Raw genomic sequence first — 72089 nt, 5'->3', positions numbered from 1 at the left:
GGTGAGGTTGTGGAAGAGCATGTGATACCAACAATAATGCTTGTGCCATTATTGGACAACATCATCTACCATTGTGATTCCCTAGGAGAAAGGAAAACTAATGCCTGTGTTCATTTTTCTATGAGGAACAAAGAAACACTGACATACTTTCATCCTATTTCACAGACAATGTGGCTGGCATACACACACATAATTTCAAATTACAGCTGCCACGTTTTTATATTCTTGGTTCTCCTATTATCCAGGTGGTGGTCAAACTCAAGGCCTGAATAAGAACAAAGCGCTTATGTATTTTAGTCTTGAAAGAATCAGGCCAGTATACACAGAATGAGTCCTTCCCATTCTAACTAATGCTAATATTTTATGAAATAACATTTCATGGAATAATGATTTATGTAATAATTATTAACTCCTTAAGAAAAAAGTGATTCTTCTTTGGATTATGGAAAGGTATCCTTCCGCAGCACTCAAAAAAAGATGTTTTTTTATGTTATTTTATTTTTTATCATAATTTATGCCCTCTTCCACCTCTACCCTCCCCCACTCCCCCGCCATCACCCCACTGTTGTCCATGTCCATGAGTTCTCTCTCTGTCTCTCTCTTTTTTTTACTTTTTTGCTCAATCCCTCCACCACCCTCAGCATTCACCTCACACCAGAGCTGCCTATCTGCTCTCTACCTATGAGTCTGTATAGTCCAGTCAGAGAAAGACAAATACCATATTATTTTACTCATAAGTGGAATTTAATGAACAAACTGAACTATCAAAAGACACAAGACATCAAACTAAACTGATCCTGTCAATATCTGACTCACCGATTCCAACTTTTTCCATAGTTAGGTGTGCCAGGAGCAGCAGCTTCCAGAGCCACAGCTTGCCTAAATAGTAGCTTATTGAACTGATAACACATATTTTTTCCCTGAAGATAATTTTTAAACTGTTTTAATAACAGACCCTGGCATCAGATCAAGGATTCGCTGCTGTCAATAAAATGTAAAATCATCTCATATGGTTTCTCAAGTTTTTCTTCATAAGCCAGGCATCCCTTTGATGAATTTTAAGACTTTTATGAGTTTTATTAAAACTCAGTAATCAAAGATTGTACCAATATGAGGTGGCTTACAGACTTGGATAGCTGTAAATCTCTCTGGTCAAACAGTGGTTTTTCTTTTTCTTTGCCAGTTATATGAGAAACACAAACCAGAATGTCAAAAATATTAAAGTTTTCAACTTTTTCTAATTGTCCTTCAATTCACTATGATAAACTGTGGGATGTGGAAGGAAGGTAGAAACATTAGAAGAAAGGAACATAGAAAGAAGGAAACATATTAGGAAAAAAATAGTTTTTGAGGGTAATTTACTCCACTGTGATATTTTTTAAATAAAAACTCACATTAGAAGCAATTTAGAGTAAATGATCATAATTTTCAAACAACAAGGATTTTGCATGTTTGCAAGGTTATCCATGAGTTACTCTACTTCAAAGGTGAAGTGGAACAATATAGCTTTTTTTAAACAGATTATTTCATAATTTTTTAAAAATAAAAGTTTAGCATAGATATAAAGAAATTCCCTATACATTTACCAGTAAAATGTTCCCATCACTTAGCGCCCATAAGCATAACTCACTGTCATTTGTGGTAGGGTCACTATGGTGGAAAGTGAATGGAGTTTCATGCCAGAGGGCTTGCCTTGCTACTCAGTTTTGAAAATCCATGTGACTCCCCTAAACCACAATACCTTCAATATGAAGTAGACATAATAAAATAAATCACACTTTTATTTTGAAAATTAAACAAAAATATGGAGATGAATTTATTTAATAAGCATTTAGAAAGTACTAAATTATATCATAATTATTCTTTTATCAGTTTAAATATCACATTACAAAAAATGACCAAATAAGAAATTGTTCTCTTTTTTTCAGAATTATTAAACACTAGTGGCCCGGTGCACAAAATTCGTGTGGGGGGGAGGGAAGGGGTGTCCCTCAGCCCAGCCTGCACCCTCTCTAACCTGGGACTCTTTCAGGGATGTCCGACTGCTGGTTTAGGCCCGATCCCCTAAACCGGCAGTCGGACATCCCTCTTGCAATCCGGGACTGCTGGCTCCTAACAGCTCACCTGCCTGCCTGTCTGATCACCCCTAACCACTCTGCCTGCCAGCCTGCTCACCCCCAACTGCCCCCCCCCGCCAGCCTGCTCCCTCGCAACTGCCCCCCCTGCCAGCCTGCTCGCTCCTAACTGTCCCCCCCACCAGCTTGATCACCCCCAACTGCCCTCCCCTCCTGGCCTGATTACCCCTAAAAGCCTCTGCCTTGGCCCCGCCACCATGGCTTTGTCTGGAAGGACGTCCTGAAGGTCTCCCAGAAGGTCTCCCAGTCTAATTCGCATATTACCCTTTTATTAGTATAGATTCTTTTATGAAATTAGGTTTGAAATTATAGACCAGGAGATGGGAGAAAACTTCGTTAAAATGCTAACCAAAATTGAGTTTTGAAGTATTTTGTGAATTAACCTTAAAATTTAGTAAAATTAGTCTTCTGCTTCCATTCCAAAACAATATTATTCAGAAACTCAGGTATTTCACATTTCAAGATATATTTTACAGAGGTGAAATAATGAGGCAGCAGTGTGTGAATATAATGTAGATTTTTAAAATATATTTATATGCTAACTAATATTTTACAAGGAGAGGAACCTGATGATCTTTCTCCTAATCCAAAAAAAAAAAAAAAAAAAGAATGAGTTGGGGAAACTTAGCTACAATCAGAGCTTTTCAGGACTGTTTTTGAAGTGGCATCAGCACAGAAAGCAAACCGTGATTGATTTTTCCAAATACTAAACGTATGTCGTGAATTAAGTCAGCTCATTTTAACTACTCTGCACTGTGTGTCCTATTGTCCAGTTTGAGTTCACATTTTCAGTAGAGAGCCATATGTGCCCCTTGTACTCTACTGTCACTGCAATGAGAAAACTGCGGACGTGATCATAAATAACACAGCCAGTGTGGTGGGCATCTCACTAGAGAACCGCATCCCAGTCTGTGTCTCCAGGACCATAACTTTGATTCCTTGAACTTGACAGGGGTCAAAGCTATATTAAGTTTCACATTCCCTGTCTGTCCACTGAAGGGCAAAAAATAATCTTGCCCTTTTAAGCCAGTTACTCCTAGAATCCAGACCGCATTCACCATCACAAAGTTGTGTGGTGAGAGCCTGGGTCGGTTCCCTGGCCCCCAGTTCTCATAGCTTGAGTCACTTTGACAAGCAGGGATGACAAGCACGGGGTGGAAAGAATAGTAAGACTTGAAGCAAAAAGATGATTAACGTCCAAATTCTGTCACTTAGATTTGAGTAAATTTGAACACATCTGTCAATTTACCTAAGCCTTAGATTCCTCTGAAAAACAAAATCAGTGTCCTGCTACCCAATACCAAAATGAAAACTCAAAGTCAGTGGCTGTCAAACCCTAGTATGCATCAGTATCACCTTGAGGGCTTGTTGAAGCACAGATGGCTGGGCCCCACTCCCGGAATATCTGACTCAGCAGGTCTTGGGTGGGGCCTGGGAGTTTGCATTTCTAACAAGGTCCCAGGTGATGCTGCTGCCAGGGGTCACACTTTGAGGACAACTCCTCCAAAATCCTATACAAATATACGTGAAAAACATCACTTCAGTAGTAGATGCAAGGTAGCTATTAAACCGTTTATTGGAGAAACAAGACTTCTGAGATAAAATAGAACCCATTGCATAAGGCTGTGTCAGGGCTGAACACAGCATGCCACACAGTAAGCAGAAACTTTTCAAATCTCTGTAGATATTACCACACGAAGCATGTGTTTGTCATGGTGAGATTTTTTTCAGCAAACTGGAAAACAGAAAGGCCTCGGCCACCCAATTCTCTTTAAAACCCCCAAAGTCTGCCTTGCTAGTAGAGACCAATTCCTCTGTGTTCAGACTTGTTCAAACTTCAATGAAGGTTTGACCAATAACAATGTGGACTCAGTATTTAATAGCAATATTTGGTAAATGGTGTTATCACTTTACACAAAACAAATTGAGGGACATCGAGCTTTAGTAGTGGTGACAAATGGTAATTCCATTCCCTAGCCTCTGGTTCACTAATATTCAATACAAATAGTCTCCAAGCTGCTCTTGGGACAAAATTCAAAAATTTAATTTAAGTCTTTTGCAGAAAGCTTCTATTGGGGAACCAGAAAGCTTTCTTGTGCCACAATGCCAGGCCCTCCCTCCAAAAGGGCAGGCGCTCCTTTGTTCAGGCCCTCACCCTACAAATCTCTCCATCTGCCTGTTGATTTGTACCCTTATATATCTTTACTAGAGGCCCGGTGCACGAAATTCGTGCACGGGGAGGGTGGTGGTGTCCCTCAGCCCAGCCTGCACCCTCTCCAATCTGGGATCCTTCGAGGGATGTCCAACTGCCCGTTTAGGCCCAATCCTACCACTAGCTTCCAACTGCTCACCTGCCTGCCTTCCTGATTGCCCCTAACCGCTTCTGCCTGCCCGCCTGATCACCCCCTAACCACTCCCCTGCCAGCCTGATTGATGCCTAACTGCTCCCCTGCCAGCCTGTTTGCCCCTAACTGCCCTCCCCTGCAGGTCTGGGTCCCCCCCAACTGCCCTTCCCTGGGTCTCCCCCAACTGCCCTCCTCTGCCAGCCTGGTTACCCCTAACTGCCCTCCCCTGCAGGCTTGATCACCCCCAACTGCTCTCCCCTGCAGGCCTGGGTCCCCCACAACTGCCCTTCCCTGCAGGCCTCGTCGCCCCCAACTTCCCTCCTCTGCCTGCCTGGTCACCCCTAACTGTCCTTCCCTGCAGGCTTGATCACCCCAAACTGCCCTCCCTTGCAGGCCTGGTTCCTCCTAACTGCCCTCCCCTGCTGGCCTGATCGCCCACAACTGCCCTCCCTTGCAGACCTGGTCCCTCCTAACTGCCCTCCCCTGCTGGCCATCTTGTGGAGGCCATCTTGTGTCCACATGGGGGCAGCCATCTTGTGTGTTGGAGTGATGGTCAATTTGCATATTACTCTTTTATTAGATAGGATAACAAATTGGGAATATTGTGAGTAAAGAAATAATATTTCATTTAAAACTTTCAGGAATTCTGTGAAAATGTATTTCTGTAAAATAAACATATTTACTAAAAGCCAGAAAATAGGGTGCTTTTAAAAACAGAATTATTATTTGCAGTATTTACACAAAGTCTTTCATGGTTATGTTGAAGTTACCATTTCTTCAAGTGCCTGTCAAAATAACATATTTTGCCTCCTAATTGGATCCTGGACAAAGAAGTTCTGTGAAAGCGATCTACTCATAGCTGTGTCCCATGTCTCTACAAAGAAGCCCGGGGGCTTCTTTAAATCAGGAAGAATTGTTCTACTTTGCTCAGTTTTACCTTGAAATTATTACCTCGCAAAATAAATATGATAAAGCATTTTGATAGCAGTTATTTTTTCTACATTAAGACTCTACTGCATCAATATATTTCTAATGCATATCTTACTTGTAAAAGCCAAGTGGTTAGGACAGGCTCTCGCCCAGAACCTGCTATTAGCTCCTGAGTCAGCTTTTTTTTATTAATCTTCTGACTTATTAGAAAAATGCTATTGGAGATTTGTGCATAGTAAAATATAAGTCAGATAGTTTTTAGAACTATACAGCACTCTTTTTGACATCACCAGCTAACATAATGGAAAATGAAAGTGATGCTATATCTCACCATACTAACAATATCGATGCATATACATTTGCTAGAATAAATATCTTAAATTACAGGCTAAATTCATTAAGGCCTTTCCCAACAAACTCTTCAATAGCTCCCTCAAAAGTTTTCTAATAAACAGACATAGAGATGAATTCTCATTTACCTGTGTTTGATGTTTTACTGGAAAATTGGTATTGACCATTGACCATGGTCAATAGACTTCAGAACTAGTTTTTCCATGTGGAGGGGGATGGGGAAGCTGTAAATATCTGTGAACAAAGAGAATTTTTAAATTCTCATTTCCAAAATCCACACAGGACTCCCTTCTATGCAGTATGATTATAGCTAGTGCTATATGTAGTCCGTAATAACAATTAAGACTGTAAATTACTGGTAGCTACATACTGTTTTCTGGAACTTAACATGCACTCATGCTTATTATAAAATATTTATCTTTTATTGCTCAAATATAGAAATTATTTAAAATGCCAGCAAAAAGTGTATGTTGTGATTCCAATTGTATACATTATGAGCATTCCATTCAACCTATCTCTAACATGGGCCAAACAGGCAACTTGTAACTCTGATGAAGGCTCAAATAAATGATTTGATAATTTTAAATGACCTAATGTGATGTGACAAGTAAAATCCATCTTAGGGAATGTGTAAAAAGTTTTCTCAGGACGAAGTGATAAAGTATTGAGGCTGATGAATAATAGACTCAGTGCAATAAAGAACAGGGAGCTCTATGTCCTTCAAGTCCCTTATGGGTGAGAAAAGACAAGTTCACTACACTTCTTCCATCCTATTGTCTCAGGTTCTGAAAGAAAGATGCTCAAACAAGATTAACGCTTTACTTAAGAACAGGCAGCCTGGTAAGGACAGATGTTTCCTAGTTATCCTCTACACTCTCTTACTATGTCCTAAATTTTGAGTTCTTTTGCATGTATGTTGGGGGGTTGAGGGTGGGGGCTGACAGTGATGTCATGTCATGCTAACATCCATGAAAAAACAAAATGTAAGATGGTTTGAGCTTTCTTCTCACATTAAGGTTATAAATGGCTTTAAATCCCATTCTCCCTTCATTAATAGTGAAGTCATTCTCAATGAAAAATGTTTCCATTTTTTATTCTTTTCTAAAAATATGGGAGCAACTATAAGTCCATAGAGAACATTCCAAAAACCACTAAAAACAGTAGGATACAGACCTTTATAGCACATTATTGTATATCAGTCTTACAAACCAAACCCCTCAAAGCTCTTGGACAGTTAACCTTGAATTTATCTGAATTTAATTTTTCAACCAACACATCCCACTGAACATTATTCTATTATGCACTAAAGGCAAAATAACCCACAAATATCACATATGTGTATTATATAAAATATATATTTATATACAATTATATTTAATCTACAAATAAAGCCACACACACACACAGTTTTCCAATGCACAATAAGAGGAGGTTCTGTCTGCACTCATTGTTTTATTGGCTTAACTAATAATTATTAAAGATCTGGTTATGTCAGGCACTAAATACTAGATAAAGATAAATTAGAACACATTACCAGACTTAGTAAACCTCACCCATTAATAAAAGAGACAAACATAAAAATGTATATAGAACATAAAATTTACTTTACATTTGTTTTTAAAAAGAGACAGACTTATAACAGATAATTACAATACAGTGTGAAAAGGGCTAAGTTAGTATGCTTTGGTTTTGGTTTGGTTTGGGTTGCATTTTGCTAAGACATTAAACAAGAAGTAGGTCAATTGAATTCCCCTAAAAGCTCTGTGTCTGGGTCTTTTTCCTCTGTGTCCTAGAGTTCCTCATAACGCATCAACTTGTAACACCATCCTTGTCTACCACACATCCCACACACTCCGAGTGTTAAATATGAAAGTCACTTGGAGCTTAACACAGCTGATCTGCAAACTCCCATCCCTGGCAGCAGCTCACTATTATTATCAGGTGATTTCAAAACTGTCCCTGCCACCAACACATTCACCTGAGCAGTCAGTTCTGCTGCTCCACCTGGGCACAGCAAAGCAAAGAGAAATATTTGAAGTGGGCCACAAAGTGAGAATGGCATTAGGAGTCCAGGAAGCAAGAGAACAAGTATTGGCATGAATTTCATGTCTGAGCAGTTTCCCTTTAAATACCAACTCAATACACACTCACTAAGTACCTATGCGAGGGGTCCAGGCTGTGCTGGGTGTGCGCGTTCAGAAAGGAAAGTAGAGGATGCCCTGTAAGGATCACGTAATCTAACCATTGACATTAAAATAAAGAAACAGATTAAGACATCCTGTATTTGTAACAGAACAGTTATCAGCAAATTTGACTACCGAATATATTTCTATCAAAATGTGCTGCCTCATTAGCTAGCTACTAATTTAAACTATTGAAGTTTTTTTTTTATTGTTTAAAGTATTACATATGTCTCCTTTTTCCCCCATTGACCTCTCCTCGGTCTTTCCCTCCCCGACACCCCCAGCACATGCCCTCAACCCCCCTACTGTCTGTGTCCATGGGTTATGCTTATATGCATGCATACAAGTCCTTTGGTTGATATTTGTAACTCCCAAAAATTAACTACCAATTTAATTACCAATCGTTTTAATAGTGGGTGGGGTGGAGATGTGCCCTAATTAACTGGGTTAAAATTTTCTTTCTGAAGGAAAGTCAGTCACGTGTGGATCATCATAGGATATCAACACAGCCTGAAGGGAGTGCTCCCCACCACTGTCTGTGCGGAATTCTCCATGCTCACCCATTAGCTCCAACTTTGTTCTCTCTACTTTTACCCACAATCCCTCTGTCACCTGGTGCCTTGAATCTATAGTTCCACTTCCCAAAATAGTCCCTTTTTCCTCTACACTTCATGTAGTTACAATGTCTAATAAATTTAGGTGGCATTATAGCATTCAGCAGTGGTTCCCTAACAATTACCCAGTATTTGTTTTAAATTGGAGGTTAATTCATTAGGAACTGAATACGTTTGAAATTCTGCCTAGGATATGTCATGATCAGTACTCCTTACAGAAAGGTCACAAAAAGTACTCACAAATTCTCATCATGTCCATGCCCTAATTGTGATGAGTGTACATCGAGTGCTTTTTATTAACATGGTGGGCAGGCAAGTTAGTTTAATCTTTTGGCATTTGTGATTTATTTTTTATGCTACTGAACTTCTATAAGGCATTATTTCTAAAGTGCTAATGTTCGTCTTTGGTTTGGGCATTTGGGAATGTTTCCTAACCAAACAATGAGATGAATTTTCTACCATGATGGATAAGAGAAAAATAACATTTTTTCCCCCACAAAACCTGACTGTAAACATAGGCCTGCCCCTCCATGACCCTGGATGCTGCCAGTTACACACGTGCACAGAGCATGGGAATTCTCTGCTCTGGAGCCCTCATCTGCCAGCTCCATCAGGCTGCAGGGGCAGCTCCAGGCAGGCAGTAAATCTGTCAGCGGGGCCTCGTACCACATGGCACAGGGTTCCTATCTAGCTTTTAAGACAAGCCTCTGAACAATTTTTTCCCCTTCGATTGACATAAACGCCACACTCAGAAAAAGACTGATACCAAAATCTTTGCTCAAGTTGCTTTTTTCTCTTGAAATATTTTATCAATAGAGCCCGATAAGAACACATTTCAAAGAATCATCTAAATGTATCCATACTTGAAAAATCAAGGACACTCATTTTGTTTTGGTTTGCCCGTAAATACTGCCTCGTGCCTGAAGAGCCGAAGATAAACGGCGTGATATGCTGAGAGGGGTCACTTCGCAGCGCGGTCGGGGTTGAAGACTGTACTGAAGCTCCATCAACTTCAAGTGGAAGACCTGTGTTGATCCACCTTCAACTTGGATGCTGCAGTTTCAGCTTCTCTTGCGGCCATTAGTTCCAGTTCAGTACTATTGTCAGTGATGGATTGAAATAGAAAGTCACAAAGTAACCTGAGAAGGAAAGAAAAATGGGGGTGGGGGGGGGGAGCAAGACTGCATTCTAAATAGTGCAGCCATTTGGAAAAGATGACTTTAACATAGGAATCCCCAAACCTCTCAACTAATAACATAACTTTCCCCAAAGTGAACTGATTTGTAGTATTTCAGACATGCAGCTCATATTTAAAATAAGTGTAGTGATTTGTTTTCTCAATATAAACATATATTTTAAAAATTGCTCCCATGCTAAATCAAGATTTTGGAGTAAAACCTGGGGTCAAACTCTGTCTTGGTCACTTGTATGTAGGTTTATGAGGATTAAATGAGACAGTATATAAAAATATCTGGAATACGACATGTGGTTGGAAAAAAAATGTATATTAGTTTTTACTTCCTCACCAGACATTAAATATTAGAATTTAAAAACATTTATTTTTTTACATGACCAATGTAAATTTGTTGTTTTAAATTCCCTATTAGCTATGGTATGACCTTTTTTATTATTTTAGTACTGTTTCTTTTAATTATTTAAATTCATTTATTGGTATGGGCTGATCTTATTTCATTTCATAAGCTAAACCAAGTGTGGTGATCAAGAGAACTTTAAGGTCCTCCCAAGATTCCTGCTTCCTGGTGTGCATACCCTGTAAAACCCCCTCAGTGTAGTCAGACCCTGTTAATATGATGAAATAATCGCTACCTTCACTAGGTTATGTCTTATGAGAAAGGCTGTAGAATAGACACTCCCTGGTGTGTTACATTAGGTAAGACTCTGTCTTGGCAGATGGAGAGAAGGAGATGCTGCTGCTGTTCTTGAGCTGGAAGAAGTAACCACCAATTTTGGAAAGGGCTTTGGGAAAGGGTATTGCCGTGGCCTGTGGGAGCTGAGACCAACCTGCTGCTGACAGTAATAAAATGGAAACCTCAACCTACAATCTTAAGGAACTGAATTCTAGCAACAACCACATGGTCTTGGAAAAGCACCTCAACCTTCAGGGGAGAATACAGTCTGGCCAAAACGCTGTTTGCAGCCTTGTAAGGCCCCGAGCAGAGGACCCAGGCTCCTAACCCAGATTCCTTACCCACAGAAAGTGTGAGATAATGTATGTGTGTTGCCTTAACTACTGAACTTGTTACATAGCATAAGACACCAATTCAAGATGCAAATTACATTTCATAAGTGACTAATATAAAAGTCATTCCTTTAAGAAGAGAGTAAAGTATGAATATCTGGCTCCTTAAACCCTAATATGTTAGGGAAGGCATGCCAGCTCCTATCTATTAGAAATCATTATCGTTGGCAGCAAGACAGAGGCCTATTTTTAAAAAGCAGATTACTAATGATATTTAGGAGTAACAGTGGCAACAACTCACATTTATTAGTCATGTTTAGTGTGCAGGCACTTGAAATGCTATAGGCAATCCATTTTAACATGGCAGTTACTTAAGAATCAGAAAGAAGTAAGTTCATATTCTGATTCTACCACTTAGCTATGGAAAATTGAATAAGTACTTAACTCAGTTTCTTTGTTTAAAAAAATTTATTCTTTTAGGGCTGCTATAAAGATTGCTATAATATAATATATTAGAGGCGCGGTGCATGGACTCATGCACCAGTGGGGTCCTTCAGCCTGGCCTGTGGGGATTGAACCAAAACTGGCAGTCCAATATCCCCCCAAGGGGTCCCAGATTGCGAGAGGGCACAGGCCAGGCCGAGAAACCCCACCAGTGCACGAATGCGTGCACCAGGCCTCTATCCTATCTAATAAAAGAGTAATATGCAAAATGACCATCACTCCAACACACAAGATGGCCACCCCCATGTGGTCAAAGATGGCTGCCCCCATGTGGACACAAGATGGCCGCCACAAGATGGCCAGCAGGGGAGGGCAGTTGTGGGCAATCAGGCCAACAGTGGAGGGCAGTTAGGGATTACTGGGCCAGCAGAGGAGGGCAGTTGGGAGGGACCCAGGCCTGCAGGGGAGGGCAGTTGGGGGGGACCAGGCCTGCAGGGGAGGGCAGTTGGGGGGGACCAGGCCTGAAGGGGAGGGCAGTTGGGGGGGGACCAGACCTGCAGGGGAGGACAGTTAGGGGCAACCAGGCCAGCTGCAGAGCAGTTAAGCGTCTCTCAGGATAGCAGGGGAGTGGTTACGGGGTGATTAGGCTGGCAGGCAGAAGCAGTTACGGGCAATCAGGCAGGCAGTCAAGTGAGCAGTTGCGAGCCAGCAGTCCTGGATTGTGAGAGGGATGTCCGATTGCCCACCAGGATCGGACCTAAACAGGCAGTCGGACATCCCTCAAGGGGTCTCAGATTGGAGAGGGTGCAGGCTGGGCTGAGGGACACATACTCCCCGTGCACGAATGTTGTGCACCAGGCCTCTAGTATGCATATAAGATCTTTAATTAATCTCTTCCCACCCTCCCCCCTTTCCTTTGAGATTCATCAGTCTGTTCCACGTTTCCATGGCCTGTGGTTTCTGCTCCTGCATTGAGCATCTGCCCCCTGGTGGTCAGTGTGCATTATAGCTACCAGCCAGTCAGCTGGTCGGCTGGCCAGCTGGCCGCTTAGGCTTATATATATATGGATATGGGTGTATTAATTGGGGTAATCTCAGTGTCTTACAAGACAAGGTGTTCACTTGGCTTCCTTCTACATGGTTCTTCAGAATCCTGATTCCTTTTTCTTTCATCAAATCACTATCCACTGGCTACTCTGTATTTAAACAGCAAAAATATTGAGAGTGAGGAAAATCTTGCAGTGCATTTGTGTCTAGGCCTATAAATGGAGTTCAACACTTCCATGGATGTTTAACTGGCAAGAACTTGATACTATGGTTCCAATCTTTCTGCAAGGGAAGCTGCTAAACATAGCACTATTTGCCCAACAAAGGAAATGAGATTGGAGAGCTTCTAGCCTGTCTTTGCCACAGCTGTGACCTAGGAGAAAGTTGCCTCTTGTCTCTTAAGGAATATCTCCAAGAGTATAGTGAGAGTGAGAGTGAGAGTGAGGAAACAAACGACTTCATTTCTTCTTTGACCATTGGATGGCTCCTGGTGTCGGGTATTTCTCTCTTTGTAGGTCAGATTCATTTGCTCTCAGGGATACTCAATTGTTCTCTGGGCTGTTTAAAACCACACAACACAACAAACACTTGTGCATTTTCCTGGAATTGTTTAATTGGCTGGGTGAGTGAGGTCAGGTTGAAGATGAGTTAAGTGATTTAACTTGTACATAATTTAAAATTTAAAATTTATAACGTAAACTTGCATAATATATGGAGTAAAATACAAAATTCACATGAACTTCTAAATGGGAAAACCCGAAATTTCTTTGAAATTTCATGTAAGAAGGGGAGGGACCATTATGCTGAGTATGTGAATGTGTTCATATTGCTTTAGGATTATTTCGGGGAAAAGGTATCAGAAACACTGGATCATTCAAGGTGAACATATTACTTTTGTTGTCTTTAATTATTTAACTGAATCTTTCCACTTCTTTTTGTGTCGAATATTTTGTTATATGTATATATGATTGTTAAATATTAGCATAATCTGAATGTTACACACCAGCTATATGAAAACTTACACTTAATTAAACTCTAAATGCTTTCCCACACCTTCAGTATAAATATACCAACATTCCTTCAGCTAAAAACGGTTATCACCCAAATGGCACTATGTCTGTGTTGCCATCCAACTGTTAAGAGCAGTTCTCTCTTGCAAGTGTTCAAAGATAGGCAGGTGGAGAGGTGTTGTAAGACAAAGTATAGCCAACCCAAGTAACTCCTTCAAATTTGTGTCTGTCAACATTTCAGAAGAGGTGACTTGCTGTTGACTGGATTTCTAGGCCTAAGATATGTGTTTATTTGAATTTATGACAAAGTTTAACTCTTTCACTTCACGTTTTAATATGTAATATTATTTTACTAGATACCAAATGCATGGCAATGGTATCTAACTAAACAAGCTAATATGCACAAAGAAAGAATTAATGATTTCACTCCTGCTCAATCTAACACCCACCCAGAAAAACATGTTTCTCCTAGATGACACAAATACATATAAGCATACATGTACTTAGAATTTTTAGATGTTTCTTTTTTGTAAAATAGTCTCACTTGCTATTGAATTGCTTTAGCCAGTGAGACATACTTCCTGGGGAAAATTTCTCCCACATACTCCTTTTTTTTTTCCAGCTGGAAAATAGCAATTCAGTAGAATGCTTATTTGAAACTTCTACTGATGCCTCTGAAGTTCATGACCCCTAGTGCCTAGTGTGAAGCAAAGTATTTCCTATTTGGCCTTAAGAAGAGTCTCAAATAAGCGTTATACTCTCCTGATCTCCGGTTCCAGTGTTTCTCCACATGCTGGGCATGTAGTCATTGCCAGGACCCCACCATCAGATGCTCTGGTAAAACTGGTGTGAGGTGAGACCCAGACCTCATTATTTATTCATTCCCTCAGCGATTCTAATGTGCAACCACCACTGAAAACCACTGTCACACTTTTATGTTAAGTTTGTAACAGTTCCATCTTCTTCACTAAGAGTTTTTCTAGTTCTTCCATAAGTGAGGCCAGTTCTGCTTGTTGATTTTTGAGAGCATGCTCTCCTACTTCCCTTTGCATTCTGGTGAATACCTTGTTGTTGTTTTTCTAATATAGTACTTTAGATTTCATCTTGTGGACACTCATCTTCTGAAAGTTATATAATCAGTGAAGTCTCTGCATTATGTCATGTAATTTTTATCCATCATCACTTTGGAGTCAGAAAATTCCTCTCAGGCATAGTCTCCCATCCAACCAAGGTCTAACTAAACTCAAACTATTCTTATCCTTAACAGGCTGCTGGCAGGTAAACCTTGTCATTGCTATGCTTCCCTTAGAGTCCACAATTTTCAGGCATGTTTCACAGAGTACAGCCAATACCTGCATAGTCACCTGCCATAACTATTTTCTTGAAACTTGCCTGGATATTCTTTGAGGATTTTACATTGGTCCTTCAAGTTACCTTCTCCCAAATCTATAGCCATAGAATATAGCAATCTCTCTGAGTTTAACATACACCTACTTTTATGTGGAACACAGAGTCTAAAGCATGTGTGCAGATTTAAGAGGCCACCTTACATTAATCATCCCAGTCTGCTCTTCATGATATTAATCCTATTCTTCTGTTGATATTCTCTGGGACAAAATCATAGTTTCTCATCAGTAACAATTCAAATCTACATATTGCCTGACTTTTCAAGGCCCCTCATTTAGAGAGCATAATTTTTATCCTTCTTTTTCACTTTATACTGGATTTTAATATCCAATTTTCCCTTCTTTTCTGTCTCTTCCATCTTTGAGAATCACAACTTTATCTTATGAAAACACCTGTATTCTTTTAACTTGGTCAGTCTTATTTTTGTATGTTTTTCTTTTATGGTACATTTTCTCTCTCTGCTCTTCTTATGACTGTAAGATTAAAATATGTTTTTCAAATCACTCCAGTTTATCTTTAATACACTGACCAAACCTGATTCCTAAAAACAGAAATCAATAGATGCAATACACTACATAAACAAAATAAAGGATAAAAATTATATGACCATATCAATAGATGCAGAAAAAAGCATTTGACAAAATGCAACATCCATTTATGATAAAAACTCTCAGCAAAGTGAGAATAGAGAGGACATTTCTCAACATAAAGTCCATATATGACAAACCCACAGTTAACATCATACATAACAAGGTAAAGCTAAAAGCATTTTCCTTAGGATCGGGAGCAAGACAGTGATGTCCACTTTCACTACTTTTATTCAACATAGCATTGGAAGTCCTAGCCACAGCAGTCAGACAAGAAAAAAATAAAAATAAAAGGCATCCAAATTGGAAACAAAGAAGTAAAACTGTCATTATTTGCAGATAAAATGATACTATAGAGAATCCTAAATATTTCACATACAAAAAACCTATTAGAACTAATAAATGAATTTAGTAACATAACAGGATACAAAATTAGTATTTGGAAATCAGCTGAATTTTTAAACACCAATAATAAACTAGCAGAGAGAAAAATTAAAACAATTTGATTTATAATTGCACCAAAAAATAAAATACCTAGGAATAAACTTAACCAAAGAGGTAAAAGACCAGTACTTGGAAAATTATAAGACACTGAAGAAAGAAATTTAAAAAAATACAAATAAATGGAAGAATATACTCTATTCATGGATACATAGAATGAGCATTGTAAAAATGCCCATACTACCCAAAGCAATCTATAGATTTAATGCAATATCTACCAAAAACCAATGGGATTTTTCACAGAACTAGAACAAATAATTCTAAAATTTATAGGAAACCACAAAGACCCTGAATAGCCATAGCAATCTTGAGAAAGAATAACAAACTTAGAGGTATCACACTACTTGATATCAAATTATACTAAAAGGCTACAGTAATCATAGCAGCATGGTACTAGCATTAAAAAATATATTGATAAATGGAACAGAATAGAGAGCCTGGAAATAAACCCACACCTATATGATCAATTAATCTATGACAAAGAAAGCAAAAATATACAATGGGGTAAAGAGAGTCTATTCAGTAAATCATGTTGGGAAAACTGGACAGATACATGCAAAGGAAAATAAAATAAAACTAGACCACCTTCTTACATCTTCAGTTTATATAAAAATAAACTCAAAATGAATTAAACACCTAAATGTAAGACCCAAAACCATAAAACTCCTAGAAGAAAACATAGGCAGTAAACTCTGAAATTGCCTTTAGCAATATTTTTTCTGATATATCTCTGTGGACAAGAGACTACTTCAAACTAAAAGGTTTTTGCATAGCAAAGGAAACCATCAACAAAACAAAATGACAACCTACTGAATGGGAGAAGATTTTCACTAATTTATAAAGAACTCATACAACTTAACACACACAAAAAAAAATCCAATTAAAATATGGGAGTAGGACCTGAACAGAGATTTCTCCAAAGAAGACATACAGATGGCCAATAGGCAAATGAAAAGATGATCAATGTTACTAATCGTTAAAGAAATGCAAATCAAAAGCACAATGAGGTATCACCTCACACCTGTCAGAATGTCTATTATCAATAAATCAACAAACTAGTGTTGGCAAGGATGTGGCATAAAGGTAACCTTGTACATTATTGGTGGGACTGTAAATTGCTGCGGCCACTATGGAAAACGGTATGGAGCTTCCTCAAAAAATTTAAAAATAGAAAAACTACCTATTGTACTCTGAGTACTCATCCAAAAAAATTCAAAACACTAATTCTAAAAGATATATGTACCTCTATGGTCATTGCAGCATTATTTACAATAGCAAAAATATGGAAGCAAACTAAGAGTCCAACAATGGATGATTGGATAAAGAAGAGGTGGTACATATATACGGTGGAATATTACTTGGCCATAGAAAAAATTGAAATCTTAGCATTTGCAACAACATGGATGGACCTAGAGGGTATTATACTAAGTGAAATAGATCATACAGAGAAGGACAAATACCATATGATTTCACTTATATGTGAAATCTAAAGAAAAAAATTAATGAAAAAAAAAATAAAAACAGACTCATAGAGAACAAACCGATGGCTGCTAGATAGGAGTGGTTTGGCAGGATGGGTGAAAGAGGTGAAGGGATTAAGAAGTACAAATTGGTAGTTAAATAATAGTCACAGGGATTTAAAGTACAGCCTAGGGAATGTATAGTCAATAATATTGTAACGACTATGTATGGTGCCAGGCGGGAACTAGACTTATCAGAGGGATCACTTCGTAAATTATATAAATGTCTAACCACCACTCTGTACACCTGAAACTAATATAAAATAATATTAAATGTCAACTATAATGGAAAAATTAAAATAAAATAAAAACAGCAGATGTACAGAACTGTTCTAATTTTAGTCATGCTAATAAAGTCACTGGATTTCCACTGTATGAGGAAGTTTCTCAAATTACTCAATATCTTGTTTTACGTATTTGTACTTTTAGAAGCTCTTGAGGTACTAGGAGAGGATAATTAACACCTTCCTGCAGAGATTAGAACAGAATCCGCCAGGAAATCAATCAAAAAGCAGGAACAGTGAGTATTCAATGAAATGTGAACTGAAAAATCTGCCTGTCAATATGATGCCAGCTCAGCTGTCCACATGATCTTTGAAATAGAAACTTTAAAAAGAAGCACTTTTGTCATAGCCAAGTAAATAAAAACTTGAAACAGTATTTTCATTTAAAAAAAAAAAAAAAAAAAAAGTAGTGTCCTACCAGCACAATTTCCCCTATCACTTTGGTCATTTTGCAAGTCAGGATGCAGAGATATGCAGAAACACACATTTGCAAGCATTTGTGTGTGGTATTATAGTAAGGATTTGTGTTTCCATGTGTCATTCTCTACCAACACCCAGATAGCCTTAGAGACCCCTAAAACTGAACCAAAATTACAAGGTGTCAAGTTAGTGCCCCATAAAGTTTATCTTACAGTTAGGTTCTTGGACATGATAAATCCAAGGTTCCAGGGCCCCACTTGGTGCCGTGTCATTCCTAGAAAGTAGATGAAGGGACAAGTATACAATAAGCCAGGAGGCTCTTTGGAGTTCTTTCTGTCAAAAATCACTCAGACATGATGTTTATTTGTAGTAGCCTTTTTGTCTGGACTAAGGGAAGATGGATGAACTAAAACCTACTTGGACTTGTCATTAATGGCCCAAATCAATCACTGCAAAAAGTCACTGCATTACCTCAAAAAGAGGATTGAAACAAAGCATTCTGGTAAAATGAGAAATGACAACTTTACTGATGCTTTTTCTAATCATAAATAATTTGTTAAAGGATTCCATTGGTGATTGGAAGATAAGTGATTTGTTTTTATTAGGGTGTCAACATTGATTCAATTAACTTTACAAAAAAGCTGGAGAAATTTTAACCCTTCAGAAAGGAAGTACATAAGCAAATATACTCTATCTTATATGATAATACAATAAATCAACAAACAGAACATTTGCATCAAATTTCCCATGCTAATACCTTTCAAAGCAGGGGATTAATGCCTTTGCGGATTGTACTGAACATGCAGAAACTCAAGTAGGCCATGAAGTTAAGGCAGGGTGGGGCTATGGGAGGTTCCTCAGAGACCATATTTATGGTTCAGAACTGCCTCCGCTCAAAACTGTCTTTCATTTATACTCCTTAGTATACACACTAGAAAGTAAACAAATGAAGTTTCATGAATATAGAATTGGTAGGTATCATCTCTCTTTGGTTTTCTGGCCTTGGGAGCCCACTGACCTTTGGTATTAGCAAAGATCACAGCCCAAGTAATGGCTAAAATACTATCATACCCACACACCACCACCCCTTCCTACATAGAGAGTTATTTGTAAGGGATGTAGGTCAAAGATAGTGATAGATCATTTACCTTTGGGAAAACTCCAATACTCAGAGTATAAAGATGTTCCTCTTCTCTGGAATTTGTCCACTTTCAACAATGTAGGTGATCAGACAAGGAATACTTTACTGGAGTAATTGTTTTCTAGACTTTTGACTCCAATATATTACAGCCCAGGAAACTGAAATAACTTGCAAATAAGATGGCAATGTGTCTATTGTTTAATACTAGAAATTGAGAAATGCCTTGTTTCAGTTAAAAAAAGAAGAAGAAGAAAAGAGAAAATATGAATTGAAGACTGGCAGGCTTTGTGTTGATGCTGGGTAGGTGTATAAAACGGGTCCACAGTGGGTGGTTTGTAAGCATCGTGAAGGAAGTGGTGACTAGCAGCCTAGTGGGCTCAGTAAGAGGAAGTCATGTTGTTCTCCCTTTTTGTTTACACAGTTACAAGACCTGTTTATTTCTTAGGGAAAAATATCCCACCAAAAACCAAAGGCTAACGCTAATTAAAGAAGTAAAGAGAGCTAAAGGCGATGGTTCTTTGCCAGAAAGTAGCGTTTGGAATTAGCAAGAGTAAAAAAGATGAACTTGAGGGTAGTTCAAATACAGGACATAAACAAGTCTACTTATGTGCTCTATAAAGGTACAAGGGGAAAAAAATCCATTATCTTGCTAGAGAGTTAGTCCAATAACTGTTCCAGGCAAAACAACAAACAAATAAAAAGAAGGGAATTTAATTAGAGATACTATTTGCTACAGTGATATTTGCAAAATTTGACATTTACAAGTCTCAAGATATGTTGTTATGAATTACAATTTTTTTTCATGGACTCAAAATTATTAGAACTGAAAATTTCCTGAATTAGTTTTATTTTATGCAACCATCAGTCTTCAAATGTAGAAAAGGTTCTGTCTTCATTTGCAGATGAGGCAAATGAGACCCAAGAATTTTAAATGAAAATTAAAAAATGAAATGTAGAATTTGAAATTCAGGTCTAAAATACAGATCTGTATGCCACACTCTTTACTAAATATCTGAATATTTGATTTTATTTCTATTTTCATTATGCCCTCTCATGCACTAAATGGAGCTGTCATCTGTCTGCCCTCTACTAAGCTACCCAAGATGGTTACATAAGAAAAAAATAGTGCTCAACATACAAATGTAAAATTCTAGGTAAGGGCTGCAAATAGTAATGATAGAGGAGGAAAAAAAAAAAAGGTTTTTAGTGCTTTTATGTCAATTGCAGAGCCAAATTTTTTTAATCTTTAAAATCTATTTAAATATTTATGCAAAGAATATTACAGATTTTATTTTATATCTTTGAAATAACATATCTAATATGTCCCTATCTCTATCCATTAGTCATCCTCTGTTCCCTTTTCTCCTCAGCACTTGTGATTTACTAAAATTATACTATTTGTACATTTATTTGTTTAAATATCTTTCCTTTGAATGCAATTTTGACTGGTTTGTTCATATCTAAGACCTATGCATTGTCTGAAACATCTAAGAACTCAAAATATATTTTCTAAAAGAAGAAATTAATTTAAAGTATCAAAACATGTACATATAATATGTGATATATATATATACTTGCTAGGTGAACTGAACTAACTTAACACAGGTGTGTATTTGCTAAAATCCTAATATCTTCTTTTTGGCATTTCTATTTTTATAAGAATGATTTGTGAGTTCTCCGTGTTTTCTAGAACACCAATAGAGAGCCTGAGACCTCAAAGTGATAAAATGATGGCCTAGGAATTGTATGAATACATCAACATTTCTCATAATAAAGCTTTTAAAAAGCATGCATTTTTATTAATAAGTAACCTTCAAAGCAGGTGTTTATTTAGATACTTCTTGATTCTCTTAATGAGGTTCATATGTCAAAGTTTATTACATTGGGGCAAATTTAGAAATAACAGGAATCTTAGCCTTGTAGCCTATAAAATAAAAGGTGATCTGGTAAGAAAATGGGGCAAATGTAGAGGTTTGATGGGAAGAAAACAAATGCAAGCAAGCACAAAGACTAAATTGAAATTTAATAGACTATTGACACAAGGGCAGAATTTAACTAAAAAGTAAAATAGCCAGGTTGGCATGGCTTCATGATTGAGCCTTAACCTATGAACCAGGAGGTCACGGTTTGATTCCCAGTCAGGGCACATGCCCGGGTTGCGGGCTCGATCCCCAGTGTGAGATCTGCAGGAAGCAGCCAATCAATGATTCTCTCTCATCATTGATGTTTCCATCTCTCTCTTCCTCTCCCTTCCTCTCTGAAATCAATAAAAATATAATTTTAAAGTAAATAAAATAAAATCTTAGAAAGTGTTTCAAATGCTTCCATAGGAGTGCAGTCTGCTTTGCACTGTTTGCCCCCCTCACTGTCTGCCATTTTCATTCCCAGATGGGTCCACATTAAACAGAAAGTCCAGTTCACTGTCTGATCACTAGTTCCAGATGATGGCCCATGTATTGGGTCACATAGTTTTAAAATAAACTACAAAATACAATAGTAGCCATCTGTTTTAGAATTTCCTGTTTATTGTTTTCTATGGAGTAACAAGTAAAATTAGGAACAAAACAGTTGTCATGGAGAACACTGAAAGGCAAAAAAAATTTTGCTTTTAAACTCGTATTAAAATTAACAGATTAGTCATTTTGAATAACTAGATTTGTTTTTACAAACTGGTTATGAACTTTTTTAATTAAATTGTCTTGTTACATTAACATCGCTTTGCCACAAGCCATTAATAGTTGAAAATATTATAAATTCTTAAAATTTATGTAAACTGAAAATTGCTTCCCACTGACAAATATATATATAATATGCTGACATATACAATAAAGATTTTATTTCAACTTTCATGTAAAATGGCAATGGTTTGGCAGCCCCATGGATTTGACCTCTCACGACTTCCCATTTAAACTGTATTCATACTGACAGAAATTATATTGCTGGATATTTGGAGGAATGTCTATAATTAGATTGATCTAACTGGATGTAGAGAAAGATATTTTTCTATACAAAGACAGGAAGAAAATACAGAGGTGGGTAAAAGTAGGTTTACAGTTGTTCATAATAAATAATACAATAATTAATTAATTAATTAATTAACAAAAATATAATAATAAACTGTTTCTTGTACTCAGAACTGTAAAACCACATCTGCCCACCTCTGTATTTTCTCTCCCATTGTCTTCCTGTGGATCCAGAACTCTAAAGATTGTACCTTTGCTTCTAGACCATTACTACTTCTGCTCCTGTCAAATAAAATTCGTTCTCAGACTCGTGGTTTATTACACTCACTGCCCTTTTCCTGCTATTGTAACCAAATGAAATGAAGGCCTTTGTCAGTTGGCTCAGTCTCCCTCTCCATGTGAGAGAAATCTTGCCATCTGCGTAAAGGAATCAGCATTCCATCAAAACCTAGCACTTCAGTTCCCTGGCCTACCATGGTACTTGTTCCAAGTAACCTTTTTCACTTCCAACTCAGATACCCACAACCAGATTGGTACTCCAGTCCTTGTCACCATCCACAACTGCTCTACCTTCCATTGTCCAAAACTTAGTTACATAGCCAGGTTTGCCTGCAAGGGGGGCTGTAAAATGAAGTTTTATTCTGGGTGGCCACATCCCAGCTGAAATTCAGGGCTTCCACTGCAGAGAAAGAAGGGGAGAAGTGATATTAGGGTACAACTAGCAGTCTCTGTCACACCTAGTAATGTTTAAGAAGAAAAATGGAAGATCTACTAAGAAATACTTTTAAAATCCATGAAAGATACAAAAGTATATCTGAACCCTCGTGCACTGCTGGTGAGAATGCAGACTGGTGCAGCCACTGTGGAAAACAATATGGAGTTTCCTCAAAAAGTTAAAAATTGAACTCCTATTTGACCCAGTAATTCCACTTCTAGGAATATATCCCAAGAAACTAGAAACACCAATCAGAAAGGATATATGCACCCCTATGTTCATAGCAGCACAATTCACAATAGCTAAGATTTGGAAACAGCCTAGGGGCCCATCAGCAGATGAGTGGATTAGAAAACTATGGTATACCTACACAATAGAATACTTCCCTGCGGTAAAAAAGAAGGAACTTTTGCCATTTGCAACAGCATGGATGGAACTGGGAGAGCATTATGCTAAGCGAAATAAGCCAATCAGAAAGATAAATACCACATGATCTCACTCATTTGTGGGATATAATGATCAACATAATGTGATGAACAAAAATGGATCCAGAGACAAGGTGGCACTGAGCAGACTGTTCAACATCGGGAAGAAGGCAGGGGAAGGGGGATTAGAGGTCAACCAAAGGACCTGTATGCCTGCATATGAGCATGACCAATGGACACGGACACTGGGGCGGTGGAGGCTTGTCCTCGGGGTGGGAGTGGCTGGGAGGAGGGGAAGTTAATCAGGGGAAAAAGGAAACATGTAACACTCTAAACAATACAAAAAAAAAAAGTAGATCTGAACAAATGATAACATACACTATGTTCTTGGGTGAGCAAAGAGAAATTTTACCTTAATAATTTACCAATAAATTGTAATAGCCATGAATTTTAATGCATCAAATGGTATTTAAATATGTGTATAAAATAAGACTGTTAAATATGTGTGTAAATAACAGAAACAATTATAGTAACAAATCACAATATTGTCAGGTCAAATAAATAAAAATAAGGTTATAATTATTTTTAACAATTGAATAAATAACATCTAGATGTCACCTTAGGTCATGTTTCCATCAAAAATAAAATTGGTGAAAGTCCCCATTATACATACCAGTACATCAGGCAAAGATTGAACGCTTCCCCAAGACTTTCAGCAACTCCCATGTCTTTCCCTCTAGCCTTGTCCCTGCCCTCTGAACCTCATGCAATTCTTGCCTTCTGTCTTACTCTGCTTTATGCAGTGTGCATAGGTCTACACAGGGACACAGACCCACTTCTTCATTTCTCTAACATTAGCTCACAGAGGCCTATATTTTTCCCTATTAAACTTTGTTTTGTTTTGTGTTTTCTTAAATAAGGAACTCTTCACGAATTTGCGTGTCATCCTTGCACAGGGGTCATGCTAATCTTCTCTGTATGGTTCCAATTTTAGTATATGTGCTGCCGAAGTGAGCACTTAAACTTTGTTTTAATGGGTGTCAAAATTCTGTAATAGATTTTTGGTCAAATTGTTTCCATTAAAAAGTACTGATTTTAAAAACTAACAACTTAAAAACTGCCACACACACACACAAGAACACCAAATGGTCTACAAAACATTCTCCTTTTCTTCTGAAGGTTTTACTCTGCATTACAATCACTAACCAGTCTTTTACTATTGAGGGTAAATGGGCGGTTGCAGTGCTTCCACTGAGTAAGACTGGGGTGGCAGGGGTTTGGGATAATAATCATTTCACTTTCTGGGCAGACTTGGTGACTTTGCCAGCTCCAGCTGCCTTGTTGTCCACTGTTTGATGACACTCACAGCAGCTGTCTGTCTCATGTCATGAACAGCAAAAAGACACAGAGGAAGATAGTCAGAGAAGCTCTCAACACACATGGGCTTGCCAGGAACCGTATCAACGAAGGCAGCATCACCAGATTTCACAAACTAAGGGCCATCTTCCAGCTTTTTCCCAGAACGATGATCAATCTTCTCCTCCAGCTCAGCAAATCTGCAAGCCTTGTGAGCTGTGTGACTGACCATCAGCACAGGTACATACCCAGCACTGATGTGACCTGGATGGTTCAGGATAATCACGTGAGCTGTGAAGCCGGCTGCTTCCATTGGTGGGTCATTTTTGCTGTCACCAGCCACATTGCCATAATGAACATCTTTGACAGACACATTCTTGACGTGGAAGCCCACATTGTCCCCAGGAGGAGCTTCACTCAAAGCTTTGTAGTACATTTCATCAGACTTTACTTCAGCTATAACATTGCCTGGAGCAAAGGTGACCACCAGGCTGGGTTTGAGAACACCGCTCTCCACTCGGCCCACAGGGAAAGTACCACCAGTTTTGTAGTCATCCTTCAGGGGCTTGTCAGTTGGACCAGTTGGTGACAGGATGTGCTCTAAGCTTTAAGCAGTGTGGCTCCCTTGCATTTCCATCTTTATGGGTGACTTTCCATCCCTTGGACCAAGGCATGCTAGCATTTGGCCTCAGTATGTTGTCGCCATTTTAACCAGAAACTGGTACAAATGCTACTATGTCAGGGTTGTAGCCAAATTTCTTAATGTAGGTGCTGACTTCTTTAACAATTTCCTCATCACTTCCGGCTAGAGGGTGGCTCAGTGGAACCCATTTTGTTAATGTCAACAATTAGTTGTTTCACACCTAGTGGTGTGTAAGCCAGAAGCGCATGCTCACAGGTCTGCCACTCTTGGAGATGCCTGCTTCCAATTCACCAACACCAGCAACGACAATCGGGTCAGCACAGTCAGCCTGAGATGTGCCTGGAATCATGTTTTTATACCGTTTCTGTGCCCTGGGATATCCATGATGGTCACATAATACTTGCTGGTCTCGAATTTCCACAGGGAGATATCAGTGGAGATACCATGCTTCCGTTCAGTTTTCAGTTTATCCAAAACCCCAGGCATACTTGAAGGAGCCTTTCCCCACCTCAGTGGCTTCCTTCTCAAATTTCTCACTGGTTCTTTTGTAGGTCCCACCACATTTATAGATCAGATGGCCAATGACTTGCCAGAATTTATGTGTCCAGTGACGACAGTGTTGATCTGAATCTTTTTCTTTCCTATTTTGGCTTTAATTTAGTGGTGTTTTCACGACAGCCATGTTCTGGTTACAAACCCATTGTGAAAAAGTCACATGGGCCTTTATTGCTTTTAATCAACTTAACTGAAAGTTTGGGCCAGTGGAGTAGTATTACAGCCTTGACAAGCAAACTATTTACACATACTAGGCAGGCTGTTCTTAAAAATCATTAGTGTTTGGCGACCCCATCACCATAAATTGCACTCATTTTTCTGGTAAATATAACTTCTTACCTTGTTACCTAGCTCTACTTCTCCCAGGAAGAATGCCCCAACATGCCCCTGTGGCTCTATTTTCAGGTCCACTCCATTTTGCCTCGTCTCAGAAAATAACTTGTCCTTAATTTTTTTAACGTGGAGATAGCTCCACAGGTAGCTTGGATGGAATATATCATAAGGGTTACAATATCACTATAATTTCCATCAGACTGTAGAAACATGCCAAATACACATAGTCTCAATGATGCACTGCAGCCAACTTGTATGGCTCCGAATAGCCGGTTATGTGGATCTCTTTTCTACGCCCCATTCAGTGACTTCCTATCAGGTTGAAATCCGCATAGCGAAAGGATTTATACCTTGTAACTTGGCAAACAATTCAAATACCAGTGTTTTATGATTTTGTTTGGTTTGGGGGTGGAGTTCTTTGTAATTTTCTGATAGATATATATATATATACTAGAGGCTCGATGCAAGAAATTCGTGTATGGCGGCGGGGGGGGGGGGGGGGGTCCCTCAGCCCAGCCTGCACCCTTTCCAATCTGGGACCCCTCGAGGGATGTCCGACTGCCCATTTAGGCCCAATCCAAGTAGGATCAGGCCTAAATGGGCAGTCGGACATCCCTCTCACAATCCAGGACTGCTGGCTCCCAACTGCTCACCTGCCTGCCTTCCTGATTGCCCATAACCACTTCTGTCTGTCAGCCTGATCACCGCCTAACCACTCCCCTGCCAGCCTGATTGATGACTAACTGCTCCCCTGCCAGCCCGATTTGCCCCTAACTGCCCTCCCCTGCAGGCTTGATCACCCCCAACTGCCCTCCCTTGCAGGCCTGGTTCCTCCCAACTGCCCTCCCCTGCTGGCCTGATTGCCTACAACTGCCCTCCCTTGCCGACCTGGTCCCTCCTAACTGCCCTCCCCTGCTGGTCATCTTGTGGTGGCCATCTTGTGTCCACATGGGGACAGCCATCTTTGACCACATGGGGGCAGCCATCTTGTATGTTGGAGTGATGGTCAATTTGCATATTACTCTTTTATTGGATAGGAGATATATATATATATATCTTTAGATTGTTCATTTCTTTAAAGGGCCAGTTTATCAACATAATACTTGACACACTCTGTGTTTAATGTGCAAATATTCAAGTCTTTTGACTCTCTCACACAGGACCAGCCTAACCCTCCAGGGCAATAATAACAGGGAGAGCCCTGGCCAGTGTAGCTCAGTTGGTTGGGTATTGTCCCATGCACCAAAAGGTTGACTGTTCAATTCCAGTCAGGTCACAGACCCAGTCAGGATGCACACAGGAGGCAACTAATCAATGTTTCTCTCTCACATCAATGTTTCTCTCTTGCGTGCATACGTTCTCCCTCTATCCTTCTTACTCTCCCTTCCTATCTCTCTAAAATCAATAAAAAAGCATTAAAAAAAAAAAGAACAGGCAGAGAATACTAAGCAACAAGATGACTGCATTGCTTGAATTCCACACAGATCATAGGAACATGATAATCTGCCTTATTTTAGTCCACCATTTTTACCGTGAAACAATATTTAATAGAATAATTCAGCATCATGGATATGCAAATTTATAATTTATTCATTAAATTTGTTAATTACACTGACCTGACTTGAGTCAAACTTGAGACAAAGAGGTGCTATTATACTGTATTCTTAAAAAAAGGCTCTGGGGTTCAATATCTCTCACAAAATCTAATGAAAAGCCTACAACCCCGAGGAGAGGGAATAATGGCGGCGGAATAGACAGACGTGTTCCGAGCCTTGTCCCGGAGCAGAAAGAAAGAACAGCTGAGGGTCGCACAAGGAGTGTTTGTTGGCCGGTTGGGAGACAGCTGAATTCCAGAAGGAGGTGGGGGACTGCTGAACGGGGTTCCCCTGACCTGGCAGCACCAACTGCGGCTGGGTCCCCTCCCGGAGCTGCGGGGTTGGACGCGGAGTCTGCGCCATCTTGATCCGGAAAGTGGAGCTTATCTGAAGCCTGAGAATCCACAACTGCGGCACCCCAGGAACAGCTGCGAGCCCCAGAACAACGCTCCCCAACTGGCGCAAGCACACGGGTTCAGAGGAGCTCTACACTCCACCACGGAAAGGTCAGATTTCGCCTGGGATAAGGTGAGGTCTCTGGTCCCGGAGGGAGAGAGGAACGCGCGTTTTGCGGGAGCTGGAGGACCAGGGAAGTCTGTGCCTAGAAAAATCCGTGGCTGTAGGGGCTGGCGTGATCTGTGATTGTGGAAAGGGGTCCTCAGAGCTGCTAAGAGAAGGGCACTCTAAAAAGCAACCCATTTTGATCTGAAGTGCAGGGACACCCTAAGAATTTCAGGCAGTCCAGACTTACGCGCAGCCCCTGCGTACCCTGGGTGCCTGGGCTTACGCGGAGTCCCGGAGTTCGCACAACTGAGCTTTTTCCTCTTGAAATTCTTGCCTCTGATTACTAAGCCCAATACATAGGATCACCCAGTTGGGGACACCCTGGGAGACTGCAGGGGAAGGTTGTTTTTCTGGAACCTGGGGATTGGAGCTGGGCGTGACCATCAGAGAGTCAGCTCTGAGGCAGACCACTCCCACAGGCCAGTGGCGAGTGCGGGAAAGAAGGCTCTAACACTGCCTAGAGAGGCCATAGATAGACCCGGAAGTTAATCCAGAAACACTGCCACCCAGGGGCTGAATCACAAATTGACTCTTGTGTAATCAAAAATAAAGGAATACGAGAAATTAAGACACACCGCCTGCTTAAAATCAGGACTGGCTTACAACACCGAAGAGCAGTGGATCGCAGGGAACTGCAATACTGTCTGGACTGAGAAACAGGCGTGCCAAACAGAAAAACAGAGGAAGTGAATGACCTTCACTACTTCACATTTTATTTTTACCTTTTATTTTTTTATTTTTTTATTCTTTTTTATTTTCATTTTTTGCATCTTTTAATCAAGAAACTTTTTTTTCTCTTTTTTCATCACTTGATTTTACCTTTTTAATTATTACATTTTTATTTTCAATCCGTATTATTATTACTGCTATTTTATCTTTTTTTTTTTTTTTTTAAGTGTCATTTTATTTTCTCTTCATTTTATTTTGGGATTAGGGTTCTACATTCTATTTCTATCTTTCCTTTAGCATCGTTTTACTCTATCTCAACTCTACCTTTAGGCCATCACTCGCCTCCTAACCTCCCCCTTTTCAGTGTCCTGTTTATCTTACCCTTTTACTGCTTTAGATTCTCCCTATTCTTTCTGTTTACCCCTTGTTAAAATTTCACCCTACTTACATATCTAATCTCCAATCCCCTGCTCCAAGTCCACATACACCTCTCCCTTCGCTGTCTGAGCTATCCATAAACTTGTCCTTCTCTCTGTCCTTTTGTTGTTGTTTGCTTGAATGTAGATTATATCCAATTTTTATGCTTTTTTGTGAGATTGTTTTGCTTATTCTTCTTTTGTTTATTTTTTTGTTTGTTTTGTGCTTCAGCTTTCCCTTGCCTCACTCCATATTAGTTGGTGTTGTAGTTTGTACTAATCCCCAGGCACTTGTTGCTGGCATTTGCTGGGATTAGTGAGTGTTCTATTGGAGTTTTATCCCCAATATATATAGTCTGTTCCCCTATCTCTCTTAGTCACTTTCTTGTCTCTCTTACTTTTTTTTTTTCTTTTTTTTTCTTCTCTTTACTTTCCCTTTTCCCAATTTCATTTTCACACTCCTTTTTTCTTTTTTTCTTTCTTTCTTTCTTTTTTCCTCTTCTTCTTTCTCTCCTATCACCTAATTTGCCTTTTTCTGGTGGTCACCTTTATTGGAGGTTATTAATATCGTGAATACATTCCTGTTCAGTGCCTTGTGAGTTGTACCTGGTAGTGCTGTATTTTGTGCCTTTAAATCAACCCAGGAGAGAGAGAACTACATAACCAGACACCCAGAGAAGAGAGACCATGGGGAGACAAAGAGGCAGCCCGCATATGAAAGAAAAGCAGGCATCACCAGAAAAGGAAGTAAACGAAATGGAGGCAAGCAACCTTCCAGAAAAAGAATTCAGAGAAATGGTCATAAGGTGGCTGAAAAGAATGGAAGACAAATTCGACAATATGAGCAAGAACCAAGAGGAAATGAAGAAGAACCAAGAAGAAATGAAAAATGACATCGCTGCTGTAAAGAACTCAATAGAAAGCATCAAGAGTAGACTAGAAGAAGCAGAGGACCGCATCAGTGAGCTAGAAGACAAGATGGAAAAAAATACCCAAGAAAAGCAACTTCTAGAAAAAAAAATTAAAAGGCAAGAGGAGAGTCTAAGGGAACTTTGGGACAACACGAAACAAAACAACATCCGCATAATAGGGGTTCCAGAAGGAAAGGAAGCTGAGCAAGGAATAGAAAACCTCTTTGAAGAAATAATGACAGAAAATTTCCCAGATATAGGGAAGAAAAAACACACACAAATCCAAGAAGCTCACAGAGTCCCAAGCAAAATGAACCCCAAAAGACCGACGCCAAGGCACATTATAATTAAATTGGCAAACACCAACGACAAAGTAAGAATCTTAAAAGCAGCAAGAGAGAGACAGAAAGTTACATACAAAGGAACCCCCATCAGACTAGCAACTGATTTCTCAACAGAAACTCATCAGGCCAGAAGGGAATGGAATGAAATATACAAAGTCATGCAAAGGAAGGGGCTGAATCCAAGAATACTGTACCCAGCAAGGCTGTCAATCAAAATTGAAGGTGAAATCAGGAGCTTCACAGACAAAAAAGGACTAAGGGAATTTATTACCACCAAACCAGCAATGCAAGAAATGCTAAAGGGTCTGCTGTAAAAAAAAAAAAGAAATAGGAAGTGAAGAAGTAACACAGGGGTAAAGAATAGGAATGGCGACAAATAAGTACCTATCAATAATAACTTTAAATGTAAATGGATTAAATGCCCCAATCAAAAGACATAGGGTAACGGATTGGATAAGAAAACACGACCCATATATCTGCTGTCTACAAGAAACCCACCTCAGAAAAAAAGACGCACACAGACTGAGGGTGAAGGGATGGAAAAAGGTTTTCCAGGCAAATGGAACTGAAAAAAAAGCTGGGGTAGCAATACTTATTTCTGACAAATTAGATCTCAAACTGAAGGACATAACAAGAGATAAGGAAGGCCATTTCATAATACTAAAGGGAGCAATCCAACAAGAAGAAATAACTCTGGTAAACATATATGCACCCAATACAGGAGCACCCAAATACATAAAAAAACTCCTGGAGGATATCAAGGGAGAGATTGACAGCAATACAATCATAGTAGGAGACTTTAATACCCCACTATCACCATTGGACAAATCCTCTAAACAAAACATCAGCAAAGAAACATCAATCCTAAATGACTCACTAGACCAGATGGAATTAATTGACATCTTCAGAACATTTCACCCCAAAGCCACAGAATATACATTCTTCTCAAGTGCACATGGGTCATTTTCAAAGATAGACCATATGTTGGGACACAGGCAAAGTCTCTTCAAATTCAAGAAGATAGAAATCATATCAAGCATCTTCTCAGACCACAGTGGCATAAAACTGGAAATCAACTACAATAAAAACAACCCAAAGAAATCAAACACATGGAGACTAAACAGCATGCTATTAAACCATGACTGGGTTACCAGAGAGATCAAAGAAGAAATAAAAAACATCATGACAACAAATGACAATGAAAACACTACAATCCAAAATCTATGGGACACAGCGAAAGCAGTCTTGAGAGGGAAGTTCATAGCTCTACAAGCCTACTGCAAAAAACAAGAAACAGGGGTAATAAATTACCTAACCCAACAACTCAAAGAGTTAGAAAAAGAGCAACAAGAAAATCCCAGTGTAAGCAGAAGGAAGGAAATAATAAAGATCAGAGCACAGATAAACGACATAGAGACCAAAGAAACAATTCAAAAGATCAACAAGACCAAGAGCTGGTTCTTTGAAAGGATAAACAAGATTGATGAACCTCTAGCCAGGCTCACCAAGAAGCAAAGAGAGAGGACCCAAATAAACAAGATCAGAAATGAAAGAGGTGAAATAACAACAGATCCCGCTGAAATACAAAGGATTGTTAAAAAATACTACGAACAACTCTATTCCAACAAACTGGACAACCTGGAGGAAATGGACATATTCCTAGAAAAATATAACCTTCCAAAACTCAATCAGGAAGAATCTAAACAGCTCAACATGCCAGTAACTATGGAAGAAATTGAAGCAGTCATCAAAGAGCTTCCGGCAAACAAAAGCCCGGGGCCAGACGGCTTCACAGGAGAGTTCTACCAAACATTCAAGGAAGAACTAAAACCTATCCTCCTCAGACTATTCCAAAAAATTCAAGAGGAAGGAACACTTCCAAGCTCCTTCTATGAAGCCAGCATCACCCTAATACCAAAACCAGATAAAGACAACACAATGAAGGAGAATTACAGGCCAATATCCCTCATGAATGTAGATGCCAAAATCCTCAATAAAATTCTAGCAAATAGGATCCAGCAGTACATCAGAAAGATCATACACCATGACCAAGTAGGATTTATCCCAGGAATGCAAGGATGGTTCAATATCCGCAAATCAATAAATGTGATACATCACATAAACAAATTGAGAGATAAAAATCACATAGTCATATCAATTGATGCAGAAAAAGCATTTGACAAAATCCAACACCCTTTCTTGATAAAAACTCTCAACAAGGTGGGAATAGAAGGATCATACCTCAACATAATAAAAGCTATATATGATAAACCCACAGCTAACATCATACTCAATGGGCAAAAACTAAAACCATTTCCCCTAAGAACAGGAACAAGACAGGGATGCCCACTCTCACCACTCCTGTTTGACATAGTACTGGAAGTATTAGCCACTGCAATTAGACAAGAAGAAGAAATAAAAGGCATCCAAATTGGAAAAGAAGAAGTAAAGCTGTCCTTATTTGCAGATGACATGATATTGTACATAAAAAACCCGAAAGACTCCATAAAAAAACTAACAGACTTAATAAATGAATTCGGCAATGTAGCAGGATACAAAATTAATGCCAAGAAATCTATGGCATTTCTATACACCAACAATGAACTTACAGAAAGAGAGACTAAAAAAGCAATCCCATTTTCCATTGCACCAAAAAAATTAAGATACTTAGGAATAAACCTAACCAAGGAGGTAAAAGACCTATATGCGGAAAACTACAGGACCCTGAAAAAAGAGATAGAGGAAGATGTAAACAGATGGAAGAACATACCATGTTCATGGATTGGTAGAATCAACATCATTAAAATGTCCATACTACCCAAAGCAATCTATAGATTCAATGCACTCCCCATTAAAATACCAACGGCGTATTTCACAGACCTAGAAAGAACTCTCCAAAAATTCATCTGGAATAAAAAAAGACCCCGAATAGCCACAGCAATCCTGAGAAAGAAGAATAAAGTAGGAGGGATCTCAATACCAGATTTCAAGCTGTATTACAAAGCCACTGTCCTCAAAACAGCCTGGTACTGGCACAAGAACAGACATATAGATCAATGGAACAGAATAGAGAATCCAGATATCGACCCAAACCAATATGCGCATTTAATATTTGACAAAGGAGGCATGAGCATACAATGGAGTCAAGACAGTCTCTTTAATAAATGGTGTTGGGAAAATTGGACAGATACATGCAAAAAAATGAAACTAGATCACCAACTTACACCATACACAAAAATAAACTCAAAATGGGTACAGGAGTTAAATATAAGACGGGAAACCATAAAAATACTAGAGGAATCCACAGGCAGCAAAATCTCAGACATATGCCAAAAGAACTTTTTCAGTGATACTGCCCCTAGGGCAATGGAAGCCAAACAGAAAATAAACAAATGGGACTACATCAAAATAAAAAGCTTTTGCACAGCAAAAGAAACCATCAACAAAACAACAAGAAAGACCACTGTATGGGAGAACATATTTGCAAATGGTATCACTGATAAAGGTTTAATTTCCAACATCTACAGGCAGCTTATACAACTTAATAAAAGGAAGATAAAGGATCCAATAAAAAAATGGGCAACGGACCTAAATAGAATCTTTTCGAAAGAAGACAGAAGGAAGGCCAAGAGACACATGAAAACATGCTCAAAGTCACTAATTATCCGAGAGATGCAAATCAAAACAACAATGCGATACCATCTCACACCTGTCAGAATGGCTATCATCAACAAATCAACAAACGACAAGTGTTGGCGAGGATGCGGAGAAAAAGGAACCCTCGTGCACTGCTGGTGGGAATGCAGACTGGTGCAGCCACTGTGGAGAACAGTATGGAGTTTCCTCAAAAAACTGAAAATGGAACTCCCATTTGACCCAGTAATCCCACTCCTAGGAATATATCCTAAGAAACCAGAAACACCAATCAGAAAGGATATATGCACCCCTATGTTCATAGCAGCACAATTTACAATAGCTAAGATTTGGAAACAGCCTAGGTGCCCATCAGCAGATGACTGGATCAGAAAACTATGGTACATCTACACAATGGAATACTATGCTGCCGTAAAAAAGAAGGAATTACTACCATTTGTAGGCACTTGGATGGAATTAGAGAACATTATGCTAAGTGAAATAAGCCAGTCAATGAAAGAAAAATACCACATGATCCCACTCATTTGGGGATAATGAAAAACATTATAAACTGATGAACAAAAAAATAGTTACAGAGGCAGTAAAGCATCAAACAGAATGTCAAATTACAGTGGTAAGGTTAGGGAGAGGTGGGGGAAATAAGAGATCAACTGAAGGACTTATATGCATGTATATAAGAGTAAGCAACGGATACAAAACATTGGGGGGTGAGGGCATGTATGGGAGTGGGGTGGGGGTGGGGGGCAATGGTAAGATATGTACACATATAATACCTTAATAAAAATTTGAAAAAAAAAAAAAAAGAAAAGCCTACAACCCCAAGCCAGGCTCCACCCCCCAACCACTTACATAAGCTAACTTACATAAGGTAGAGAAGAGAAGGTCATTGGGCTTATAGGGAATGTAATGTTCATGGAAAAAGGTACTTCCCAGGCCGCAAGTCAAGATTACAAGAGGGGATTCTCTCAGAGATTGTTGAATAGAAATTTTTGGTCCTCCTAGATGAGCACCTGGCCTTATATTTGAGCAATGGCTATCTGATAAGATTTGCTGACCTTTTCTTGTGAATTAAAGAAAAATGATGGTAGGCTAAGACAGAAGGTGGCAATAGAGCACTCAAGACTCTTACCATTGGCGCTAAGGGTGTGTGAATTTCTCACAGGTCCAGGGAACACCAGAAAAGGAGCTAATGTTGAGACCATTTTGCTAGCAACCCTCCAGGCAAATGGAGTACCGCATGGGAGGTTGTGGCATATACCACTGTGGAGAAGAACTGAGTAGAAGAAATTAGAAGTGCTTGTGCCAGAAAAGATGCCCCTTGCCAGAGAAGTGAGCCATAGGGAGATCTCATGGGGCAGGGCACAGAACTCACACGTACCCCTCCATAAGACAGCAACTCTATCAAGGCCTTTTACACAAAGCGTCCACCATCAGCAGCCTGTCAGAATTGGCCAGAGGAGCAGCAGAAACCAACAAATGAAAAAGTACAACTATAACCCGTTAAAACAGATTGACTTCCACCTTTCTTTCCTGTCGTTCCCAACCGGAGCAGTGAAGGTCAGGAAGTGCAGATCATCTTAACCTCCCACTTAAAGAATCTTGAATTGTGATTTTAAGATGTAATTTGACATGGAAAAGCTTTAGACCATGTATGAGAGAATTTTAAACTTGATGGGCTGGGTTTTTAAATCTGAGAGTGTCGAAAGTTTATGGAATCTATCTACAACATTCTTAAAAAGTCAAATAGAGAATTTGATAAATGTAGAATGCACTGGTAGAGCAAAACAAAACTTCTCATGTTTGTACTCCACCAGCTGAGATCCGTGTCTTAATAAGCAGTGCTTATTTAGATGTACACAAACTAAAACAAAACCTTCTTCCTTTATTTCCTTTTCTCTTTCCATCAAACTCCCCTACAGTGTTTCCTCCCTGTGACAGGACTGCCTGTTGGTTTATGCTGGTTTATGCTGTTTATCTGGCTAATGTGGCTGATAGTGGCCTCTTTGTGCGAAAGACATTGAAAGAGTAGATATCTCATGGAGTGGCATGTGTGAGTTCTTCATCCTCTCCGATGGGTGTTCTCTGGCATGGAAGAGCAAGCCTTTATTTACTTCCAGGTTTATTCTTTGGCACGTCTTTATATGTTGATAAATGGTTTGGTGTTGTAGGCAGTTTCATCTGGCAAATATACAATTAATCCTTGGTGAGAACTTTAATTAATTTGCTTCCAAGTCTGTGCAAAGCATCTTGTATAATGCTGAAAGAAACACTGCAAAGAACAATTTTCTGTGGTAAATATAAGTGTTGCTATGTGGTTCATCTGATTTCACTTTTCTTGTGCTTAGAGTGCTGTAGGTTTTGTTTATTTTAATGCAATTATTTTCACCCTCAGATTGTAGTCTGCTTATTTTATACAATATTATTTAAGCTTAAATGCATATTGTTGCAAACTTTACTTCTCATCGATTAACTTCTCAACAAGGACAGGGTCACTAATCTCTTCTTTCACCAAAGTGCCACCCCTAAGCATCAGTACTATTTATTTGCACAGTAATTTAGCTTTCCAAACATTTAAAGATTAGATCATAGGCTCGGAGAAGTAAATGACACACCAGCTTGAGTGGAACATGGATGAATTGATAGAAGCTTAGAAACTTCAGTCTTTCCTTTCTCCTCCCACTCCAATCTCTTTTTCCAATAAAATCTACACATCATTCTTGCCTCCTCAGAAAACAAAAACAGTTCCAATTGCTTTGCTGTGTTTTAAATAAAATCCCTCTGTCCATAATTAGACATACTAGAATTGGAAATAAAGAGAGGAATTTCAGAGGGAACGGGGAAGGGGAAGTGGGAAGAGATTAAACCCAGATCTTACCTATGGACACAGACAATAAGGTGGTGAAGGCCTGGGGTGGGACAGGGCGGGAACCAGGTGGAGAGGGACAATGGGGGGAAAACAGGGGACATCTGTAATACTCTCAACAATAAAGATTATTTTTAATAAAATAAAATATTTTCTGCAGCAAAAAAAAAAAAAAAAAAGAGAGAGAGAGAGAGAGAATAGCCCAAATTCACTCTATAAACATATCTGAGGCTGAGAAACTGCCAGTGCAATCTTTTTTTTTTTTTTTTTTATGTTTGCGTTTGTGTCTTTAGGCCAGGTATGTGCTCTCCCCGCCACCTCATTGGCACCATTCCCTAATGAGTTACATCTGGCTGCTGAGCTCATCGATATCACTTGCCTGTTTTCTGAAGGTGTTTGTATTGACTTGAAACAAATGTTGAATATGTGGCTGCATGAATATATGTTTTTCACTAACAGGGAATGTGCATCCATAAAACATTTGTAAATATTGTTTCAGAGTAGGCAAACAAATCAACAGAACATTAGCGACTATCTTAAAATCATAAAACTGCCAAAATCACAATGGGTGAAGAAGCATTGCAAACCAACACATGTGGATGAATTATCCAATGGTTTGGGGGAAATTGTACTTTTGATGGATAAATTAAGTTGGACCAGAGCTATCGTCTATTAAAATAAATTTTATTTAAAAATAAAAGCAGGAAACTGATGTAGATATGATTATTTAAGTTATCTCAGAGTAGATAAGCACTTTATAAACATAGAAACAAATAGAATACATCATTAGGAAATATTGTGAAATTTACCTGTGTAGAATATGAAGCAACCTAAAGGACAAAGCCTCATAAAATTCTAAGAAAATTCAAATTGAAAAAATTATATGAGCAATGACAGTCATTTAATAATATTTACCTTATTAAAAACTCAGCCTCATAAAATACTTTAATTGAAAATGGAGAAAGAATATAAATAGAAAATATATAGAAGATGACATATAAATAGTTAATAAAATGTAAAATTAAATATTCATGTTATTAATATCAAGAGGTGCCAATTAAAAGAGAGAAGCATTGATTGATAGCTAATTGTCCTCATTTTAAGATAACAGTGCTGCCAAGAGTGTAGTGAGAAGGGCCTCACACACAGCTGATGGGAAAAACTGGTATAAACTCTCTGGAAAATAATTAGACAATGTGAACAAAGATAAGTAAATATATTGCTATTTAACCCTAAAATAAATAGAGATGAGAACAAAGATATATATAGAAGGAATTTAATAACAGGATATACATAAAAGCAAATATTAGGAAAAAGACTAACTTCACATAATAGAACAATAATTAAATAACTTTGAAAGAAATGTAAATATATAGGTATTCACATATGTCAACTCATAAAAATTCTAAATCATATTAAAAATCACAAAGGATTTATTTAGGAAAATTTTATTTTCTCCTAGAAACTGTTCAGTGATTTCTAAATTTTATGTGTGTTTTATAAATATTTTTTAAAAGTAGTGATTGAGTACTGAGTATATTTTTTCAATAGTTTGGAAATCTCTAATGAAAACACTTACAACATAGCTTTATATCACAGTGAGTTTGGTACTGCTGTCACAGAATTGAGTTAAAATTCAAAGCATCTGTTATAAGCCTAAGGTTTCGAGACAGGCAGACAAACAAGGAATTTTCTTGTCCTTAAAAAGTATCCAGTCTAATGAAGAAACAGACAAGAAAGTCAAGTAGGAGAATAAACATGCTAAGAAATTCACAGCAAACAGTGCAAATACAGATGAAAATCCAGTAAATTCAGCCTAGAGGAAAGTGTTGGGAAAACTTCCACAAAGTAGAGCTTTGATCTAACTGATTTTTCTCACTCATTTCTCTTTTCTTCTCCAAGAAAGGAAGAGACAGAGGTGACATGGTAGAGGGATAGAGCCTTTAAATTTGGCAACACAGTCATGTTATAAGGGGTTCTTGAAATCAACTGAAGAAAGTGTTGTTTATTTTTACTATCTTAAATATAAAACCTAAGGCCCCTTCCTAATACATAGAGGAGGAAAATACCCCTTGATTAAATCAGAAATTGGGGGGAAATGAGGCAAAAAGGCCTGGAGAACTGTGGGTAAAGAAAAGGAACAGAACCAGAAGGTAAAGTAAATTTGGCCTCTCATGAAATGAACTTGGCCAATAGTAATGTAATTTTCTTCCTGGTAATGTCCTGTAGGCTGTTGCAAGCATGGATAAAAAGCACACAAAAGACACAGTAAGGTGACAACATATGCAGCAATCGAGAGGAATTAGAACATTAGGAAACTGTCACCAATTGGTTGATTTGGATGAATAAAGAAGAAGAAAAATGTTTATTGGGATGAATTCATAGTGGAAAGTTAGGAGCTAAACCTTGGAAAGTGCCGCATACTATCAAATAAATAAGCAACTTTGCTTTCAATTTTCTTAAGGTCCTTCTTTTTTACTTGCATTATTTCTATAGTCTTATGAGAGAGCAATGGAATTACAACATAAAAATCCTGAATGAAAGTTTTTATATTATCATACTTTCAGTGAATATTAGAAATAAACTTAAAATCAAATATCAAAGAGGATGCATACATGTTCCAAGGACTTCTAGAATATCCACTTACACTGAGTCTGGAAAAATGTTTGATAGGCACACAGATGATCACAAAACAGGTAGCAATTTGAGCACATATAAAATTTAGTCCAGATATGTGTTTAAAGTTTTTCATCACCAGTGTGCCCTCAGAATTTCTCTGTGATGTGGTCTCTCACCTGCTAGCTGACAGTGAACTATAAAACATTCCTAAAACAGAGGCCTATGTCCAGGGTAATGACTTAGATAGGCTTAACCTGAGAATTGCTTGAAAGCAGGGCTCTGTCTTATCATTGCTTATATTGGTAGTGCTAGGGCAGTCAGTAGGTAGCAATTTCTGATGTGTTTCAGCTTTGCAAATCAGAAATATCTTCTCTGAAAGTGGAATAACATGCATTATTCCAATGACTATCCTCATGATCTAGAAATGGAACTGGAAAGGGAAAAAATTTTAAGAACTTAGGGAATTATCATTTTAAGTAAAGTTTTTTATGAAGTAAATGATCCCTAAGATCCTCAGGGGCTTTCTCTCATTCAGTCAAGCGTGGTTAGCCTCCACAAAGCTTAATGAGCCACTGGCCCAGCATGAACTTCATAAAGTATAGTAGTTATCATCTATAAAGATGCTGCTCTTCCCCAGAAATAGCTAATATCTCTGATACTAATGGAAGTTTTCAGTTGGGTATGTTTATAATCAAAGAGAGTTAAAAGGTCAGTCTTGATTAATTTTCTGGTAAAGTAATTTATAGCATGTTTGTGGGGTTGTTTTGTTTGTTTGTTTGTTTTTGCCTCCATCAAGATAATCATTTCAATTATTAGGAATAACAAAAAGTAAACAAATTTGGATAAGCTCACACAAAACTGCCAAAGGAAGGCAGGGGAGGGTGGGTGGGAAGAGATCAGCCAAAAAACTTGTATGCATATATGCATAACCCATGGACACAGACAATAGGGTGGTGAGGGCTTGGTCAGGGGGGAGTGGAGGTGGGCTAGAAGGGGTCAATGGGGGAAAGAGGGGGACATATGTAATACTTTCAATAATAAAGATTTTACATAAGTAATAAAGAAATAAAAGAAATATGTAAATGTCACTTGAGTTCTCTTCGGTTTTGTTTCTCCACCCTATCCTTTCCGTTCTCCAGAGAATTTCCATGAATTATACTGAACAGACTCATGCACTGGAGCCCTGACTCTTGCTCCTCAGGAGCTTCAGCATAAATTACATTTGTGCAGATTCTTACAAGGCTTTACCTGAGAGTGTAGCTAAAGTAGAGATGCAAACAAAAACAGTAGAACAATAACAAATAAAGAGCTTAACTACCTAAGGAAATCATACATTTTGCAGAACGTTTAATATGTTCCTTCATATTCTTTAATTAACATGACAGTTGACTATAGATATGCATGCTACCATTGACAAATGAAGGTGAAACCCTAGTTTAATGTGAAGCATAGAGGTTAATAGGCAAGGCTTATTTGAGAAAACCTCTGGTTTAATTAATCAGAATTAAATAAAAATTGTGGAATAAACTAGTTTGCCTTTGACATTTTCCCCAGCCAAAGAAGGAATTTTCTCCTCTTGCTTGTATCCCTCTTTGATCTATCTTTTTCTCCCTTTAAAATAAATTATATTGGCCCAGCCTATGTGGCTCAGTAGTTGAGCATTGACTCATTCACCAAGAGGACACCAGTTGGATTTCCAGTCAGAACACATGCCCGGATTGCAGGCTATGCAGGAGGCAGACAACTGATGTTACTGTTTCTCTCTCATCAATGTTTCTACCTCTTTCTCCCTTTCCTTTCCTCTCTCTCTCTCTCTAAAACAATAAAAACATTTTAAAAATAAAATAAATTATGTTTTTTATTACTAAAGTAGTGCACGCCCTTTAATATGTTTTTATTGATTTCAGAAAGGAAGGGAGAGGGAGAGAGACATAGAAACATCAATAATGAGAGAGAATCATTGATCTGCTACCTCTGGCACACCCCCCACTGGCAGTACATATCAGGCAGTACATGTCCTTTAGAAAGCATTTAACACAGGAAAGTGCTCTCTATCTCTTTATGTTATCATTTATCAATTACATTGACACATTTATATGACTCACTCTCCTGAATATAAGTTCTTCCCACCAGAAACAGAAGCTTTGAGACTCCAGTGCCTTAAACTGTGAATAGCACATACTTGAGGCTCAACCTGTATTTCTTATTTAAATGACCAAAGAAAAAATACTTATAAGTCCACCACCAATAGTTATTTATTTTTATATTTTTCTATATTTCTTTCCAATTTTTATTCTATTGCTTCTGGGTCATTTTTTTTAGGTTAGAAAATAATTCTAAACAAATTTCAATAAGCAAATGCTAGAATTCAAAATGCCCTTGAGCCAAATGAATAAACCTCAAGTGGTAGAAATGAAGGCATATAATAATAATCTGAGTGGCCAGATTATTATGACCACCCCATCAGTACTTCGTTGAGCCACCTTTTGCCTTCAATATTGCGGAGATTCTTCTTGGCATTGACTCCACAAGATGTTGAAAGGTGATGCGAGGAATCTGACACCATGCCTGATGAATAGCACTGTCCAGTTCTGTGAGGTTTGATGGTTGTGGAACCAGCTGCCTGATGGCTCTTTTAACTTTGTCCCACAAATGCTCAATTGGATTGAGATCTGGTGATTGTGGGGGCCACCTAAGCAAGGTAAAGTCTCCCTCATGTTCTTGAAACCACTCCTGCACAATACGAGCATCGTGGCATGGCGCATTGTCTTGTTGGAAGAAGCCATCTCCATTGGGATATGCCATCAACATGATAGGATGAACTTGATCAGCAATGATACTTAGGTATGTTGTGCTATTCAGATATTATTCCACACCAATTAAAGGGCCCAAATCATGCCAGGAAAACATGCCTCAAACCATAACACTGCCCCCACCAGCTTGAAGGATTGTACTCATGCATGTGGGGTGCATGCTTTCATGCTGTTTTCACAAAATTCTCACTCTACCATCTGCTGATGCACTGGAAACGTGATTCATCGGACCACATGACTTTTTTCCAATGCTCGACTGTCCAATCCTTGTGTTCTTGTGCGAATTGGAGATGTTTTATCTTGGTAACTGCAGACAGCAAAGGTGTCTTCGTCTTCCATATCCCATATGATGCAGTGTACTGCTAATCTGCCTACAAATATCAGGTGGTCATAATAATCTGGCCACTCAGTGTAAGGGAAGATATTTCAAAAAGCCAGAGAATTTACTGTGACTGCTAAAATTGTGGCACCCACTACTCTACTTTCTCTGCTGTTGAGATAAGGAACCAAGGTTTTCGCTATAAGAGAAAAGGAGGTAGGTAAGAATCATGGAATATTAAATGTGAATTGGAAATATAAGTATGACCTTAAGATTTTTTTAATGTTTTGTACCTCTAGTCACTAAATAGCCGTAGAAACAATTACATCTCTGTAGCAATGAGCACATTTTGTTCCCAGATCTTGTGTTCTACACACCATTCTCCACTGAAAGAAACCAGAGAAACTGGGAGAAATGTTAGTCCAGGTACGAGTCAGGGAAAATACAAAGTGAACTTGAGAGATCTTGTTGCACCAGAAAGAAATATAAGTGCTCAAAAAGCAGTGGTGTTGAATTAGTTTCCTGTTGCTACAAAACAAATGACTCACAGACTTAGGAGCTTAAAACAATAAACATTTATTATATCCCAGTTCTCTGGGTCAGAAATGTGAGGGTGGCTTAGCTGGGTCCTCAGGGTCTCCCACAAGGCTGCAGTGAAGTTGTCATCCTGGCTGCAGTCCTTTCGGCTCGTCTGGGAGAGGAGCCACTTCTAAACTCACTTTATGTGGCTGTTGACAACATTTGTTTCCTCATGGGCTGTTATACTGAAATCTTAAGTTCTTTACTGGCTGTTGATCAAAGGGGTCACTCAATTTCTAGCCATGTGGGCTTCCTTATAGGGAAGCTGACAACATTGTGTCTGGCTTCCATTAGCATTAGCTAGCAATAGAATAAGAGAGGATAAGCAGGACAGAGCAACGGGCTTTTCATAACCTAATCTCAGACATGACATACCATCACTTTGCTCTATCCTGGTTGTTAGAAGTGTGTCACTGCATCCAGCGCACATTCAAGGGAAGGGTTATATAAGGACATGAATATTAGGATGCAGAGATCATTGAGAGCAATTCTAGTGGTTGCCAATTGCACAGATTGTGTCAAAGGTCAAAGGAACAAGCCTGGATGGGCTTCAATCGAATTGGCCAGTTCAGAAAACTTCATCACCAATAAAAATAACTATGATAATTGATTATGATGAAAAAAAGTTAAATTTGTTCATAGCTATTAGAAAAGAGGGGAAGTAGAGGAAAAGAACAGTCTTATTTAGAAAAGAATGCCAGCTAATTAATATAGGAGAAATCATAGAATTAGAAAATCACCATTTTATAACCTCTCATGGTAATACATTATTCAGGCAAATATTATTAAAAGGAGCTAAAACCATCGGGTGAAATGTAGTTGTATAACAGGATAGTCACAAAGTGCCTAAGTATCACCAATAGATTAAATATTAATTAAAAAGAGCAAAACAAGTGTCCCTTTTAATACCAATTCTGGTGGCCTGCACCTGAACAAATCACTAATATGGGACAACCATATATTACATCCCTCCTGACATAATGGGATACAAAGTATGGATCATCACCTATGAAATCTTCTTGCTATAAATGTTTTTAAAATCGAGTCAAACCTTTATATCAAACATCCAAATTACAGTAAATACAATATTTAGAGGAACAAATTAAACGATACCAAGAGGAAGCAACCCAATCAGACAAATCTAGAATGTGTGACATCTAGGAGGAAATTACCCTGGACTCTTCAGAAGTCACTGTCATGGGGTAAAATTTAAAAAATTAAAAAAAGAAAGAAAGAAAAGAATGGAGTTCTGTTCTAGATAAAACTAAAGAGAGATCAAAACCAAATGCAATGTGTGAACCCTGATTGAATTGTGCATAGGAAAAAATAACTTGTTTAAGTCTCTGGGAAATGCTATCCAAAGGAGGACACGTAGTGCTCAGCTATGAAATAGGGTTTATGCAGTGAAAGGTTTAAAGAGGAGAAACAGCAGAGTACGTGGTGCATTTCCCATAACTCGTAATCTCACAATTTAGGTTGTGCACAAATGACCTCTTAAGTGCTTGGCCAGTGTTCCAGTAGAGAGAGGACCTTCCCTACTGGAGAGCGTTATGTATTTATAGGTGTAGGCGGGGCAGGCCTGACCTGTGCAACCATACCTGTGCAAGCTCCCAGGGTGAGGAAATGGTCTCATTAGCAATATGGAGCCTCCAGAGTCCAGCACCTGGAATCGGCCCTGTTTTCCAATGAACAAACTCTGATTTGCTGAGACATTTTCTGCTGAGCTACTCAAAAGGACCTCCAAGAGCAGAGGGCAGATCTCATCAGGGGACAATTTGAGAAATGTTTAAATGAGCTGAGTATGAAATAAAATTGTTGAATTCCTGCAAAATTTCTTAAGCATGATAATGGTTTTGTGGTTAAGTCTGAGAAAATCCTTCCCGCTCAGGAGGTGGATGCCAAAGTATGCAGAGGTAAATGGCATTGTGTCTGCAGCTTATTTTCAAATAGGTTTTTTAAGAAAGTGGGTGTGTGCAGAAAGAGACAGAGAAACAGAGAAATAAGATGTGACAAAAGGTTAGCAATCTCAGATTCCAGGTGAAGAGCATGGGAGTCTTCACTGTGCTTTTTGTTTAAACTTCTCTGGAGTTATAAAATCCTCAGAATAAAAAGTTGGGGGCATGCCGTAACCGGTTTGGCTCAGTGGATAGAGCATCGGCCTGCAGACTCAAGGGTCCCAGGTTTGATTCTGGTCAAGGGCATGTACCTTGGTTGCGGGCACATCCCCAGTGGGGGGTGTGTAGGAGGCAGCTGATCGATGTTTCTCTCTCATCAATGTTTCTAACTCTCAGTCCCTCTCCCTTCCTCTATGTAAAAAATCAATAAAATATATTTTTTTTAAAAAAGTTGGGGGCATGAGGGATTTCTTAACTCTTCAGCAAATTAGAAGTAAATTTACAAACAATAGGAACACATGCTTCTAGTTCTTTTCTAAATTAATAACGGAGACACAGAAGCTAGATTGCTGGCTGCAAATAAGTGACCTTTGGAAACCAGATTAAATTATTCAAGACAAGTTTGTGCCCGGAACGCTGAAATGAGGGCATGGCGAACAATGTGCTCATGAGAAAATTGTATCTAGGTCATCGTAATCTCTTGCTCTTTTGCATTTAAAATTTACCCATTATACATAATTGGCACATTGGCTATTGGATTGCCAGGACTGTGATGCTGATCCAGCAAAATTTGAGGCAAAATCTGCTGTCACTTAAAAGTATTTCTTTAAACTGTAATAATGTTTATTCCTTTCATAAAGCATCTCCTACTTTCTACTTTTTGCATAGCCATTTGTTAAACTAAGCCTTTTTGTTAAATAGCATAAGATACACGTCCACGTAATAGATTAAGGGACTAAAAGAATGCCTCAATCATTGCTGTTCTCTGGCTTTCTATGCATGTTCATTTAGAACCTGTGATTAAGACAGATTTTATTGTCCTATCTAAGTTCCCCACCATCACCTTCTTCTCCTATTGCCCAATAAACATTTGCTTCAATTGAATATTACAGCTACTGAAAAAATAATCACATTTTCCCCTCATTCTTTCTCCAATATTATTGTGGGATTCCCATTTACCTCTAAAAAAGTAAGGTTGTCCCAGAAACAAATCTAATTATATATGTGAAATTTAGTACGGTGGTATTAGATGCCAGAGTAAGATGCCTACATTTATTTCTTCACAGTGAGAATTTTAATAAATCTGAAAATCTGAGATCTGGGAAAAGGGAAATAGTTAAACAGTTATCTATAGCCTTCAGAGAATCACTGTGTTAGCTTCTCATGTCAGCTGACACGGGGAGACAACATGGATTTGTTTAGACTATTTTGATATAGCACTCTAAAATTAACAAAATAAATTTTATAAATTAACATATATAACAACTTTAATTAAATGGTGTAAAATTGGGCCCTGGCTGGTAGCTCAGTCGGTTAGAGCATCATCCTGATATGCTAAGACTGTGGGTTCAATCCCCAGTCAGGGCACATATAAGAATCAACCAATGAACACATAAATAAGTGGAACAATCAAAATTGATGTCTCTCTCTCTCTCTCTCTCTCTCTCTCTCTCTCTCTCTCTCTTTCTCTCTCTCTCTCCCCTTCCTGTCTGTCTCTAAAAGCAATTTTAAAAAATAAAATGGTACAAAATTAAAATTTTTCTTAAGCTAGAGAATATGGTGGTATTACAGACACCTATTTTGGCCATGTTTTTTACACTAACTGTTCAAACTTGTGCATGTTTTTTAACACCTGCACTTGAGTTCCCTAATCTGTAAAATGTATAGCATTTCATTGTGTTATTGGAAAGAATAAAAGGACAAAAGTATATAAGATGTTTGGTACAGAGCAAACACTCAACAAATGCTATTTTCTACCAAATTACTCTCCCAAAATGATCCACCAATACTGTATCTTACTTTTGTTTTAATTTTTTTAATACTCACCCAAGGATATGTTTATGATTGGAGAGAGAGAGGAAGAGAGAGAGAGACAGATCCATCTCTTGCCTTCCATATGTGCCCCAAGCTGGGATCAAACCCACAACTTGGGAAAGTGTCCTGACTGGGAATGGAACCCAAAATCTTTTGGTATACAGGATGACACTCCAACCAACTGCCCCATACAGCCAGGGCTGTATCTTCCTTTATAAAAATAGTATCTTAATAATTGTGGTGAACAATCAATTTTTTAATCACCTCTATAATTAAAGTTGACTTCCAAAATTAAGCCTGGTCACAAACATGGCTGACTCTTTTTGTTTGTTTGTTTGTTTGTTTTTCAAGAAAAATCAAGAGATTTTGATTAAGATGATCTTTTAGGTCATAGAATTCTAATAGTTTATTTTTTTCTAAAGAAGATTGTCTTTTTATCTATAATGAGCATTAACACATAGTTTACGTAAACCTTTAATCATCTGATTAAAATTTCAGGATTTTAAAATGATTATTGCTCAAATAACTGTTTATATCACAATTTAATGGAAACAAGAGCAAGATTATGAAACTTGGTAAAGTTCATTGTGGAAAAATGAAGAGATTACCGCCAAGGTCTAATCAAACCAGAGTTCCTCTTTACAAATAAGCCAAGCAAAAGGTTCTCATAGGCCCTGGTCCTTCTGTCTCATCACATTAATCGAGGTCTCAAGTCACTAGATTTGTGACCTTTTTTAATCCCACATCCAATATGTTTCAATATAGATTAGACTCTATTCCTCAAAAAAGACTCTTAAACTAAATCCCAGGTCCTGAGGTGGTATTATTTTTTATTTCAGCACTCTTTCTCAGTGTTTTTTAAAACACCGTGTTCAAACAATACCCAAAACAACCACTATTATAAACTGATGTAGGAGCAGTGGCCCTGGTATCGCTCCCCTCTTGGTCTTTCTGCTTCCCATAGTATTGTTAATCTCTTGAATCTATGGTTTAAGATTGTTCTTAGATGATGGAATTAAAAACAAATTCAATTTGGAGACAGATGAGAGATGCAAAATGAAATTAAAAGTATTCCCTGTAACGCTGTATGTCTCATCTTCCTGGGAGCTCTGATATCTATGACATGTGCTGAGGATATAGCTGGAGTTTTAACTGCCTCACAGCTACCATCCTCAGAACTGTACACAAAAGAAAGACAGGAGAGCAGTGCTTTGAAAGTATGCATTTCTCCTTAAGGAAGCAGTCTTTTTCTTTTTTTTATATAGAGAATGGGTGGAGGGAGTCAAATAAAATAAAAATTTTGGTTCAAATTTAAACCCATAAATTTGCCTATTTGAATTGCTGCTTTCTTTCCAAAGGCATTTAAAACAATTTATTTTTCCTATTGACCACAAGCTAATTCCAGCTTCCTTAAAAAGGGACTCTGCGAAGGCTGAGAAAAAACGGGTATGTGGCTCCCCCCAGTGGCCACTGCGAATGTCAGCACAGTTCAGCGATAAAGGGGGAAATTGCTGCTTTGAATTATTGCCAGCAAAGGCCCATTGTCCAATCTTCTTCACCACCTGGTAACAGCTGGCGTGTGTGTATGTAAAGATGAGATGAAAAACGAATAGAGGTCAAATCCAGGAGGACTTCCCTTGTATAGAAAATCAATTTAAAGTAACAAAAGTACCAAGATAAAATTTCCAAGAACTTCTGAAGCTTGAAAAACATGGCTAATCTTTACAAAAAAGAGACAGCAGGGGAGAAGATAGAAGCAAGGCTTCACTCCACATAGCATTTTATTAAGTTTCAAATTTAGAAATGGAGAAGAAAAACTGTAACACCAGGCTAATACCAGAATATTCCCAAGCTGACAATTAATTTTAAATGGAAATTGACACAGTAAAAAAAAAAAAAATAATGTACAGAATGTATTTCAGCTGAGAATCTTCAATGTCAGCGACTCCCCGAGGCTCCAGGCAGGCACTCGGAGATTCACAGCATCAGAATTCCTGGGCCTTGGCCCAGATTTCTACCAGGTCCCACATTCAACATTGCCTTTGTTCTCTTGAGGGTTGAACCTTCAGAACAGCCTCTAAATTCAAAGCACGGCTCTTGAGAAGGGAAATGCTTTGAACAAAGATGGAATGGTATATCTGCTTTTCAAGTTTATAAATCTTTCTATTCACCAGTGCCAGTCAGCTCACAAGCACTATGCACAAACAATTCACCACCACGGTTACTGCTCAGGCAAGAGCTGAGTGGGAGACTGGGCTAACCCCTTCCTACCGACAAGCCTGACTCAGTTCTGATACTTCATCCCACCTCTGAAACAAGTCTGCTTAATGCATTAAACCCCTCCTAACTTTGTCCTTTTCTGATTCGTTTCTTCCTCTGTTTTTTGTTTATTTTGCTTTGTTTTGCCTTCACCTGTCCTGGTTACCTCTACCAGGTCACTATCCCCTCCCTCCAAATACTGTTCTGTTCTAGGTTCAGAGCTTGACTCCTTTCTCTGGACTTTCATTTCCCTTGACCTTCTTCTAATGAACTTTCCTCGGCCTCCTGTTATTACTAGCATGTGAAGCAGACTGTTAAGGGATAACGTCCTGAGGAGGCTCTGCTACAAAGCATTATGGAGTCATGAAGCTTAGCACCCCCAAGGGCCTCAAACTATAATGTGACCGAGCCTTCAGCTTCCAGGCTGTGAAGGTGCCTCTTTGAATTTTTCAGATACTGAAATTGAGGCACAGAGCACGTTAAGTGTCTTGCTGCCTGACAATTACCTGGAATTTGCAGCTTCTTAAGACAATTAACTGGAATTTGCAGCTTCTTATACCCCTATGTGTAAGGAAGGGCTGGTGTTTATAAACAACATAGAAACACAGAGGAAGTTTTGAGGAAATGGTTAGGTTTTCATACCCTTTGAGCTCCATCACTTACATACAAAGCCAGCTGACAACACCTACACTTCAATTCCAGTGTTAGAAACAATCCACTTTTTAATTATAACTATTTTGCTTTCACATTCTTCTTCTTGTCTTTTCTACAATATGAATAATTAGTCCTTTCTTGACAAATATTTCTTCCTTGGTTAATGAAAACAAACGGTGTTCTCATTTGAAGGCATAGTGTTTTCACCTGCCAGCTGTCATTAACATGGCATCTGCGGGAAACGAGCCTTCTCATCGTTTTTTTATGTATTGTTTTGCCTGGGAAGGTTAATTGCAGTTCTGCTTCCATAGCTTCCTCACTGCTGTAGAGTTAACCATGGGTTTGCTGTGCTGAGAAAGGTTTATCAAAGGTCTGGAATGCAAAACAATGGCAGCAATAAATACCAATTAGACCCAGGCCCTCTGCTCCCACTGCCTTCACCGGTTAGGGTGGCAATGCCAGCTTTTGATTTCAGGGAGACTGGACTCTCCTGGACCCCCTGAGCAGGCCGGCTCAGGGACCTGCTTCCAAAATAGCTTTTGGATCACAAGTTCTTCTTCCTGATTGAGATGACAATGTGGAGGTGCTAGTGAGCAGCACCCCTGCTTGCTACCTTCTAGAAACAGCTTCTCTTAAGGGTTTGCAATTATATCGGGCCTTAATTAACCAATTAAGAGTATACATGACATGTGAGTCTGTCAACTAAAGTTATTTTGTCATAGGCTAATAATTTGCAAAATTGAAACGGGAATTTGAATGTAGGACAAAGAGCATCCAAATCAAAATAAAAACTGCATATGCTTTCCAGTTTAGGCAGAAATATGTATATCACATCTGTATTTTATATTTCCTTTTTTTTAATTCTTTGCTTTCTAACATATGAAAATATAGATGTAGTTATTTAAAAAATCTTCCATCCAAAAAAGATGTAGAGGTATATGAACTATACATCAGGAAAATTGGATGTCCTTTAAAACATTCAGCTACTGAGATAAAGAGAAAATAGCTAGTAATTTAACAAAATCATTGAAATAGCATCACAAATACCAGCTACAGTGACCTCTATTGTTCTTATGGCTAAACAATGAATAGTTAAAACATCTGCTTGCCCTTATTCATTGTGGTTAACAAATATCAATTCAATTTGTAATTTCTGAACACAAAAGTGATCTCACTGGCAAGTCTGGCTTCACAGGCTTCATTATGGAAAGAAGATCTATATATATAAAAGGCTAATATGCAAAGTGTCCCCTCAGGAGTTCGACTGGGAGACTGGGAGTTTGATCGCTCACTATGACGTGCACTGACCACCAAGGGGTGGCGAGGAACAAAGGAAGGCCCTGGCCGGCAGCCAGGAAGGCACTGATTGGCCCTGATCACCGACCAGGGCCCATGCACAAATTTCATGTACCGGGCCTCTAGTATAACAATAAAATTAAAGAAGCTTTCAACATAGACATCTTAACAACCTAACAAAATCTTTTTCATTTTTGTCTTTAAATTTCCAGTCATTTTTCACATGAATGCATATTAATATAGTCATCATTATGTATTTTGTCCCCAATAGTATAATCATCAATTCTTTTGTAATTTTAGAAAAAAAATATTTTTCTTGACCCTTAACTTTAAAATCACAAGTTATAAACAGAGACATCAAATCACTAGAAAAGTATTAGCTGCTGAAATTATGCATAAGTGATTTTACAAAGGAGATTATGAAACATCAATCAGGTAATCAGAGTATATACCTAAAGGGAAACTTGTAAGCAGCAGGAGGCCTGGCATTCAGCTGTCAGATTCTGCTTACCTGCAAGGATGACCGAGCAAGCAACCTGCTGCAGGGTTGCACTAAGCTGAACCTGGCCTGGAAAACAGCACTGGGTTAATTACAAATGCATTAGAGTTATTTTAGCTATGCTAAATCTAGTAAAAACTCTTATAATCCATGCTTTTTTGGAAAAGAAACTTCTATTCACTCAAGTCCTAGATATTGATAAGCAAGGTTTCAAACTATAGGAATAAGGGATTTACATTTCTCTTCTAAACCCTCCATAAAGAAACTCTGACTGAAAACATTTCTAGAATGTCTTCATTTATGTCTTTCATGTCCTGTGATAAGAAGGCAGTCCTCTCATCGCATCCATCCAATAAAGCAGCTAGCTCAGTGATAGACTAAAATGTTAAGCGGTGGAGTTCTATGAGCTGGGCTCTAGATACAAAAAGGCCATAGCTCATCCTTTTTCAAGAGGACACCCAAATCACTAGCACATATTTTATGAAATATTGAATTTTCATCCTATCCTTTTCAATTCTGCTACTGTTACAAATGAAGACCTGTAGGTAAATTAAAAAAAATAATTAACATTCAACTAAAATTAGGACTAATTTTTATACCTATCTATTTTAAACTATCTCTCATTTGGTGGTCAAGTCACTGTACCAAGTTTTATTTTTATTCAAGTTTATGGAAATTAAAAAATAAGGGAGAAATTTGTATGCAGGCAGATGATGGGAGCTTTTAAAGAGCGCATAAACTGAAGATAAGTTCAATTCTCTTTAATAAAGGGATTTAGAAATTGACACATTGAATTGGAAAGAAAATAAACCTCAAAAGTTAGAGAAAAATTAGCTTTCCTCTTTCCCTCTTTGAAGTTGACAATATCAGAATGATGTAAAATCTAAGCAAAACAGCAACAACAATGAGAAGAAAAAGAAACAGGGATTATACGCGGGGACAGTACAGTTACAAGTGATTCCCCAAAGGGCTGACCACAATGTATACAGCCCAGAAAAGTAGACCGCTGGGCTCATGATGAGACCATAGGCTGCAGGTCGGAAATGGGCCAGACATTCCCATGTCTTCAGCTGCCTCAAGAGGAAGGAATAGCATTCAAAATATTGTGCTATTGGAGTCTTTGGGAGTTTGCAGCTTCTTATTTGCTGCTTCATAAATTATCTATTAACTTAGGCTTGTCATAATCAACTCTTAATAAACATGTGACAAGAATTCAAAAATAGAAAGTAGATAAAAGCTGTTAACTGAGGCTCAAAAATGCAGACAAATTTGTGCTAAGATGATATTTCTGATCTAAGAGGTGCTAAGGTCTTCAAGGGTCTGATAAAAGAGTAATAATTTTGTACAATTTTACCTTTTTTCTAAAAGGTAAGAAATTCTTAATCCTTAAGCACAGTATAGCCTTCCATTTATTTGTTTCATCTTCAGTTTCTTTATTCAATGTCATAGTTTTCAGAGTACAGGTGTTTCCCCTCCTTGGTTACATTTATTCCTAGGTATTTTATGTTCTTTGATACAATGGTAAATGAGATTGTTTTCTTACTTTCCCTTTCTGATAGTTTGTTATTGGTGTATAAAAATGCAGCCAATTTCCGAATGTTAATTTTGTATCCTGCTACTTTACTGAATTCCCTTACTAGTTCTAATAGTCTTTTGGCGAAATCATTAGGGTTTTCTATATACAGTATCATGTCATCTGCAAATCATGACAGTGTTGCTTCTTCCTTTCCAATTTAGATACCTTTTTATTTCCTTTTCTTGTCTGATTGCTATGGCCAAGACTTCCAATATTATGCTAAATAAAAATGGTAAAAGTAGATGCTTTGTCTTGTTCCTGATCTTAAAGAAAAAGCATTCAACTTTTTACTGTTGAGTATAATGTTAGCTACGGTTTTGTTATAAATGGCTTTATTATGTTGAGGTATGTTTTTTCTAACCCCACATTGCTGAGATTTTTATTACACATAGATGTTAGATTTTGTCAAACATTTTTCTGCATCTACTGATATGATCATGTAATTTATATTCTTCATTTTGTTTATATGGTGCATCACATTAATGGATTTGTAGATATTTAACCAACCCTACATCTTAGGAATAAGTCCCACTTGAACATGATATATAATCTTTTTAATGTATTGCTGAATTTGGTTTGCTCAAGTTTGTTGAGGATTTTTGCATCTACATTTATCAGGGATATGGGCTTACAATTTTCTTTTTTTGTAGTGTCTTTGTCTGGTGTTGATAATAGGGCAATGCTGGTCTCATCAAATGAGTTTGGGAAACTTCCTTCCTCAGCTTTTGTAATAGGTTGAGAAGAATAGGTATTAACTCTTCTTTGAATTTTTGATAAAATTCACCTGAAAAGCCATCTGGTCCAGGAATTTTGTGTTGGGTGTTTTTTTTTATTATTATTATTAATGATTCAATTTTTGTTATTAGTTATCAGTCTTTTCCAGTTTTCTGTTTCTGCCTGATTCAGCCTTGGAAGAGTATTATTTCTAGGATATCCATTTCTTCCCAATTGTCCAATTTAATGCCACATAACTGTTTGCAGTATATTTTTATAATCCTTTGTATTTCTGTGGTGTCGATTGTTACTTCCCCTCTTTCATGTCTGCTTTTATTTATTTGTGTCCTCTCTTCTTTTTTTCTTGGAGTCTGGCTCAAGATTTATTAATTTTTTTTTCCTTTTCAAAGACCCAGCTTTTGATTTCATTGATTTTTTTGTATATTATTTTTAAACTCTATTTTCTTTATTTCCACTCTGATATTTATTATTTCATTCCTTCTACTCACTTTAGACTTTGTTTGTTCTTTTGTTACTTTTTTTTCTAGTTCCTTTAGGTATAAGTTTTTTGTTTGTTTGTTTTAGGTAGACCTGTATTGCTAGAAATTTTCCTTTTACAGCTGCTTTTGCTGTATCCCTAGATATGGAGTCATTGTGTCTCCATCTTCATTTCTCTCAAAGTACCTTTGGTTTTTTGCTTAACCTCATTATTAACCCATTCATTGTTTAGTAGCATGTTATTTAGCCTCCTTGTTGTTTCTGTGTTTTTCAGGGGTTTTGTTCTTATAATTAATTCCTAGTCTCACATCATTATGATCAGAGAAGGTGCTTGGTAAGATTTCAATCTTCTTTAATTTTTAATACTTGTTTTGTAGTGTAACATGTGTTTATCCTGAAAAATGTTCCATGTGCACTTGAAAAGAATGTATATTCTGCTCCTTTTGGGAAACTTTTTAGCAGGACTTCAGTGCTAGTCAAGTCTGTCTCTCGGGTATGATTTGTGGAGCTGTTTGGGTGTGCTCTGGTGTTTCCTGAAGCCAGCCACTGGTTGCTTTGGTTATTGAGCCTCTTGGCAGTGACTGCTGTGCAGCTGCCACTGGTGCCAGGCCTGGAGCCCCTTGGTAGGAGCTACAAAGTAATCTGTGGTTGGTTGGTGCTTGTGTTGGGCTTAGATGTGCTCAGAAGAAGCTGTGCTGCAAACCAAGGTCAACTGCCATCTGTGCTATGCATTTATTGGGCACCACAAAGTGAGCTGATGCCAAGCCACCACTTGTGCAGGTCTTGAGGCTACTTAGTTGAGGCTTCATTTCTGGCCAAGACTGGCCACCACCAATTATTACAGGTTTGTGGCCACCTGATGGGAGTTTCCATGCAAGTTAAGACCAGTTACCACTTGTCCTGGGCTTGGGACCACCCCGCGTCCAAAACGGAAACCATCCCCACACAGCACGATATTTTGAACTTAATTTAAAAAAATCAATTTGCAATGAATGTTACAAAAACAAATATATGACTCACAATTCAGGTGATCTTGAATATTTTCAGCTGAAAATTCTCACGAAAAATGATTTTAAAGTTGGTCAAGGCTGCCACTTAGGGAAAACATTTTATTATTTTTTTTAATAGACGCGCTCAGCGTGTGGGGAAGGCCCATTGCTTGCATCTACAGACGCTTATGGCGTACAGTGGGTTACAAAAAGCTACGAGGCATGTCCAGGTTCTTGGTTGCTTGTTCTGGGTTGTGCCTTTAAGGGGTTTGGGGAAGTCTGCAGCATGAACCACGGCAGGCCACTACGTAGAGGAGCCACAGGGAGAGGCTCAGCCTGAGTAGCGGAGGTGGGTGGGGCAAACGATGTGAGCCAGGGAAACAGAAAGCTCAGACTTAGTGCTCGCCTGTGCAAAGCCAGCTGGGTGTAAGGAGACTTCTACAAAGAAATAGTGGTGCCTGCCATCGCTCCTGTCAAGAGAGAGAGTTGTACTGACCCCTGCCTGTCCAGCCCTCACCCTGTAGTTAATTTGGTACCTCTCCCTGCGTCCCTGGCACATTTTGAACTGCTGCCCCTGCGCTGAATCTTAGAGCAAGTGAATTTGTGATTTAGTGAGTCTGTGCACAGGCCTCATAAAAGGATCACCTCCTTTTCTCTCTCAGGTGTCATCCCCGCTGGTTTTCACTCCCAGATGTATGTGGACTGCTGTTCCCAGCACTGGGGACCCATGCTGGGGAGCCTGGGGTGCGGATGGACTTCTCATTCATCACGGGGAACCTCCACAGCCAAGACCTTCCTCCTGAGTCTTGTTTGCCACATTGTGTCTATGGGACCTGCCCATTCCGCGTCTCCACCACTCCTGGCAGACTCAATTTGGCTTCTGCTTTTCAGCCTTAGTTATTTGAAGTCTGTTCAGCCAGTCTTCGGCTGGTTCTCAGTTATGGTTGTTCTATAATTTCGTTGTAATTTTAATGCGGTTGTGGGAGAAGATGAGCACGGGGTTTACCTTCTCTGCCATCTTGACCAGAAGTCTCTGTAGTCATGCGTTTTTCTTTTGCTTGGATAAAGAACTAGCAGTGGAATTGTGGGTCCTGTAATAGTATATAATTAACTTTATATAAAACTGTCAAACTGTTTTCCAAACGGTTGTGTCATGTTATTTTTCTACCGGTAATTTATGGGAGTTCTATTTGCTTTTGCTTTTTATCCTTGCTAACACTTGGTATTGCCAGTCTTTATTTAGCCATTCTTATAGGGTTAAGAGTGGTATTTCATTGTGGTTTTAAGTTTGTATTTTCATGTTGACTAATGATTTTGAACATCTTTTCGTGTGTATTTTTGGCCATTTATATATCTTTTTTATTAAAGTGTCTATTGAAATTTTTGTCAACCTTTTAAACCCTTAATAAATTATCTGATTTATTCTGAATATCTGGGACAAAACCCATGAAATCGTCTCCATTAATGGCGGTTCCACACTAAGATTCTCCTCAACCGTATTTACTAAAATTTAATACCTGAGGTACCTGAAGCAACACAGTGGGATAAAGAACCCCCAAAAGAACACAGAAAATATTGATAAGTGAATCCAAAACAAAGCTGAAGCAGGAAACAAGAGACAACATAGTTTGTGGTCATGAGGATCAGGAAAGAGTCAGCCTTTAAAAATTGGTCAAGGAAAAATTTCCTAACAGACTGAACAGTGAGTGTAAGGTAAAGCTCTTTTGTGTGGTACTGAGTGTTTTTGTGGAGTCAGAAATGGAATCTTAAGGAGGTCAAAAATGTTTGGATAAGTATAAAAATGACACCTTTATAATCTTCCATTTCTTGTAGAGTTTACTACTTTAACAAGTTTTGGCTGATTTCTTGTCCTAATTGAGTAAGTTCCGGAGATGTGGCTTTCACTGTTTGATATGTTTGTGATTAACACCTTGTAATCTTGGCAAAGTGTTTTTTATCATTCTGCATCGCAGTTTCCCCAACAATTACATATAAACATCTTGAGTTATAGAAGCTGTATCCCTAATCTTTTGCACGAGTAAGAACAAATAACAACAAAACAACTTGTCCTAATACATGAGTCCCAGAAATATTTATAGAAACTCAAATGCTTAAGAGTGTTCCCAATCATGCTTGATGTGTGGTCTGACCAGAGAGACTTTGTGAAAAATGCTTTCTGTACAGAAATTAAATAGCCCTGACCAGTTTGGCTCAGTGGATAGAGCGTCGGCCTGTGGACTGAAGGGTCCCGGGTTCGATTCCAGTCAAAGGCATGTACCTGGGTTGTGGGCACATTCCCAGTGGGGGGTGTGCAGGAGGCAGCTGATCGATGTTTCTCTCTCATTGATGTTTCTAACTATCTATCCTCTCCCTTTCCTCTCTGTAAGAAATCAATAAAAATATATAAAAAACATTAAAATACAAAAATTGAATAATATGTTTGAAGAGAAAGATGCACTATTTAAGAATTCCACCTGAGTCCTAGCCGGTTTGGCTCAGTGGATAGAGTGTTGGCCTGCAGACTGAAGGTTCCTGGGTTCGATTCCAGTCAAGGGCATGCACCTTGGTTGCAGGCTTCTCCCTGGCCTGGGCCCTGGTTGGGATGCATGCAGGAGGCAACCAATCCATGTGTTTCTCTCACATGGATATTTCTCTCTGTCTTTCCCTTTCTCTTCCACTCTCTCTGAAACCCAATGGAAAAATATCCTCAAATGAGGATAAAAAAAAAAGAATCTCACCTGAGTGTGCTTGCCTTTAATACTGCCAGATGAGGAAAGCAGAGGTATGATCACAATGGGCTGGCTTCCTGGTAGTCCTGATTTCTTCTGTATCTTTGAATCCCATTCCTATTAGCCTTCCTCAAAGAAATCACAGTGATTTAGGAAATGTAGAGGATATAACCTTAAAGCCTACTCATACATGCTTCTTAGCTATGTTAGAAGAACATATCAACTCTCATCTCTAACCTTTCTAGGGGAAAGATTATCATAGGGTCTCTGTTTTAGCAAAGGCATATGGAAACTAGACCACCAACTTACACCATACACAAAAATAAACTCAAAATGGATACAGGACTTAAACATACAACGAGAAACCATAAAAATACTAGGGGAATCCACAGGCAGCAAAATCTCAGACATATGCCGAAGAACTTCTTCACTGATACTGCTCCTAGGGCAATGGAAGCTAAAGAGAAAATAAAGAAATGGGACTACATCAAAATAAAAAGCTTTTGCACAGCAAAGGAAACCATCAACAAAACAACAAGAAAGACCACTGCATGGGAGAATATATTTGCCAATGTTATCACTGATAAGGGTTTAATCTCCAACATTTGCAGGGAACTCATACAACTCAACAAAAGGAAGGTAAACAATCCAATCAAGAAATGGGCAACAGACCTAAATAGAAACTTTTCGAAAGAAGACAGAAGGAAGGCCAAGAGACATATGAAAACATGCTCAAAGTCACTAATTATCCGAGAGATGCAAATCAAAACGACAATACAGTACCATCTCACACCTGTCAGAATGGCTATTATCAACAAATCAATAAATGACAAATGTTGGCGAGGATGCAATGAAAAAGGAACCCTGGTGCACTGCTGGTGGGAATGCAGACTGGTGCAGCCACTGTGGAGAACAGTATGGAGTTTCATCAAAAAACTAAAAATGGAACTCCCATTTGACCCAGTAATACCACTTCTAGGAATATATCCCAAGAAGCTAGAAACATCAATCAGAAAGGATATATGCACCCCTATGTTCATAGCAGCACAATTTACCATAGCTAAGACTTGGAAACAGCCTAAGTGCCCAACAGCAGATGAGTGGATTAAAAAACTGTGGTACATCTACACAATGGAATACTATGCTGCTCTAAAAAGAAGGAATTCCTACCATTTGCAACAACATGGATGGAACTGGAGAGCATTATGCTAAGTGAAATAAGCCAGTCAGAGAAAAATAAGTATCACATGGTCTCACTCATTTGTGGAATATAATGAACAACATAAACTGATGAACAAAAACAGATCCAGAGACAGAGAAACATCGATCAGACCATCAAACCTCAGAGGGAAGGTAGGGGAGGGTGGGGGTAAGGGGAAGAGATGAACCAAAGGACTTGTATGCATGCATATGGGCCTAAGCAATAGACACAGACAACAGGGGGGTGAGGGCATGAGTGGGAGGGTGGGGGGGTAATGGGGGAAGAAGGACTCATATGTAACACCTTAATCAATAAAGAAATTAAAAAAAGAGATGCTCAAGCTCATCATTAATCAGAGATATGCAAATTAAAACCTCATCAAAATTTCAGTCTATAGCCTATAGAGTAGCAAAAATCATAAAGCAATAGAAACCAAGTATTGGTGGAATGTGGTGATATAGGGAGACGTGGACACTGCTGGTGGGAGTTGTTCACCACCCTTGCAAAGAGTTCACTAGAAGTATCCAACTGAGTCAGTTTTTTTCTGGGTATCTGTCTCTTTGAAATTCCAACAGATCCATAGGTGGGAAAGTATGAGGATGTTCAATATCATGTTGCTGGTGGTGATAGGAAGTAAAGGCAATTTGAATTTCCTTCCTTGATTGAATGGGTAGATACAGTGTGCTGAACATTACAAAGCACTGTGTAGTAGTTAGAAAGAATACACCAGATAGAACAATGTAGTGGGGAGTGGGATGTGCAAAAAAGAATGATAGGCTTCCGGTCAAGACAGTGGAGTAGGTAAATACAGAACTTGCATCTTCCCACAACCACATCAAAATTACAACTAAACTACAGAACAGCAATCATTCAGGCCACCTGAAATCTAGCTAAACAGAAGTCCTATAACTAAGGCTATAAAGAAGCAGTCACATGGACTCTGGTAGGAGGGGCAGAGATGATGAGGAACAAGCAGGTCACACACCCACATAAGGCAGTTAAAAATTGAGAGGGATGTCAAGGTGTCCAGGCCCCACACGAAGATCCCCAGCCTAGGGTTCCAGAGCTAGGGAGAGAAGTCCCCATAACTTGTCTATGAAAACCAGTGGAGATTGTGGCTGAGTAAGAGAAAGCTGCTGGGGTCCCAGGCATTCCTCTTAAAGGGCCTGCACACAGACTTACTCAAACTTACTTGCTCTGAGCTCTAGAGCTGGGCAGCAGCTCAGCAGGCACCAGGGATATACTGGAGGAACTGAATTTTCAGCTTCAGGGCGAGGGCTGGGGAATCAGCTTTCTCCCAAACAGAAGTCCAGGCAGAAGCCATTGTTCCTTTGCTGCAGGCACAGGCAAGGGCCATATCTGAGTCTTCATCAATTTTGCTAACACCTTTGGCCCCTCCCTGGTGACTTTCTGGAACCCTGCCCTACTCAACTTTTGGGCCCACCCAAGACACTTCCAGTGGCCAGTAGGCTACTATGAGCAAACAAACAGCCTAGAACACATGGTAAACACAATACACCCATGTTAATCCTAAGAAAGAATAGTACCCCCATCCCCGTATCTTAACCACATGCCAGTTCTCTGTATTTTGAAATATAAAAACTTACTCTTGCCTATTTATTTTAATAAGTAGAAACAATCTCTGTAAATCTTTAAGAAAAATAAAGATTGAATTTTACTTTAGAGAGTGTATAGATGAACTTGGGCTTGGAGGAGAAATTGAAATATTTTAAAACTTCTGTCTTCTATAAAGAATAATCTGTCCCACCTGGTTGGCATGGCTCAGTGATTGAACATTGACCTATGAACCAGGATGTCACAGTTCCATTTCCAATCAGGGCACATGCCCAGGTTGTGGGCTCAATCCCCAGTGTGGGGCATGTAGGAGGCAGCTGATCAATCAATGATTCTCTCTCAGCATTGATGTTTCTTTCTCTCTTGCCTCTCCCTTCTCTCTGAAATCAATAAAAAAATATTTTTAAAACGAATAATCTGTCCCTTTTATTAAAGAATAACATAATGAATTTCAGTTGTCCAACAAAGACAGAAAGTTTAAAAGTAGCATACCAACTCCTTCATGGGGTGAAGGGGTATTAACAGCTGCTGTGGGGAGAAATTCGATGTCATGATCAAATAGTTTTATAAACTGTGGGCTAAACACAGTTTGTGTTTCATAAACTATAGGACTTGTTGAAGCCTATACTATATCAATGTGCACTGTGAATATTCCAGATGTACTAGTATAGGACCCAGCATTTCCTGATCTCATCTAACTATGGACACCATTTATTACCAAGAATTTTGGGAGACTAGTGTTCTTTCATTTCGACCTCAAGAAATGCTACTCTATATCCAATTCATCATCAAAGTCATCTGGAGATACAGACATCTCCTGGTATATATAGATAGATAGAGATAGAGATAGAGATAGAGATAGAGATAGAGATAGAGATAGAGATAGAGATAGAGATAGAGAGAGAGAGAGAGATAGAGATAGAGATAGAGATAGAGATAGAGATAGAGAGAGAGAGAGAGAGATAGAGAGAGAGAGAGAGATAGAGATAGAGATAGAGATAGAGATAGAGATAGAGATAGAGATAGAGACAGAGATGGAGATATGGATATAGGTTCTGAGTACCATCCATACTAACAGACTCAGAATTTCTGGTGGAGGTTAAGACAACATAGGAAGCCCAGAAATTTGTGTTTTTAATAAACTCTCTAGTTAATTTTGTTAATTAACCCAATTTGAATTATCCTATATAATAAAAGCCTAATATGCTAAGTGCCTGGTCGTCTGGTCATCCATTCAACCACTCAAAGTGTAATATGCTAATGATATGCTAAGGCTGCTCAACCACTTGCTATGACATGCACTGACCACCAAGGGGGAGACACTCCAACCGGTAGGTTAGCTTGCTACTGGGGTCCAGCTGATCAGAACTGAGTGAGACAGGCCAGACACACCCTGGAGCCCTCCCGTGGTCCCTTCCTGTCTGGCCAACCTCCTGCATTCCTCCCCAGCCCTGATCATGCACTGGTGGGGTCCCTCGGCCTGGCCTGTGCCCTCTCGCAATCCGGGACCCCTCAGGGGATATTGGAGAGCCAGTTTTGGCCCAATCCCTCAGGCCAAGCAGAGGGACCTCACTGGTGCACAAATTCATGCCCTGAGCCTCTAGTGCATAGATAAAAACTTAGGTACACAGTGTGTTCCAAAAGTCTTTATGTAGTTTTAAATTTTAATGACATCAGAAGTATAACACTACAAACATAGAAAAAAACATTCAAAAGGTTATTTAAATTTTTTAAATATGATGTTTCTTATTAAAATTTAACATAGCCACTGTCTTGTACTATGCATTGCTGTAGCCAATTTTCAATGAGATGTTCATGATGAATATAGTAAGAAATAAGAGGGCCTGAGTTGTTTTCTAAATTATCAAAGTAAATTTACATTTGATGTAATTGTGATGTGCATTATACTTTTAAGAAAAGTGGTATTCTGTGAACTAATTGAATACAATTCTTACACTAACAAGATATTTGATTAACAAAGATATCCAGTCACTATCCTATATAATAAAAGGCTAATATGCAAATTGTCCCCTCGACCGGGAGTTTGACTGGGAGTTCAAGGGGGAGTTTGATCAGGGGGCGAGGCCGGCTGGCCAACCACCTGCAGCCCCTCCCCTGAACAGCCCAGCTTGACCCACCCCAATCAGGGCAGGCCAGCCGGACCCCACCCAAGCACAAATTCATGCGCTGGGCCTCTAGTTCATTATAAATAAAAAGGAAATTACAATTTCAATTTAACTAACCCTGAAGGGAGAAACAGGTATAGAGAGATATTTAAAGAAAACTCTGAATAATGATAATAAAATAATTTTAATTTTAATAATTAAACCTTCATCCAATGATTTGTGGAAGAGTGTAGCACTTTTATTTCTAATATTATTAAATTTCACTTTAATTTTAAAGTCTAATTGTAATTTTGGGATCCTATATGAGTCTAATATATAAAACTCTTTTTTTAAATATATTTTATTGATATTTTACAGAGAGGAAGGGAGAGGGATAGAGAGCTAGAAACATCGATGAGAGAGAAACATCAATCAGCTGCCTCCTGCACACCCCCCACTGGGGATGTGCCCGCAACCAAGGTACATGCCCTTGACCGGAATCGAACCCGGGACCCTTCAGTCCACAGGCCGACGCTCTATCCACTGAGCCAAACTGGTTTCGGCAATATATAAAACTCTTATACCAGCATGGATACACAATTTAAGGCCACTTACTACTCTTTCATTCCTGAAACCACTATTCATCAAATGTCGTCGAGTGTCAACTCTATGGCTGGTACTGTTTGATACTGAGTTTATTAACTAAAAAAAAGGATAAAATCTATGTTCTTATGCTGTTTATATTCTCCTTAAGGTAGCCACATATTAAACAAATAAACAGTTAAAACATATTGTATGTGAGATGCTGATGAATGACATGGAGAACACTAAAGCAGGAAAGGGCAATAACAAGTCTCAGATGGGAGAGGAGGGGAGAGTCCTGTTTTATTTATGGTGATTAAGGGAGGCTTCCTTAATAAAGTGACATTTGAACAGAGGCATGAAGAGAGAGAAAGTACATCATGTTATTATCTACAGAAGGACCGTTCTAGACAGAGGAAAGAGTAAGGATGTAAGCAACTCTGAGGAGCCAGCATTGTTCGAGCCAATAAGAGATGGAGAGACATGGTGGGGCCACAGGAGGGTTTTGAGCAGAGTGGTATCACCTGATTTATACTTCAAAAGAAGAGACTGTTGCAATAATAATCTTAGCACAAGATGTTGGTCAATGGACTAGTGTGGTAATGGTGACCAGGGTCAGAAGTGACAGAACAGGATATGAAGTAAACTGGATTTGAACTATGAAATAAAAAGAGGATTAGAAGGTGATTTGGAGCCTAAGCAATTGAAAAGAGGGAGCTGTCATTTACAGAAACAGTAAGAACTGTTAGGGAATTAGGCATGGGAGAGTGGAGGTGAGAAATTAGGAGTTCAGGTTAAATTTGAAATACTTAAGAAACTTTGACATTGATTTGTAGAGTAAGCAGCTGAATATAGAATTTGGACTTCAGAGTAAAGAGCAAAGTCCAGATATAAGGCTGGACTTTGTCAGCAAAACTGGTATTGTAAGATTTTTACCACTGAGTTTGAAAATACAGAAAAGAGAGGATGTAAAGACACTCAATATTTAGAGGTTAGGGGATGAGTTGAAACACTCAAAGATGCAGAGAAGGACTGTCCAGTGTGCTAGATGGTAATTAAGAGATAGGAATAGCCCTGGCTGGGTTGCCCAATTGGAGGCCATACACCAAAAAATTGTGTGGGTTTGATTCCCAGTCAATGAATGAACATAAATGAATGGTTTTCTTCTTATAATTGCCTAGTAACAAGTGGAATGTACCAAACTGAGATACTTATAGATTAAAATGTATTTCAGAACAATCAAGCCAAAGTGTATGGATTAGGTGTCTACCTCAAGGAGTGACCTGAAGACCATCAAAATCTGGGGAGGGTGCCAGGGGTAACAGAAGAGGAGGAACCATAAAGGCCTTGGTTTGGTGAGATCTTATGAAGTTTTGAAATTTGTTAGAGTTTTGCTCATTTTAAATGCATGTTTCCCTTTGTATCCAATTTTGTATTCTTTTTCTAAAAGACAGTCCCCCCAATTGTATAAACTTCCAGTCCCACAAAACCTGGACTTATGAATAGGTCTGTGGTAAAATAGCCTGGAGGGTAGCCCAGAAAAATGCTCTCCTTCAAGATTGCAGGCCTGAGAGGAGCTGGGGGCGATTCCCATAAGCCAGAGGAGAGCAGGAGGGAAGGAATCACCTTGGGATGGAGCACCTATTAGAGGATGGAACAGGGAAGTAATCAAGTACAAAAACCACACTGCAAAGGCTTTTGCTCTGATGCCACCTGTATTCCATGGTGTCTGCTATTTGGGTCATGTTCTAAAGGCCCTAAGTACTTCATCTTTACATGGTGAAATATTTCACTTATATTTCACGAAACTGGTTTAGATGACCTTGAATATTTAATTTAGAGCTGATCACAGAGAATCCAAAAACAAGAAAGAATCTTAGTTATTACAATATTATTGAGTATATTTCCTATGCTGTACTTTATAACCCCGTGGCTATTAAAATAATAATAATAATAAATTTAAATTTTTCCTATCCAAAGTAAAAAAAGAGGAATTTTAGGAATCCTATAGACCTGCCTTCATTTTACAAACAGGAAACTAGACAGGTCATTATAAACAAAAGTTCAATCAATCAATCAAGTGATCAAATATTACTGAATAACTTCTTGTGTTTAAAGCATTGAAAGGAGAAAAAAATCTGAAGAACCAACTTTATATGTCTAACATTTAAACTTAAAATATAATATTTAGGGCTATTAATAATATATTAACACTAGATATACATGTGTGTATACATATATGACACATATATGCATTCACACATATATAATATATTAGAGGCCTGGTGCACAAAATTTGTGCACAGGATGGGGGTGTCCCTCAGCCTGGCCTGCACCCTCTCCAATCTGGGACCCCTCGGGGGATATCTGATTGCTGGTTTAAACCAGCAATCGGACATCTCTCTCACAATCCAGGACTGCTGGTTCCTAACCGCTTGCCTGCCTGCCTGCCTGCCTGCCTGCCTGCCTGCCTGATCACCCCTAACCACTCCCCTGCCAGCCTGATTGATGCCTAACAGCTCCCCTGCTGACCTGATCTCACCCCCAACTGCCTTCCCCTGCCAGCCTGATGGCCTCCAACTGCCCTCCCCTGCCGGCCTGGTTGCCCACAACTGCCCTCCCCTGCTGGCCATTTTGTAGTGGCCATCTTTGTGGCAGCCATCTTATGGTGGCCATCTTGTGACGACGTGAGGGTGGCCATCTTGTGGTGGCCATCTTGTGATGACGTGAGGATTTTGCACGAGGGCGCAAGGACCACCTAGGCTTTTATTAGTATAGATATGCACACATATATATTTAGTATTATGTTCTGTATACATATAATGTGTAGTCAGTTACTTCAGAGCAATGAAATGAAAATGCCATAAAAACATAAATGAGAAAACTTCATTAAATATCATATAAGAATAATTTATTATGCATCAGAGAATTCTAGGATATTGATGTACTTGGTAATTCTTAACATTATCATTAATAGGAAAAGTAAAAAATATTTTTATGACTGCCTATGCAAGGAAACAAGATTCAGATTATAGAATCAATCTATTCTTTGTTCATATTTTTTATTTTTTAAAATTTAAATGAATGTTATACTTCTTTCTAAAATTTAAATATTTTTAAATAAATGCTAACTAGACCGTGTGTGTGTGTGTGTGTATGTATGTATGTATATGAGTGCTCAGAAATATGAGATAGATAAAATCTGGACTTTGGCAATGAGGAAGTCAAAGGCAACAAGATGTTTACTATTCTGTAAGTTGCCTCTGTCCCTATAACAAACCAAATTAGGTTTGTCTTCAGCTGGACTCATGAGACCAATATTCTATTAAACTAATCTACCAAAAAACAAACTTCAAAACTCTAAAGAGATTTGCCTTCCCTAATTAAAACACTGAGAGGGACAGATTAAAACACAGAAGAGGTCATGGAAACTTTAAAACTATTCTATTCCACACTCCTCCCCGCTGCCCCATCCCACCGCACCTCCAAAACAAGCTTAAAAATGAATGTTGAAATAGAGTCCAGAGTACATTAGTCTTCTAGTAATATCACAACTGTCTGAAAGCTGGGGGAAACTGAGCAGGATTATGGTTCTTCCTTTTCTGTTGTTGTGTTTCATGCTATTCATTTTGGGGGTTTTTAAAACCAAAGAAAGAATAGGCAGCTGGATAGACAGACAGACAATTGCTTGAAGCTAGATTATTAGTAGCTTAAATAGTAATCTTTTAAGTGTATTGCCAAACATACTGTAAAGACATCTGACATAGCTCTTGACTGAAAAGAGCTGAGGTGATGTGGTAACCACACACCTCAAACTATTTCTGACTGCCTGAAGTGTTAAAATGCTACTTTCATCTTATTAAAAGGTACAAAGAGTAGAGTAAGGTTTGGAGTCTTCCTTTATCGGCTGTGTCCCCACTGTTTTTTTCTTCTGTCATTTTAATGACTTGATATATATATACTAGTATATCCTTTCAAGTATTTTAAATTACTCAATAGACTGTAAGAAAACCACACCACCAGAGAAACTAAGTGGTTTTGGGTCCCAAATAAATAAATGTTTCTTAGTTAGAAGGTATACTAAGGTATACAGCTATATACAAAGGACATATACAGTTCTACATTTTTCTAGGAAATATTTGTGAAAATAAAATCAGAATACTTTGCCCAGTAAAAACTATCATAGTAAGAACCATGGAAGCAAAGAACCAGAAAAAAAAATCTTTTAAAATAAATCAGGCAATCAAGGAAGATAAAGTACATTAATGACTCATATAAGCTTATATTGTAAAATTTTCAGAAACCAGGCCAGAAATACCCCTATTTGCAGCTTGTAATTAAAGAATATCATCATTTGTAATGCTAACAGCAAGACACCCATGAAAAACACACATGGTGTCTAAATAAGACAAAGGAAAATCGTTTGGGCAAAAATGAAAAGGATCCCAAATCAACTATATAGAAAAGATTCCTTTATTAATTTTTGGTCGAGAATATGTTTGTATATTTTCAGAAAACAACTCCAAGACCATGTGGATTCCTGCAACAGAGAGGAATTGACAGGTCTGCTCCAACCACGAAAACAAGAGGAGAAACAGTCCAGAGATGGAAGATGCTGACGACGCCTTGCCACGCTAGCAGTCAGCAGCTGTGCGACGCAGCAGGTTGCCTAGAACCAAACCAGAGAGGGTCGGACCTGCATTGCCACCATGTGCCCACCATCCAGATATCACTGCTGACATGTACACATAAGGAACTGTTTGACATTGAAACGGGGACTCAGAACTGTTGGACATTGAAATTGGGACTCAAACATTTTTTGTTATTGTATGTTTATTTCTAGTCTGCAGAGGCAAGATTTTTTAAAGGAAAGAAATGGGGGAAAAATAGATACAGAGGCAAAGAAGCATTGAACAGACTGTCAAACTACAGCGGGAAGGCAGGGGAGGTTGGGGGGAGGGCTGTAAGAGATAAACTGAAGGACATGTACGCATGCATATAAGCATAACCAATGGATACAAGACACTGGGGGGGTGGCAGGTAAAGGCATGTACTGGGGGGAAGGGGAGGCCAGGGGGAGGTCAATGGGGGGGAAAAAAGGAGACATTTGTACTACTATTTGTAATACTTCAAACAATTAAAAATAAATAAATAAATAAAGTTGAAAAAAAATAAAGAATATTATCAATTCCAGCATACCTTTTGCTGATTATTTTTGCTTCTTGTTTTTAAAAACTCTGTTTTAAGGTCTTAGCAATGCTTTTAATAGAAATACGTTTCTTGAATATTGATACTATTATGAACAATAGTGTTGTGTCTAATGTTCAAGTTCTAAACTATTTGTGTGTTTTTTAAATTTATACCAAAAATCTGAGTGTGACAATTAACAATTACCATATTACTTGTCTACGTACAATGATGTGGCACCTGCAGTAGTGGGGTTTCCCAGTGTCTTTGAGTCAGTTAGCTTGGAATTATAATATATCAGTAGCTAAGTGCTAATTTCTGAAACTTGTCATCGTGTGGTTGTAGTTGGTTGAATGATCCACTGACATCCTAAATCTCTTACAGCCAGTGGTGTGCCAGTAAATGGTTAACAGCCAGGTTCTCTAAGGTGGGGAGAAGCCCAGCCCTGATTTGTAAAGCATTTGCCATTTGCCATGGAGTAAATATTCCCACCATGGCCAATTTCAAGATACTGAAAGAGGTCATTGACTATAAAGTTGGTGCACAACCAACTCCTGAGAGCCCTTAAGAGCCACCTCCAACATACCACACCACTTCATAGCAGTCTTGAAAATATAAAACCTAAGTTTCTGGCATCCCAGTGTTTCCCTTTAAAAGTCCATTCTCATGATTACCGGGAAGGCCGCACAATCATCACCCTTCTTTTTCCCCTTCCCATCTTATCTCTCTCTTCTCTGGCAAACTGAATCTGATTCTCAGATAAGCTTTTGGTCTTAAACTTCTTCCCCTGGACCCATGAGATTAAAGACCCAAGTCCTCCCTCTCCACTTTGCACATCTTTATAATATCATGGTCTAAAATAAAAGGAAAAGGCAACTTCCACGGTGGTTCTTTAGGCCCAGAGTGGCAACTGCCATTATTTCCTAGCACCTGAAATAGAGTCGAGGGGAAGGTAACTATAACTGTTCCCTAAGGTACATTTCAATATGCAAGGTGGTGCTGACTTTAGAGCCTCCTACCAAAGTTCTTTCCCACTCTCTGATCTGTGGGGTGACCATGAATGGTTCCACATGGAAGTACAAAGCCATGGAGAAGGGATGGATATGTGTTTGTTAAAAAAGTAAGTGAATACTCATCTCCTCTCTCAATCTTGTGATACCTGTGTATGGATAGACCCTTAGAAGGAAGTATCCATAATATTGTTGCTCTTCGATAATGTATCCTCAGCTATTTTATAATATAAACAATATGATGGAAGGGATTACTATGGAAGTATTTCGGAATTTATCAGGTTGCTAAACTGCAGGTAAGGGAAACTTAATATATCCCTGAAATTGTGCAAAGCCATTGCTGTCTGTAATGTCACTGTTGCTCCAAACTTCCAGGTCTAGATTCACCGGGGAGAACCTGCCTACACTCCAGGAGGCCAGGTGAGCATCTGAAATATAGCAGTAAATTTAACCTCCTGGATTAGAATTACACTCAACAAATACATTTTTTTTAACTTTCTACTCTCCCAATACTTCCCCTGCTGTTTTCTTCTCACTGGCATTATACTCACATGTTACCACAACTATTTGGGGCATCTAAATGCACTTTGATGTTCAATATAGTTGAAAAATGCTCACTTAGAATACATCTTATTGTTAACTTGGAAGAAGACAACCTTTGATAAAATTCCATTCAACTCTGCATCTTGCTAGGGATGATCTGCTATTTCTCAAATGCCAGATCAAATCTTTATAAACTTTGTACGGATAGTTGTTGTTATCGTAAGATCAAATGTCTTCCCTGATGAACTTTCCCACATAAATTTTAAGTCTTGTTTTGACCTGTTTTTATCGGTGTGCCTTACTTTAATTCAATAACTTCCTTCAGATTTAAAAGTTTCAAACATATTAGGGAAGACCAAGTTGCTATGACTATTTTAAGTTTGCCAAAATCATAAATAACCTGTAGGGGTCCTTGCAGTCCTACAACTGTGAACACAGGGACCATTTCATTTTTATTAAGAAGCAATGGAATCCTTAGCAATTTACAGGGAAAGGGAAAACTATAGCCCTCAGAGCTAATAGGAGTTGTATTTCAATAGTCTTCCTTCCTGTTGGTTCCAGAAATGTGTTTCTCAATATAAAAAGACAAATGCAACGAAAGCCAGTCTACTTTTCAAGTGTTTGGTCATATAGGAGTCTACAATTTGTGCTATCTTCAAGATTCCTTCCTTTCTTTAGTAGAGTTACTAACCAAATATCATAACCAGCAACTGAAAATATATACTTAGGATAGACTATACTTCTTAATTTAATATATTGTTTTGTTGTGTTAAAAACAAATAAAACTAACCACAGAAACATGTGTTCTTCAATAGCAAACACTTATGCAGTATCCACTATTTACTTTTGCTTTTATTTTTGTCTTCAATGTTAGATTTGTTTTAGTGGTGTCAGTGCTCTCATAAAATGGCTTGGCTTGCAGTTCAACCTGTCTGTGAAATCCCCAGTGGAGCAAAAGTTGAGCTTAAGTCACTTTACCCAACTGTGTCAGCTATTCCTGATGATAAGAGTGCCACAGGGTGGGGCTACCTTATAGTCAAAATAAGAAGTTTAATCCTCTACTTCCCCAATATTAATAAAATGCAGCAGTTTCTCTTTCCACAGGGTACAATTAATAATCATTTCTCACTCAAGCAGCTGAGACACAACACTACCATTAGGCAGTGTTTCTTCAACAGCTGAGTCATCCCTTTCAATTTGGTATCAATTAGGCTAATTAGTGGTTAGCAGCTCAGACTGCCCTTCAGTCACTTGGAAATAGCTCTCCACAAATGTCGGCGCTTTCTCT

The sequence above is a fragment of the Plecotus auritus genome (genome assembly GCF_963455305.1).
Source record: "Plecotus auritus genome assembly, chromosome: 1".
Classification (NCBI taxonomy): Eukaryota; Metazoa; Chordata; class Mammalia; order Chiroptera; family Vespertilionidae; genus Plecotus; species Plecotus auritus.
This window is presented reverse-complemented; position numbering follows the sequence as displayed.